We start from the raw sequence: 70914 nt of genomic DNA, 5'->3' as shown, positions 1-70914 counted from the left end.
GTAGGAGAGGGTTTCTCAAGTACCTGACGGGTACTGGAAAAAAGTTGCCAATTTGTGAGTGAATGAGTGAGTGGGTGAATCTGCACAAAGGAGGAAGCCTACCTCCGTCTGGAGGTCCAGTGGAACCTTTTAGAGTCTTTGAAGGAAAGAATAGGCCCAGGAGAACTTTGCAGGGTGATCAGTTCAGGCGGGACAGTAGCAGGTTCAGGAGGACTGGATGACCTTTCAGGAGGACAGGGGGAGGAGCAAATACTCCAGAGTACCACCGAACCCTGTTCCAAATGCCCCATAACTGACAGGACTCCCACAGACACTCCCAGATACTAAGTACAGGGTTGTGAGGCTGAGTTCTACCTTGAAGGCAAGGCAGGTCATCTGAGCATGATGCAAACCAACCACGTGGAACATGTGTGTTCAAGCCAGCGTGACCGCCTACAACCCTCGAGGAACTTTCTCTCTAGAGAAGCTACCTTGTTCCCAAGAGGCAGAGACTTGCACACACCCAAACGGAGGCCATTCCAGGGAGCTGAGGCAGGCATATGGTATGAGGGACAAGGGTGTTGTCAGACACCCCCTCCCCCGCCCCTGGAATAAGTGCCCCTCAGACCTGGAGTAACAGGCCAGCCAGCCAGCCAGCCAGCCTGACAACACAACAAACCCAATGTACTACTCAACTCTGTTAGCAGAGGTGACACTTTAAATATTGCTCCCTTCAAGAGCAACTTTAGGTGGGTGTCACTGTCCTTATGTCACACAAAGAGAAAATAAAGTAAGGCTGAATCCGGTGACAGGAATGCCGTGGCTGAAGCCCGGATCTCTGGCTGTGAACGAGGCTTTCCCATTTCACTTTAAATTTCACATCCTGACTGACTCAGGAGAGAGGCCTTCTGTGGCACCCTTTCAGGTTCCTGTTGGGACAGTTTCTTTGCCATTGCTAATCAAACATCCAGCATTGCCCACTGAGAGAGCTCCACTGCCCCTGGAAGCAGACACTTCACCAGCGAGAACCGTTGCCACCAGTCACTTCCTTCTCTACGTCCTATTGTTCTTGTTTTAAGCTTGAGGGCAATTTTATTAAAGTCTGAGAGGAAAACAGCTCGGCAGGCAAGCTTGTAGGTCTCTGGAGGTGGGAGATGGTGAACGGGAGCAAAGAAGGCCTGGCTTTTTGAATTAGGGTCTAAGAAGTGCAACCGAGCGGGGTAGCATGGCGGAAGGGGCGGGGCGCGGGTAGCATGGTGGAAGGGACCGGGCGGGATGCTGCAGAGAAACCAGAGTGCTAGGGAAATCATGTTTAGCCCAGTGACTGAAAAAAAAAGAAGGAAGAGGACAGGAAAGAGGACAGAGCTGCTGTGAGAACAAAGCAGCTGCACTTCTTGCTAGTAATGGGCCAGGCCAGAGGAAAAACACCTCTCGGTGTTCTCTTATCGGAGTACTGGCGCCGTGGTTGTGATTGATAATATGCTAATATCAAGCCAATAATACATCGGGAAAATCCTGCAGACTGAAGAAACGTTATGCTCCTTGAGGCAAAGGGTTTTGTTTGTGTTTTTAGGGTTTGACCCTAGAACATCTCAGAAGCTAGGTAAGATCCTACTATTGACAGAAAATGTCACTAGTTATTGGAGTTTCTGCAAGAGCTTGATATATAATAAAGATAAAGATCACGTCAGAGATATAGATTTCTAAATAGATTTCCTGGAAGAGATGGCTCAGCAGTTAAGAGCACTGGCTGCTCTTCCAGAGGACCTGGGTTTAATTCTCAGCAACCACATGGTGGCTCATAACCTTCTGTAACTCCATTCCCAGGAAACCCAATGCCTTTGTCTGGCTTCTACATGTCCCAGGCATGTAAATGGTATACAGACATACCTGCAGGCAAAACACTTATGAATATAAAATAAACATAAGAAAACAAGTAAATTATAATTGTCTATAGTTTGTAATAATTAAACTCCTTTGTGCAATTAATATTTGGCAATAAAAATCATTTTAGTAGCATTTCAACATGGATGATTTCTTTTGCAGTGAAATCTCAAGCTCTTAGAAGAATTTCAAATAGCACAAAATAGGTTAAGAGCTCTTGAACAGCCTGGCAGTGGTGGTGTAAGCCTTAAAGCCCAGCACTCAGGAGACAGAGGCAGGTGAATTCCTGACTTTGAGGCTAGCCTAGTCTACAGAGCTAGTTCCAGGACATCCAAGGGCTACACAGAGAAACTGTGTCAGAAAAACAAAAACAAAACAAACAAACAGAAACAATTCCGCATGGTAAACCATAAGCTCCAGGGCCTTGTCGTGTTGTTTTTGTTTTTGTTTTTCTCTTCCTGCACCTTGTGCCAGTGGGAAGGCTTACACTTCCACATCCTAGTTCATCACTGAGGGGAAGTCAGGACAGGAACTCAAGCAGGGCAGGAACCTGGAGCAGGAGCTGATGCAGAAGCCATGGAGGGGTGCTGCTTACTGGATTGCTCTTCATGGCTTGCTCAGCCTGCTTTCTTATAGAACCCAGGACTGTCTGCCTATTGGTGCCAGTCATACTGGGCAGCACCCTCCCCCATCAGTCAATAATTCATAAAATTCGGAGCTGGGGACCGAACCCAGGGCCTTGCGCTTGCTAGGCAAGCGCTCTACCACTGAGCTAAATCCCCAACCCCATCCTTTCACTTTTTAAGAAATCCAATGCTTCTTTCTATTTTCTCTTCTTAGTTACAGCTGACAATGGCGTGAGCCACCATGTACGTGCTGGGACCAAATCTGAGTCCTCTGAAAGAGCACAAGTGCTACACTGAGCCTTCTTCTCTCCAGACCCTGAACCCAAGCGGCTCACACAGGCTAGGTCACGTGCTTTACCGCTAAGCCATACTCCCTGGCCCATTCTAACATTTATCATGAGATGACTCAGGGTGCTGGGCTGGACTCTGGGTCCCCTGAGGTATGCAAACAGCTTAACCCTAACTAAGGAGTCTGGTGTAGTGGATGGGTATAGTACCACTCAAATAAAATAAAATAAAATAAAATAAAATAAAATAAAATAAAACCCTATCCTTAATCTGACAGTACCCGGAGAAGGATCTAAAGGGCTGGGAACGAATATTCTGTGGAGGGGGCTGGGAATGTGGCTTGGGTGGTAGTCCTTTGGCTGGCATGCACACAGCCCTGGTTCAGTCTCCAGCACTGCCTAAAACTGGTCTTAGTGGGGGCTAGAGAGATGGCTCAGTGGTTAAGAGTGTTAACTGCTCTTCCAGAGGTCCTGAGTTCAATTCCCAGCAACCACATGGTGGCTCACAACCATCTGTAAATGGGATCCAATGCCCTCTTCTTGAGTGCATGAAGACAGCTACAGTGTGCTTGTATAAATAAAATAAATTAAAAAAAAAAAGCTGAGAGTTTAAAAAAAAAAAAACAAAACAATACTGGTCTTAGTGGTACACACCTATGGTCCTAGAACTCATGAGGTAGAGGCAGGAGGATCAGAAACTTGAAATCCATCCTTGGCTCCATAATGAGCTTGAGGTCAGTCTGGACTACATGAGATTCTGTCTCAAAAAAAAAAAAAAATGTTGGGGAAAAAGAAAGGTTTTCTAAAAATGTGTTTATCACGTGTTTTGTGTGTGCATGCTTTGTGTGTGTTTAGAAGGCGTTATAATTAGTTGTGAGCCACCTGGCATAGGCGTCTTCCTCTGCAAGAACAGATCCCTCTCTCCAGCCCAAGAAGAAAGTTCTGTAGATACTCACCCTCTGCTGCTGGGGAGGCACAGCGGCACCAGGGCTAACCTCAGCAGATTCGATTCAGTCCTGACAGGACTGCCGAGCCAGCAGGCTTGCTGCCACAGAGCTGTGAACGTGACCGGGACAGAAAGAGCTCCAGGCAGTGCAGCACTTGATAAATATTTTGCTCCAGGGAGCACAGGAAGGCTGGAGCTGAGGTAGCAGCGTGTGGGCTCTGTACAGCCTGCTGGCTGTCTTTGTTTGCTCTCACAGCGAGTGGGAGATCCAACCAATTGTCAGTTTTAAATCAGGCGCTTTCACAACTTCCCTGGAGAACCAGTCCTATCTGGCTGGGCTGGAGCAGGGTTATTCCCCTCGTAGCCTTTTAACTCCTGCGGTTTCACCTACTCCCCCCACTCCTGATGCTCACATTTGTAGTTCTGTAAACATGGGCGTGTTCTTGTGTGCGTGTGTTGTGTGTGTGTGTGTGTGTGTGTGTGCATCAGCAGCATAGTCCCTGCCTCACACAAGTGGAACGAATAGGAAGACCATGAAGAAGAAATGAAAGTAACAGAATTACTCAGCACCTGAGGCAAAAACCCTGGGCTGGTAGAAAGTCAGTAGAGACCCAGGCTGCTCAAGTCAGAAGTTGGGACTGTCCTGGTCCCCCTACCCCCAACACACTCGCAACCACTGATCTGGTTGACTGTGCCTTCCGAAGTCCCCTGGAAAGCCCCCTCCCCCCAACCCCTTGTTGAGGCTCTCACTTTCTCTCTTGGATCAATGTGCCCATTCACCCTTAAGGTCACCTCGGTCCAGGCCCCACTCCTCTCCAGCAGAGCTGTTAATTCAGATTCTCATATGCAAATCAAAGTGAAGTCCCTCCGGGGGCCCCTGGGGCTGAGAGCCCCTGTTCTCCCAGGCTCCAGCAGCCCAGAATCACCCTGGGAGCCTGGCCACTGCTCTCAACACCTGTCCTTCAGCCTTGAGGTTCACAAGGAAGACTTAAGGTTTTTGTCTTGTTCTGTTTTGTTTTTGAGACAGGGTCTCATTTAATCCAGGCTGGTGGCATCAAACTCTGTGTATCTGAGGACTATCTTGACTTCCTGGTCCTCCAGCGGCCCAGCCTCCCAAGTGCTAGGATTGCAAGCTTGACCAAAACAGCCATTGGCCAGAAACACGTTTTGTTTTTCAAGACAGGGTTTCTCTGTGTAGCCCTGGCTGTGCTGGAACTCTGTAGAACCAGCTGACCTCAAACTCACGGAGACCCAACTGCCTCTGCCTCCTGAGTGCTGGGATTAAGATATGCACCACCACCACCCAGTTAGGACTTGTAATTTTTTAAAATATGTGTGTGTTTGGTGTGTGTGTGTGTGTGTGTGTGTGTGTGTGTGTGTGTGTGTGTGTGTGTGTGTGTGTATTCATGCATGTAAAGACCAGGGGTCACTACTGAGTGTCTTCCAATAGCTCTCCACATTATTTCAAGATCAGCTTCCTCCTGAACCTGGAAGAATACTGACTGCTCTTCCAGAAAATGTGCCCCTCCCCCCAAAATAATGAGTGGGCCTGGCTGGGGGGATGGTACCTCCGTGGACATGGACTCAATCCCTAGGACCCACAGAGAGCATCACAAGCATCTTGAATGACAAGGATTTTAGTGTAGATATGAGGGTGGGAACATCCAGGGGCCTCTGAAAGGCTCCAGACTGATCATGGCCAGCAGACTGATCAGGGCCACGAGAGGAGGAGGTGGGAGGAGAGTGAGAGAGGAAGAGAAAATAGGGACCAGAGAGGAGCCCCGGAGAGAGGGAAGAACCAGGAGGAATCATGGGAGTGAGAGAACCAAGAGGCTAAGGGAGCCCATGGCCAAAATGGCTGGGTATAAAAAAAAAAAAAAAAAGCTGGGGGGAAAGAAGCCCAGGAGGTGGAGAGGTTTGGGGTAGGGGGTGGGGCTGAGATGAGCAGAGGAGCAGGGCCTCTGGAAACTGTACTTGCAATGATAGAAGAGCCTGGCAGCCATCATCAGCTTTCACAGGATACTAGGTACCTCTGTTAGCCATTTGTCCTGGGTTTCTTTGGGACCTAACGTGTCTGTAACTCCAGCTCCAGGAGTTGGAGGGCTCAGCTTTGTGTTCCTGCTGTCCCAGGCACAGGGCGGGCACATGGTTCACAGACATACATGTGGGCAAAATACTCCCACATACATTAAAAATATTTCGAAGTTACGTCTACATGTATTTATCTGTGTGCAAGATGCAGGTGTGTACCACACATGCATACGTCGTGCAGAGGTCATGTTGCAGGAGCTGGTTCTGTCTTTCTCCGAGTGAATTCGGGGATCAAACCTGGGCCCTCTGGCTTGTGGGCAAGCACCTTCACCTGCTGTGCCAGTTTGCCAGCTTCATTCCTGCGGCTGTGCATAGGTGCTGAGGATGTGAACTCGGGTCCTCACGGACAGGTACTTTATCAAATGAGCCAGTCCCAAGGCTGTTAATTTTTAAAGCTCCCTAAGTGGTTCAATATACAGACCAGGCAGAAAGCCACTGTGCCCAGGCTATAGTATAAACTTTTGGAGGAATTTTCAGCAACTTCACATTACCCAGTGTTTACTTCAGCAAATACCAAGTCCCTGCTGGGTACCAGATCCTCCCTTGACCTGCCTGAAGCTGCCATGACAAATACTGTTTAGGCTTCTCGTGGGGCCTGCACCCTATCACAGGGTTCTGTGCCAATTTCCATCTTCAGAGAAGACAACAAACACCCCGTCTCAGAGCTAAGCTGTTTAACAACTTAATAGCTTCAGGAAGTCCCTGAAATTGACCACATTCTATAGCACTATTCTTCCCCCAAGCTTTTAGAAGCAAAAAGGATGGTGGGAGATAATCTCAGAAAAGTCTAGCCACCTGGAGAATGCTCTTCCTAACTACCCCAGATGCCTGCAAGTTGTGCAGTGTACCCCAGGTTTCTAGAGCTGTGATTCATGCTATGGTGGGCTTTGGTGAGACAGATGAGTCATTCCCAAATAAAACTCATTAATACCTAGGCACGGTGGCACATGCCTTTAATCCCAGCACTCTGAAGGCAGTTTGAGGCCGGCCTGGTCTGCAGAGGGAGTTCCAGGACAGCGAGGGCTACACAGAGGAAACCATGCCTCAAAACAAACAAACAAACAAACAAAAGAACCAAAAGAACAACAGCAAACACAATCTCATTGGTTCATCTACTTGGACTTGAGAGCTTCCTTATTGCTGTAGTCAGTTCTCTATCTGAGGTAAGCAGACATTCATTCATGTCTCCCACAAACACTGTCAACAGCTATCACCCCCCTGAACCTCCTACTCTGTTCGTCACTATGACAGACTTTATCTCTAAACTTATCCCGCTGTAGCTTCAGGGTCTTTCTGTTAACCCCAGATTCCAGCATCAACCTCATCAGACTCAGCTTGTGCATCCCTGGCTTTGAAAAGCCTCTACTCAACTCTAGCCTCCTGTGGGACCCCTGAGTTCAGGGACCGTGACTAAACCTTCTTGGTAGCCATGGTAGAGGGATTAAACAAGTGTTTGGGGAATCCACAAATGAACATACTTGGATAGGCCCAGGACTGTGTGCAGAGGCAGGGAACTGAGGAGTGTGGTAAAGCCATAGCATCCGAGGGCTTAGGGCTAGCCCCTCGAGAATGGGTTTATTCATGCAGATGAGTGTGAGTGTATTTGTCCCTGGGTTTGATCCCCTGTTCTACAGACACAGCACTTCTCTCCCTAATTAATCAGGTAGCTCTGTAAAAGCCAAGAGGCAGGCAGAGGAAGCAGTAACAGCCTGGTGTCTTCTCCCTGGAAGAGCCTACCTGCCCTGTGAATGCAGTGGAGAGGGCAGATGTGTGTCTGATGCGAACACTCGCGCGAATGTGGCCCTGGGTTAGGTTTGCTCCTAACATTTGCAGGATCAAAAGCTGGAGTACAGATAGAGGGCCACCTGCCGGGTATCCAGATATTTACAGGTTATAAATTAAGCTAAGCTGATAAAAGCAGGGGATGATGGTGCACATATGGAATCCTGGCCCTCCACAGCCTGACACAGGGAGATCAGGAATTTGAGGCCAGCCTGAGCTACATAGCAAGTTCCAGGCCAGCCAGCCCTTGATAGGGAAGCCTCGTCCCCAGAAAGATCCCCCCAGCTCTATTCTTTGTTTGCTTGTTGGTTTTGAGACATGACCTAGACTCGCACTCATGATAATTCTGCTGCCTCAGCCTTTTGAGTGCCGTGAGCAGCCATGTCTGGCTTCCTAGTCTATTTTTTCTCTTTGGTTTTGTATTGTTTTTGTTTTTCAAGACAGGCTTTCTTTTTGTAACAGCCCTGGCTTTCCTGGAACCAGATACCAGACGTGGCTCTACTTTTTGCCCTGTTGTTTGTTTGTTTGTTTGTTGTTTTGTCTTTTAAAAGATTATATTTATATGAGCACACTGTAGCTGTCTTCAGATACACCAGAAGAGGGCATCAGATCTCATTACAGATGGTTGTAGGCCACCATGTGGTTGCTGGGAATTGAACTCAGGACCTCTGGAAGAGCAGTCAGTGCTCTTAACCACTGAGCTGTCTCTCCAACCCAATTTTTTTTTTTAATTTTAAGAAATGCTTCTGTAAGGCAGTGGTGGTGCACACTTTTAATCCCAGCACTTGGGAGGCAGAGGCAGGCAGATCTCTGTACGTCTGAGAATAACAGCCTGGTCTACAAAGTGAGTTCCAGGACAGCCAGGGCTGTTAAGATGCTATTCTGCGTTTCTCCTGACAAAATTGCTTTTGTGATGACCTGGGAACCAGGTAGGAATCACAATTCTCAGACCCTCTTGGAAGTCATGGGAAGGGGTTGTCAGAAGAGCTTGCCCCTAACTTCTCCCTCCTCTTCTGCCTTCAGTGGCAGTGATGGGTCTCCTGAGTCATGGCCTCTGATCCTGGGACCTAGAAATCTGCTACTTTACATGGCAAGGTTGCTAATCACCTGATCTGGGCATGGAGAAATTATCCTGGGTTACAAGGTTAGCACAATGCCACCATCATGGAGATCCTTCCAAGTAAAAGAGGGAGGTGACACTCAACTAAAAGACATTGATACTTCCAGCTAAGCATGGTCGTCCAACACGCCTTTAGTCCCAGTATTGGGAGGCAGAAGCAGATGGCTCTATATGAGTTCTAGCCAAGGCTAAGTGCTGGGTGGCGGGAGCACATGCCTTTAACTCCAGGGAGATCTTTGAGTTTAAGGCCAGTAAGCGTGGTTTATAGAGTGAGTTTCAGGCTAGTTAGGGTTACACGCACAAGAAAATAAAATAAAAAATAAAAATCCTGTGACATAAATTCTGCTGTCGATGTGCCTTGTGGCTACTGACATCAGTTTTGACTACTTGGTTAAGGTGGTTTAAGGTTACTGGGGTTGTTTCTAGAACTTTCCATCAGAAAGAGCCAGGCACCACACATACTTGATAACTTGTGTACACACATACTTTGCCATTCTGATCTGGCCCTCCTGGGTACTCTGTACTCTATGACTGACCGCTGCAATAATGGAGGGATGACCACTATGGCTGACCATGACAGTGTACACGACAACTGACCACATCAGTGACCACCACAGTCAGGAATCACCATCACAACGAACACTCCTTTATTTTTTATTTTTTCTCTTACAACAAACACTCCTACTGACTACTTCAATCACCACCACAGTGTCTCTAGAGGACCAGAACTTACAGAACAGAGTGTGTGCGTATAAAAGGGGATTTGTTAGAATGGCTTACCAGCTGTGGTCCAGTTGGTCCAACAAGGGCTCTCACCAAGGCAAGATCCAAGGATCCAGTAGGTGCTCAGCCCACAGGACCAGATGTTTCAGATGGTCTACGCTGGGACCTCAGAAAAGTAGCTTCCAGCCACAGCAAGGGGACGGACTTGCTAGTGAGACTGAGAGCAAACAGACAAAGAGAGCTTCTCCGCCATGTCCTTTATATAGACTGCCACCAGGAGGTGTGGCCCAGATTAAAGGAGGGTTTTCCTACTTTAAAAGATCTGGATTAAGCTCAGAGGTGGTGACACACGCCTTTAATCCCAGTACTCAGGAGGCAAAGGGAGGAGGGAAACCAGGGCTGCACAGAGAGAAATCTTGTCTCAAAAACAAAAGCAAAATAATCAACCCAAGTCAGAGTATTTATTCCTATTTTTCAAAGATAGGAGATTCAGGGGGGCTGGAGAGATGGCTCAGTGGTTTAAGAGCACTGACCACTCTTCCAGAGGTCCTGAGTTCAAATCCCAGCAACCACATGGTGGCTCACAACCATCTGTAATGAGATTTGATGCCCTCTTCTGGTGTGTCTGAAGACAGCTACAGTGTACTCGTCATATATAAAATGAATAAATAAAATCTTTATAAAAAAATAAATAGGGGTTGGGGATTTGGCTCAGTGGTAGAACGCTTGCCTAGCAAGCACAAGGCCCTGGGTTTGGTCCCCAGCTCCGAAAAAAAGAATAAAATAAATAAATAAAGTTAAATAAAATTAAAAAAAAAAAAACAGAGATTCAGAAAAATTAAAATATTCACCGAGATGCCAAGGTTATTAGGAGCCAGTCCCAGGTCTCTGTCCAGATCTTCCAGGCTGTGTCGCTTGTGCCTTCCCACTTCTGTGGGCCAGCCTTTCAATTCAGCCCTGCTCTCTAGGTGTTTGGTCAAGCATAAAGCCTGTGAATTCAGCCATGAGTTCTGTTACCCGAAGACCATTCTCAATTTCAGACGCATTTTCTTTTCCTTCCTTCCTTCCTTCCTTTCTTCCTTCCTTCCTTCCTTCCTTCCTTCCTTCCTTTTTCCCCTCTGCTGTTTGAGACAGATTCTCTCTTGAACTCTTGCTGTTTTTGCCTCTACTCCTGAGCTCTAGAATTCCAGGCGTGGACCATGAGTGTTTGAGTTGGCGTACGTCCATGTTAGTTACAGGTGCCAGAGGTGTGGGACCCCCCCCTGGAGCTGGACTTAAAGCCAGCGTGAGACACCAGATGTGGGTTTTGGGAAGCAAACTCAGGTGTTCTATAAGAGCTCAATATCACCTAACATGGATTCACAGAGTGAGATTATTCTGGTTGTTATGGTCTGACTCTGAGAAGAGTCCAGAGCCTGAGTCCTAAGCCTGAGTCTCCCCTGGGCTTGCTTCTGCAGATGCGCTCTACAGAGGGTTGTACAAATGGGGCCGGAGTCGTACGTAGTGGAGGCTCAGGAGTGGACCACTAGTGGAGTTCTCTTTATGGCTCCTTTGATGCTTTCATAATTGTACTTGTTTGGTGTGCTAGAGACTGAACTCAGTTCTTGGTTCGGGGAATGCCTCTGTGATTGAAACTCTACCTCATACATGGCAGAGCAGGTTCGAAGAGCAGCACGAATTTAAACATTTATTGGCTCAGAATAACATGGGGAGGGACAACTAACAAAATAGTATCTAGAGCCAAGGTGTTTTCTCGTGAAAGTTTCCAGAGTGCGTGGACACATATGCAGACATAGTTACTGGTGACGACTGTCTTTTGGGGAGGGTTTGCTATGTAGGAGGTCCTGGCTCTAAATCTAGCACTTAAATGCTTCTGAAACAGAAACATACAGGCTGGTGCAAAGGCCCAGCAGGGAAAGTCATGCGCCACGCAAGCCTGGCAATTTGAGTCCGATCCCCAGAACCTACAGAAATAAAAGCAGTGGATCTGTAGATCTTCGGAGTTCCCAGTCAGCCATGGCTAAATAGTAAGACTCTGTCTCAGAAATTGTTTGTGTTGAGGGGGCTGCAGGGCACATGGGTCAGGGCGCATGAAGGGCCAGAGGACAATAGTGTGGAATCAGTTTTCTCCACCTTTACGTGGGTTCTGGAAATGGGGCTTGCATAGCAAGTGCATTTACTGTACGCTGAGCTAACTCACAGGCCCTGAATTAGCTCTTTGGTTTCGTTAATATTAAAACTTTTTTAGGGGTTGGGGATTTAGCTCAGTGGTAGAGCGCTTGCCTAGCAAGCGCAAGGCCCTGGGTTCGGTCCCCAGCTCCGGAAAAAAAAAAAAAAAAAACTTTTTTAAAAAGATTTATTTATTTATTATGTATATAGCTTTTTGCCTGCATGTATGCCACAGACCAGAAGAGGGCATCAGATCTCATTACAGATGGTTGTGAACCACCATGTGGTTGCTGGGAATTGAACTTAGGACCTCTGGAAGAGCAGTCAGGGCTCTTAACCTCCGAGCCATCCCTCCAACCCGTATTAAAACTTTTTTTTTTCTTTTCTTTTTTTCGGAGCTGGGGATCGAACCCAGGGCCTTGCGCTTGCTAGGCAAGTGCTCTACCGCTAAGCTAAATCCCCAACCCCATATTAAAACTTTTTAAAAGTGGGTGGTGGTGGTACACATCTTCCCTGCACTCGGGAAGCAGAGGCAGGTGGCTCTTTGAGTTTGAGGCCAGCTTGCTCTACAGAGCGAGTTCCAGGGCAGTCAGAGCTTTTCAAAGAAACCCTGTGTCAAAAAGAGAAAAACAGGGGTTGGGGATTTAGCTCAGTGGTAAAGCGCTTGCCTAGGAAGCGCAAGGCCCTGAGTTCGGTCCCCAGCTCCAAAAAAAAAGAAAAAAAAAAAAAAAAGAAAAACAATATTAAAATTTTTATGTGTATGGGTGTTTTGCCTGCATGTATGTCTGGGTATCATGCTGTGTGCCTGATGCCTGCAGAGCCAGAAGTGGGTATTGGATCCCTTGGAACTGGAATTACAAATGGTTGAGAGCCACCACGTGGGTGCTGGGAATTGAACTAGGATCCTTTGAAAAGCAGCCAGTGCCCTTAACCACTGAGTCATCTCCAGGCCCATTTTGGTTTTTTTTTTTTTTTTAAAGATTTATTCATTTATTATATATAAGTACGCTGTAGCTGTCTTCAGACACACCAGAAGAGAGCATCGGATCATCGGATCTCTTTACAGATGGTTGTGAGCCACCATGTGGTTGCTGGGAATTGAACTCAGGACCTCTGGAAGAATAGTCGGGTGCTCTTAACCGCTGAGCCATCTCTCCAGCCCCCCATTTTGTTTTTTATTTTGTATGTACATGTGTGTCACATGACAGTGTGGAGGAGGGGACAACAATCAGGAGCTGGTTCTTTCCCTCAACCAGGTGGATTCTGGGATTGAACTCAGGTGGTCACACTTGCTAACCTACTGACATCTCACTAGGCAGATTTAGGGCCTCCTAACTTCACGACGGTGAGAAAATGATCTGGATTTAGTGAGAACCCTTTGAATTTTGACTGTTTTCCAGACTAGCAGTATGCCTTGGGAAGACCCTCCTTCAGTCAGCCTTCCAGATGTGAGAACAAGCAATCAACCCGGTGGGCTCCGTGGATGTGATTTTTGTAGGTACTGAAGAGTGCTTTCGAATTAGGGTATTCCCAACTTCCATTTGTAGGGTGCAAACCTCTGGTAAGCCAAACTCATTTATATTCTAATGTTTGAAAGTGCCCCTGTCAGGAAGGGGTAGAATCTATTTTACCCAGGACTGGGGCTTACAGGGGTTATAGGTGACTGACAGGCCTATTCTGAGCTTAGTCAGATTCAAAGGCAGCACAGGAGGAACAGGCACTCACTGATGTTATCAGTTTGCTTTGTGGAATTTTGTTTTCTACTTTCAAACAGGTCTCACCCTGAGGTTCAAACTCATGATGTCCCTACTAGACACTCTCTCTCTCTCTCTCTCTCTCTCTCTCTCTCTCTCTCTCTCTCTCTCTCCTCCTCCTCTCCTCCTCCTCCTCCTCCTCCTCCTCCTCCTCCTCCTCCTCCTCCTCCTCCTCCTCCTCCTCCTCCTTTCCTTTTTCTAAACAGGGTTTCTCTCGTAGCCCTGGCTATCCTGGAATAGATCAGGCTAGCCTCTAACTCACAGAGATCCACCTCTGTCCCGAATGCTGGGATTAAAGGTATAAGCCACAATGCCTAACTGGACATACTTTAAAATTATGTGTAGAGGAGGGCTCCTTGGGTCAGGGAGTCAGTTCTCTCCTTCCACCACGTGGGATCAAACTTGGGTTCTCAGTCTTGGAAGCCAGAACCCTTAAGCATTGAGTGATATCACCATTTTTTTTTCATTTAAATTTTATTCAAGGGCTGCTTGGGTATTTGTCTCTGTAGGCTTAGTTGTTCACAAGACTGCTTTCATCTCAGTTTTTACCCTGTTTGAACATGTAGAACATAGGCTAAAAGGGTAAATATTAAAACAACAAAAAAAACCCAAAAAACCCCAAACCCCAGGACCAGAGAGGTAACTCAGTGGTTTGCACACAGCATATACTGTCCTTGCTGAGGACCTGGGTTCAGTTCTCCTAGCAGAGGACAACCATTCTATTTCCGATGGGATCCATCACCTTCAAGGGCACTGCCCTCTCATGCACATAACCACCCACACATATTTTCACAATAATTTTTGCTTAAAAAAGGAAGAATCACAACCATGAGTTAAAGTGTGCTCACCCCTGGAGGGACCGACACCATTCTGGGCACTTTAACACACACACACACACACACACACACACACACACACACACACACACACACACACCCGTCACACTGAAGTTTACAATCACCACAGGACTTCCTTTTGGCAGCATTGGAAGGAGAGCAGGGGCAGCTAAGGATCTCACTACAGAAAATAAGTCTGTGATACCTGTCAGGGCCAGGCACTGTATCTCACTTAAACTAAGCATCTCTTCTTGTAGGACAAACTGAGACTCAAAGAAACAAAAGACACCAGTATGGAGAGGTGGCGGCTCATGTCTGTAACCCAAGCCAGCACTCAGGAGGCTGGTGATCCAGGACCACTTTGAGTCCTAGGCCAGCTTGGGCCACAGTGAGACGTCTAAATCAGAAGAGCAGGATTCTTGACGGTGGTCAGTGGGAGGCAGAGGATTAGTTATGCCACCAAAAGCAATATTCAGGAAAACAGGGAGGGCAGTGACTTCCTCCATGGTTAAGCTGTTGACTGCCTTTAGCCTCTTCCAAGCCTCTGCTGCCTTCCAGGGCCATGTTGGGAAGCGGTCCCTGACTGGCACAAACATGTCCTTTCTGTTCACACTGGTCTGCACCTGTAGCTTCAGGAGCCAAGTTCAGTCCTTGTGGTGCCCTGGGGCACCTTGGGCCAGATTCCCCTCTGACAACCACTCTATGGTTTCCATAACAAGTGCTCTCCAAGTAGCTCCGTACCCCCAGGCACTCCCAGGTCTCCAGTGGCTGGCAGCTTAAAACTGTTTGTAGGTAGTTTCTGGGCCCTTAACTCTTTAGGACTCAGGCCCCTCTGGTAGATAACTTTGGATCTTCGCACAGAGGTCGCATGGAGCACCTCAGCACTAGGTTGCCCATGGCTACAGGAAAGAAGCCAAATCCTCTACAGAGGGTCAGGGGCTTGCCTGCAGCCCTGCTAGCAGTGAAGCAGGGTGGGTGAGAGGCTTAATTTCCCTGCTTCGCACCCTCCCCACAGTGTCTAACAGGTCTCCGGAGTTTCTCCAGTGGGGATGGAGGTAGTGTTACAGAGCCACTTCAAGGGGAAAGCTCACTATTCCTCCTTCTCTCAGCTATGTTTAAAAACAAATCCAAGGGGCTGGAGAGATGGCGCAGTGGTTAAGAGCACTGACTGCTCTTCCAGAGGTCCTGAGTTCAAATCCCAACAACCACATGGTGGCTCACAACCATCTGTAATGGGATCTGATGCCCTTTTCTGGTGTGTCTGAGGACAGCGACAGTGTACTTATATAAATAAATAAATAAATAAATAAATAAATAAATAAATAAATAAATAAACCTTTAAAAAAAGGCGGGGACAGGAACCACATGCTCTGCTTCACACAGCAATACTTCGTGTCAGAGAAAGCACACAACACAACTCCCCCACCCAAACCAAAACCAATCCCCCCACCACACACACACACACACACACACACACACACACACACACAACCAAACGAGAAGACACCAGCTTTAGTGTATTAACATTTTCTCTGGGAGGAGACCCTGTCACTTAATACTGAGGTTATATCTACACTATTAATCTAGTACAAGGAATCTTTATAGTTCACCTTTCACATCTTTTTTAAGAGATACCTGGATGGGGCCAGCAATGGCTCAGTGGGTAAAGGTGCTTGCTTCGTAAGGCTGGTTTGAGCTCCACTCCCAGAACCCACTTAACGGTGGGAAGAGAATAGGCTTGAGTTGTGACATATTTGCTGTGACATATCCCTCCCCCATCCCACATGAGAAGATCCCTAGCCAGCTCTTCCTCTTGCCCTTGTCTCCCTTCTGGACATAAACACCAATGGCACATAACAGTGACCTCACTGGTTCCACAGCTTCCCGTCACACCATCTGATCCCTTAACATTGCAGCCGTAGCAGCCATGGGATGGTCCTTGATGGCATCCATGACCTTGGGCATCCAGCAAGTTGCTGATAACAAGCATCCCTAGAGCTGGGGATGCAGCCCAGCTGCAACCATTGGCCTAAGCAAGTGCAGGACCGGAGCTGGAGTCTCGGCTTTGAGGATACCCTCCAGGCCTGTAACCCTCAGCAAGGGAGGAGCCTGGCATTTCTAAGTCTGCTGCTGCGACAGATGCCTTTTCCAAAAGACTGACTGTCCCCAATTGTCAAATTTTCATGACCAAGCTGGAGAAAATCACCACACAACAAAGTCACAAAACTTGGTTTATTAGCCAAGTGAACTTAAGACACCAGCTGTTCCACACTGCTGTGGCATCAGGACATGGGCAGAGCAGAAACATCAGTCTGCAAGTCTGCATGATGGCCTGAGGGGACCTGACAGTCAACTACCAGGAGGTCCTGTCTGTCCAGGCACTGGCTGCTGCACACTGGTTAGGGAAATCTCCAATTGCTCTACTCCCCTGGATAGCCATGAACTCAGTATCACACTGACAGCTGAGAGGCAGGACTGAATCCTAGCTTCTAGTTTCACCTCTTTCAACCCCCAACACTGCTTCCACTAAGCCAGAAGCCCAGTTTTAGTATGTTAATAGCATCAGCATAAATTTGGATGGCTCAGCAGTTAAGAACTTGCTCTGCCAGAGGACTCAGGTTCAATTCCCAGCACTTGTCAGATGGTTGCTAAACATCCATTCTCTGCAGAAGCATAATTAAAAAAAAAAAAATCACAAATGTAAAGCCCTCCGAGTTGCAGACAATACAACGGTACCCATGTAGGAAGGCAGAGGCAGGTGGCCCTGAGTTCAAGGTCAACTTGGTCTACAGAAAAACAAAAACCCCAAAAACTTGGGTCTCTAGTTCAAATGGGGGACTAAGGTATAAAAGTGAGTTTCCAGCCCACCAAGGCTACATTCAGTGGTTGTCAGGCTTCCTAACACTTCAGCCTGCTCATGTGCTGACTCCCAACCTTATTTTCATTGCTAACAAGCTCTGTAACTGCAACTTTCCCAGTTATGAATTGAACCACTGGTAGAGGGAGGGACCTTACACATCCTAGCTTATGGAATACTTTTTTACTGTGTGCCTTCTCTACAAATCAGGCTCCCACATCAGTTAATCACCAAGCTAGCTTAGCTGTTTTGAGCATGTTTACTTGAGTCACAATTACCTAATTCAGAGTAGCTGTGAGGTCGCCCTCCTCTGGCTGACTTGCCTGGCACTGTGTAAACTGGGTGTGGTGGCACAGGATTCCAGCACCCAGCTAGTTCCAAGTCACTCTAGCTGACAGGAGACCCTGGCTTGGGAGACAGGAAAAGTTAACCCTGTCTCAGAAACAAACTTTGCTCTAAAAGACCCTCCCTCTGGGCTTGGTTATTGTTCTGGTGCAGCTCTGAATTAGGACCAACAGCAATGTTGTTTTGCTGGTTTGGGATAGACTTAAGTAATCTTATTTTAAAGGTTAGTCCAGGGTTTTTTCCTTTTATATATAAGCGGAGGCCCCACTCATATCCGTGGCCTTCTCAGTATTGTTCTTTTCCTGCTTTTGTGAATGATATGACCAAGGGATTGCACCAATTATTAATGCAGTTCCGGTTAAGGGGTGTAGGTCCTGAATTAAGTTGTTGTTTTGGGGGGTTTTTCCTTTTAACTGTAATGAAGTCCCAGGAGGAAGAGGGGTTCCAATAGGTGTCTCCAGTAGTTTCACACCCCCAAGAGCTGCAGAAATAATCGACAGCGTGGCCACATTTTGTGGTAAGGGAGCGGTCTCTATGAGACCTGGGCAAACGTATATGGGTGCCATAGTCAAGTAAGTTCTAGCTGCGGCATTATAGCACCCTGGGACAGTGCTATATCTCTGTTGAGTATTAACAGGTTTAGGTTGGGGCAAATAGTGACCGGGGGTGCCCCATGCAGTGTCAGCCCCCAGGGCCAGCCGACAGAGATCTACTTCCAAATTATGCCAAGGTGTTGTAGCAGAAACCGTGGAGGAGGAATTTGCAATGTCTCCCGCTTGGTTAGTAATAATCCAGGTAAAATTAAAGACTTGGTATGGGGAGGCACTTACAGCTGTAAGGCACAAAAACATCCATGGAGAGAGCATCCTTCTTCTTTTCTGAAATCAAGCACAGTTAAAGGCCACAAAAACCTCCCCCCCTTCCTTTTCTTTTATTGAGCACTTCTTGGGTTTGTTGAAGTGTGAGATGTGAGTTGAAGTCTCTGGTCGGGGTCACCCTTACGACACAGAGGATTAACAGTCTTTTTTCTTTTTTTTTCTTTTTTTCCGGAGCTGGGGACCGAACCCAGGGCCTTGCGCTTGCTAGGCAAGCGCTCTACCACTGAGCTAAATCCCCAACCCCCCTATCAGTCTTTTTTTTTTTTTGAGCTGGGGACCGAACCCAGGGCCTTGCGCTTGCTAGGCAAATGCTCTACCACTGAGCTAAATCCCCAACCCCCAGATTTCTTTTCTCACGACCTCAAGCGCCTTTAATTGAGCTAGGAGACGAGAAGGGGGAATATTGGAAGGAGACAAGTTTTACTTTCTATAGTCATATAGATGGGCGGCGGCACCCCAAACATTAGCTCAAAGGGTGTTAAGCCTAAAGTCCTAGGAGTATTTCGAACCCGGAAAAGGGCGTATGGGAGTAAGGCTGTCCAATCGTTCCCACCGGTCTCCAAAGTCAATTTAGTTAAGGTCTCTTTTAGAGCTCTATTCATCCTTTCTACCTGTCCTGAACTCTGGGGTCAATAAGCACAATATAATTTCCAATTTATCCCCAGTTGATGGCCAGTCCCTGACTTACCTGGGCGACGAAGGCAGGTCCGTTGTCTGACCCAATTACCTTTGGTATCCCAAATCGAGGAAAAAATTCAAGTATCTTGTGATATACGGTTGCTGGTCCGGGTGTGATCCCCGTCCTTCTTGAAAAACAATGGCCTTTACGGCCCTAATGGTAGGCAAATCAAAAGTTCCTATGGTCGGCCAACCTACTCCAAAAGTAGGCCATTCGGAAGCACAGAAAGTCTGCCAAGGGGGTTTGGGGATTTAGCTCAGTGGTAAAGCGCTTGCCTAGGGCCCTGGGTTTGTCCCCAGCTCCGGGAGAAAAAAAAAGTCTGCCAAGGACCTTTTTTAACTTCCACTTACAAATTCCGTCCTCTTGCCCTAACGTCTGTCCAATGGTCCACTATCAAAGACAAAGGGGTTGTCACAGTCTGCCCCATGGCAAAGAAAAAGAACACCAAACACAGAAACAGAATACAGACAACAGACACTAACACGTCCAAGCACACTCGTCGGCGCCTAGACTTAAATAGGCAGCTGAACACGACATCTGATGGAGTGGGATTCCTCGTCCACTCCCGCCTAGGTAAAAGGAGCACTCGTCTCCTTTGCTCCGAAAAACCAGTCTGGTCCTCCCGACTGCCCACAGTCGGGTCCTCTCGACTGTTCTCCACCCGTGGAACGTCTTCCAGGGCTGCAGCTTGTGGGCCCCGGGCATCCCCCCTTCCGCGGCCAGAGGGTCCTCACAGACCACCGAGGCGGCTGCACTGAGTGGGATTCCACGTTCACTCCCTTTGTTTCAAACCAAAACCAAAACACACATGCACACTGTGGCGCCGCACACTAACATTCAGGATTCACACCAACGTACCTCCAAGGGTTCTCCGGGTCTCTGGGGGTCGCGCAAAGATCCCAGACGAGCCCCCAAATGAAAGACCCTCCCTGGAGTCTCAGGATAGCATGCCCCAGGAAACATGAGAGACCCGCTTGACGTGAAAGCAAGTGGCAGTTTAATGACGGAGATCCGGGCCAACACCTGTCTCACGCAGGAGACAGGAGTCGACCCCGAAGCTCAGAAATCAGGGGTTTATATAGGAAAAGTTTAGGGAGTTTGGCGCGGCTACACATAATTGGCTGATTCAAGCAGTGGCGGGCTAATTTTGGTGCGGGACTACATCAGCAAGTAGCACGTGTAATTTAACATTTCAGCGACGTGGTAGGGCAGTTTATTTTGGTTAACCTCAGAGGGGTTGGAAGGGGAGAGTGGGCGATTCCAGATGGTCCACGGCCTTGTGGAGATTGTTTATCCTTTATGGTCAGCTATCTTCACTGATGACTTGGCAGCCGTATTTCAGGCTTGTCCGGGCATGTTTAGGCCTACCTCTTTCTGTTTCTTTCCATTTTCTGCTTGACTATAAATTTTGTGCTTTTTAATTACAGGTACTTAAATTTTACTCCTTCAGCTCACTTACTGAGGTCTCAGTAAGCAAACAGAAGGCAGGAGGGGTGGCTCGGTAGTTATGAGCACCAGCTGTTCTTGAAGACAGGTTTGATTCCCAATGTCCATGTAGCAGACATGGCACAACCCCACTTGTGGGTAGGTGTGTCACGTGCCACCTGCATTATTCTAGCCTCCACTGGTAGCCAAATACAGGCCCACATGCAAAACACCCACACACACAAAGTTGAATTAAAAGAAAATTTGGCCCTGTGTGCCTTTAACCCCTGAGCAAAAAAGTCTCAGGAGGCAGAGGGTTAGGATTCTGGGTCCTGGTGACCAAGGAGTTCTAGGACAGCAAGAGACAGAGACTGTGGGGAAAACAGCTGTCTAAGGCACGATTGGAAGGAAATGGGTTAAATGGTTTTGTGAAGGCTCCTTGTCCAACAGAACCTTAAACCAGGACCACCAGGACATTAGGCGGCTGACTAGAGCCCAGCATCTACCTGGCTGGAGTAATGGCTCACACAGCAGGCTTGCCTGTGCCACCTACCCAGTCCACAAAATGACTTTTGATCACTATTTACAGCTATCTTCACACAAAACAAGCCAAGATTCTTTGTACAAAATTTGAGTACTTACACACCTACTAGTAGTCTAATGATGTTTCCGTGAGACAGATTTGCTCCAGGTAACAGCTATCAAGGGAGGACTAATCAGACATTTGCCTTCCTAACCAGGTGGCCCAACCATCTCCTTTTAAATGCAACTCAACTATGAATAGCAACGTCAAAACTTAAGTCTTTAGCACCACACCAGAAGCTGTGATCCCTTTGCCACACACCCACACATCAAGTCACAAACCAGGGACTCCTGGGGACACTGATCCAGCCCTTGATTACAACCAAATCCAACCCCTAACCAACCCTGTGTTGCTCAAAACCCACTTAAGCTGGGCCTCGGCACCACAGCCCATCTGCAGGGCACTTGAACACAATGCTCAGCTCAGCTGCAGTGAAACACGGCGTCCAGGAGGCAGGCTGCAGCTGCCAGTAATTCCCCTTGGGGCTTTAAATGCTTGAGGTCCCAGGATCTGAGTGTGGCCCCACTCCTTCACAAACACACAACTGTAACATGCATTTCTGAGAAAACTTTATTGGCCTTTGGATAAAGTTTATTTGCCAGGAAGGATGATGCCATCATACTGAAAGAGAAGAAATTTTGTTTTCAGAACAAGCGTCCACAGCAAGAACTGCACAAAAACTAGTTTGACAATTCTGACTCCAGACACCTACACTCAAGACCTTTCCACCACCAACCCTGGGTGCCGTTTACGACGTCACCCCAGTATCCCATCTTTGCACAAGCCACCCACCAAATAGCACTGTGTTCAGAGCTCCCACCCCAGCACCGGCCACCGGCACCGGCACCGGCACCACCAGTTCACTGGGGGAAATCAGCTTTACCTTCTGCTGGAACCAGCGCATGGCCTCCTCTTTGCTGATTCTGTGTTTGGCCCCAATGCAGCCTGTTCTGCGCTTCTTGTCTGCGATGCTGAAACCTGGCCTACCCAGCACCTGTGCCAGAATAACCAACAGTCATCCAGCCAGCCCAGGGCCGGGTCAACAGCGGACAGACAGGACTCACACATTAGAGACCGATCTTCAAGTCATCTAGAAACGTAACAGACTCTGAAGCAAGACCAGTACCTCTGTCGGACGGAAGTGTCGTTAGCTACGCTACCCAGACAACACACCAAGCACTGAACACACATGCCCTGCAGGCTCCTTCCCAACTGGTCTCCAGCCCTGTACCGTCAGTCTCCAGAGAGACCTGATTCCCTTGACCTGTTCTGGCCTCTAGGCACCAGACACACATGTAATACTAACATGCAGGGAGCTCAAGGCCAGCCTGGGCTGTAAACCAAAGACCCTGCCTCACAACCAAAACCTTCAACATGTGTAATGTGGAAAAATGTAAAGCACCCAAAGGCACAAAGGCACACTCACCCCTGGTTCAGAAGCCACCCAGAGCTCTGCCGCCCTAACCGACCTCCCCCTCAGGTCTCACTTTTACGCCTGGCTCTTTGCTCTCACAGAAGCACTGTGGTAACAGAGTCATTTCCACATGAAAACCCCACCTTAGCACAGTCTGTTTCCATGTCTTCCCCACAGAACTCACGTGTGCCAGAGACTAGGGACGAGTGGAGACAGGGTAGCCAATGCCAGGGACAAAGGCAGCACAGGTTTCTCCCAGAGAGCTTTGCACAGCAGAGACCTGTCAACCCTGTACACTTGCTAGAACAAGGCCCTTCTCTCAAGGGGGACACACAGGCAGACAAGACACAAGACCTCAACCCAGCACTACATCCCAACAGCAAGACAGCATGTGCGGACAACAGACAGAGGAGCAGCAGGCCCTCCCCCACAGGCAGCTTGGGATCAAGAAGTCCACATTCCACATACCACATAGAAATCCAGGCCATAGATGCCAATGCTTGGGTCATATTTGATGCCCAGGTCAATGTGTTCCTGAATCCCAAAGCCAAAGTTGCCGGTATCTGAGAAGTTATTCTTCCGTAATTCGTACTCTCGCACCTGAGGAGACATAAACGGCAACCAGGTTATTCCTTGTGTTTAAAGAGCACAGTATGAGCTCAGACCAACACCCAGTAGGTCCGGAGCAAAACCAAAACTCTGTGCATCCCAGCCAGGAGAACAGGCTACCCCTTCCCTTAAACCAAATCATCTCTCATCATCCATCAAATGTTCCCCACTTCCAGGCCAGCCCGCCTCACCTTCAGGCCTTTCTCCAGAATCTCCTCTGCCTTGGCTCCACGGACAGTGCAGTGAACAGCGATTTTCTCATTTCTCCGGATGCCAAAGGACCTGACGGTGTATCTAGCTGCAAGAAGGGAACAGAGAGGTAGGTAACATCTTACTCCCACTGCACGGCATCTAACGTGTTAATCAACCTCACCCACCAACACAGAACAGAGCTTTCCATCTCTAATGTCCCCCGCCGCACTTCAGCTAAGAACATTACAATCCCCAGCGTTCATGACATTAGGCAAGTCAGAGACACAGGTTAGCACCGTTAATATTCCTTGAGAATGTCAAATGTAGCCCAGGCTGGCCTTGACCTGGGAGCAATCTTCCTGTTTCAGTCTGGGTACGGGAGTTACAATCATAGGCTACCAGGCCTAGCTTAACATTATGCTCTAACATACAGGAACTTGCATTCAAAATCCAGAATGGGGTGTGGAAGGGACAAACTGGGAGGCTGACATTGGTAAAAGCCAGTATTTTCAAAAGGCCGACTGTCCAGATATCCTGAGGCTAACTAGCCCAGGCTCACCGGTGGTACTAAAAGGTATCCAATCCCAACAACAGACCACCTATAACCACACTCCCAACAGACCCCATGTTTCGAGCACATTAACACCTCCCATGTGGCCACACAAGGGAATCAGAATTCATTTTAAGGAAGCTGAGGTAGAGCCTAAAGTTAAGAAGCACTGATAGGGGGCTGGAGAGGTGGCTCAGTGGTTTAAAGAGGTCCTGAGTTCAAATCCCAGCAGCACCCACATGGTGGTTCACAACCATCTATAACATCTCACGCCCTCTTCTGTCAAGCAAACAGAGTACTCAGATACGAACATGAATATTAAGAATAAGAACGGATATTCTCTCACCCCAGCAGTGTAATGTATTAACCCTGTTCTTACCTGTCAACCAGGCGGAATACTAGACGTCTACTCTAGCTCCCTCTTAAGTCTATTCGCACTCGTGTTCCGGTTAGATGGACTGAGGCCTTCCATCCACGCCTCTCTGGCTAGCCCATCACCACTCACCTTTGGAAAACACAGGGGTCTGGCCTGTGAGCTGCTCCAACACCTTGGCTGCTCGGGTCAGTCTGTCTCCACTCTCCCCCACGCAGATATTGAGGCAGAGCTTGCGGATACGAAGTTCCCGCATGGGGTTCTCCTTTTCACCCTGATCTTGCTGCAGAAAAGAGTAAACGCAGCCGTCAAAGTCGAGAAGCCAATGTCTTCTCCAGTCTGATCTCTACGGTCCCGAATCCTATGGACTAAGGACTAAAAAGGTCTCAGTGTTTGGGGCGGAGGTGCACTGAGTAAGCCTGAATGCTAAGGCGGTCGATGTTTCTGGGTAATAGACACAAGAGCTTATAGAAAGCCAATCAGACAGGAGAGAATACAATGTAACCTTAAAATGACAAACTACAGGAAACACCGGCCTATGCGACCTGCCCTCCTCCTTCCCAAGCTGTCTGCAAGCGAGCACCAGTCCTGAGTAGGGACCCGCAGATGCTCCCCAGCACCAAACAAGCTTCAAGTCCCCTGGGCTGGGACCCGACAGAAAGCTCGGCACGTTCCGCTCGCACTCCCGGAAGCCCCCAGACCCCGCGTCTGGGCCCTCGGGGCCGCTGACCTGAGCCCCATTCCTACGATGGGCGGCGACGTGACGGGCGAGCCCTGCGCCCGCACAGCCCTGCCGGTCTTAATGCCACCAGCATCGCGGGCTCGGTCCTCCTCCAGCCACCGGCGAAACAGCCCTCGTGGGCTCCGCCGGCCGCGGATGGAGATGGATGAAAGAGAGGCAAAGGCAACTCTCGCCCTACTCACCGCCATGGTGGAGAACAGGAAGAGAGAGTGGGACTTCCGGCCCCGTGGCCTTATGGGTCAGGAGGCGGGATTTTTCTCCTAGGCTGACAAACGAGGTGAGAGTGGGAAAGAGAGGCACGGTTGTCTTGGCGCTGCCTCCTCTAGTGGATCGTCCTCGGAACTACAGTCATCTCGGGCAAAAGACCAGGTCTTAGTTTGTCGGATGCTTTTGAAAACCAGGTAGACTGGTATGTTCTTGAGTCCATCACTTCAAGAACAGAGTCATAGCCGTACTTTAAGTGGACCTTGGTTTGCAAAGTTCCCAGCATGTACGCTGTATTTCAAAACTGGCTGGGGTTGGGGATTTAGCTCAGTGGTAGAGCGCTTGCCTAGCAAGCGCAAGGCCCTAGGTTCGGTCCCCAGCTCCAAAGGGGAAAAAAAACCAAAAAAAAAAAAAAAAAAAAAAAAAAAACTGGCTGTAACTCCAGTTCCAGGGAGACAAATCCCTCTTCTGGCATCTACAGGCACCAGGTTATGCAGGCAGGCAAGCAAAACACCCATATAAATAAAAAAAAATAAGCAAAATTTTCAAAATAAGCTGAGGGCATTTATTTTGTAACAATGTTAACATAGAAGTTATACTAATCAGCGTAGTGGCTTAAATCAGCTGTTACAGTCTGATGCCCTTGTCTTCCTCCTGAGGACACCAGACACACACTTGCAAGAACACATGTGCGGGGGGGGGAAAATTTTCATATAGATAAACTAATAAATGCTAAATAAAATTTGAAAATAGAGTCCTGAGCTGTGAATACAGGCAGATGTGGTTTTAATTCAACTTATTAGTTACTAATTTAAATTATTTCGGTCTGTTTTCTTTCCTCTTGTGTAAAATAGGTACTTCAGTGTCATGGGTTACTGTGAAAATTCAGTGAAGTAGTGAAGTATGTAAGTTGTTACTTTTATGATTAATACAAGCCTAAAATACAACATCCAAGCAACGCTCACCTTCCAAAAAAAGTATTAAACAGGTTAGCTAAAAAGAGAGGAGAGCAGAGATGCAGGAGAGAGAGAGAGAGAGAGAGAGAGAGAGAGAGAGAGAGAGAGAGAGAGACAGAAAGAGACAGAGAGAGAGAGACAGAGAAGAAGGAGGAGGAGGAGGAAGAGGAGGAAGGGGAGGGGAGAGGAGAGGAGAAGGGAAGGGAAGGGAAGGGAAGGGAAGGAAAAGGAAAGAAAGAGAAGAGAAGAGAAGAGAGGAGAAGAGAAGAGACGAGATCTTACCATGACTTACAGATGCATCCGAGACAAGAGCATCAGCTCAGACTATAGGACACGCCCCCTTCCAGGGTTACATTGAATCCTTAGTAGCTGAACTCAAGGCTGAGGACCACCACAATCCACATCCCAGGCAGATGCTGGCCTTCCTTGAGTCAGCCAGTTTCTCTAACAGGAATACATGGGCAAAGAAGAACACATATACCTTTGGTAGAAAAATGGCCTATTCTCTCCCTTCTGTTACCCCCAGTACCCCTCTCTAACCTGAGTTCAATCCTCAGAACCCATATACAGGTAGAAGGAGAGAACTGACGTCTCAAAACTGTCCTGTAACTTTCACACTCCTGCCATGGCACGTGAAACCTACACATGCAAGTAATGATTATTTTGGTTTGTTGAAAAGCCCAGTTATGTTATGTGATTATGTTTTTGTTTCGATCCCAGGCAGGGGACATGGGGTTGCTTCGGACTGTCCACAGCCACTATGATTTGTCTCATGCTCTAGAAGGGGTGTGATTTTTGCAAGCTGTAGATAGTTTGTTTGGAATTTTGGGGGCACTTAAGAGAGTATAAATGCAGGCTGGAGAGATGCCTCAGTGGTTAAGAGCACCAACTGCTCTTCCCGAGGTCCTGAGTTCAAATCCCAGCAACCACATGGTGGCTCACAACCATCTGTAATGAGATCTGATGCCCTCTTCTGGTGTGTCTGAAGACAGCTACAGTGTATTCATATATAATAAATAAATCTTAAAAAAAAAAAAAAGAGAGAGAGTATAAATGCAAGAGGACCAAGCGGGCTGATGACAACTGCTACTCCCTCCACTGTTTCTCCCTGCTGCTGCTGGTCCAGGCTGTTGCATTTGAGGCTTTTGCTGGATTGCTGTATTGATGATAGCTGTTTGGAGATATGATGATAGAGAGGGGATTAGGGTGGAGTAGAGGTAGAGAAGGGTGTTAGATAAATGAACCCCCCCCCCAAAAAAAGCCAAAAAGTCCAGTTATAAGTGACACCTAACCTAGAGCTAGGTAAAATGAGACACATGATTTCCAATGCCATAGAAGAAGTGGCAAGGGAAGAAGGAAGGAATAGTCTGCCTCAGGGTACCACCAAAAAGTTTATTGCTGCTGCTGGCTCTGGGTTCTTTCCCACTCTGCTCCCAGAGGGAATTTCTATTTCTTCCTCCTACTCCTCTTCTCCATTCCCCTCTTCTTCCTCCTCCTCTTCTCTACTCTCCTCTTCCTCTTCCTTCTTCTTTTCCTCCTTTTCTTCCTCCTCCTCTCCCTCCTCCTCTTCTTCTCCATTCTCCTCTTCTTCCTCCTCTTCTCTATTCTCCTCCTCTTTCTCTTCCTCTTCCTCCTTTTCCTCCTTTTCTTCTTCCTTCTCTTCCTCCTTTTTTTGTATTTCAAAAAAGATTGAGGGCTGGAGAGATGGCTCAGTGGTTAAGAGCACTGACTGTTCTTCCAGAGGTCCTGAGTTCAATTCCAAGCAACCACATGGTGGCTCATGACCATCTGTAATGAGACCTGATGCCCTCTTCTGGTGTGTCTGAAGACAGCGACACTATACTCACATCCATTAAATAAATGACATTTTTAAAAAAAGATTGAGAGAATGGCTGAGCAATTGGAAAAGTTGTGAGTGGATATGGAGGTGTCTGAGAAACAGAAAGATGAATGAAAAGGGAAAATCAGAAGGGTCTTTGTTCTCTCATTTTTGGAAGGGTTGCACAATTGCCTGTGCAACTGGAAAGGCTACAGGTGGGGATGGAAGCTCTTGAAAAGCAAGTAAAACGGGGACAAAAGGCTCAGACCTGGTGACTGACAGTGGGAGCTTCTCATAGGAAGAAAGAGGGAAGCCAGCTGGGCTAGAAGGCAGATCCTGGCTCCACCCTGTGCCTTTCACTTTTGGTTTAAGGCTCCAAAGACCCGGGGTTGGGCAAGGAGCCAGGAGAAGCAGTAAGCCATGAGAGTGATAGGATTAAAGAAAAACAACCCGTTTCAAGAGAAAGTTAATCTTAAGCAAAATGCACTGCCAAAGGAGGACCTGGAGGACCTGTTAAAATCACCACTGGTTTTCTGATGTTATTGTAATTGTGCAGTGCATGCCTGCTAATGATGCTGATCATGATTATGAGATAATGTGGTGTCCTATAGAAATGATAGATCCGAGGCATTAGAAAGATGCTATTATTTCATATAGAATGCATTCCCCTCATGTTAAAGTTATTCCCCAAGACTGGAAAGGTTCAGTAACAGTTGCACTAGAAGCCAGTCAGCAGTTACATGGCAGAGGGAGAACACCTTGAATATTGAACAACATAATAGAGCAAAGGGAATGAATATTGTTAAAGATGAATTGTTTGGTTAAAGGCAGTATCCTGCCCTCCAAGAATAGATTCAATTTGATGATGCTGTGGCAGAACAGTGTTGCTTGGTGGCTTTAAGAGTTTGGGATAGGGGTTGGGGATTTAGCTCAGTGGTAGAGCGCTTGCCTAGCAAGCGCAAGGCCCTGGGTTCGGTCCCCAGCTCTGGAAAAAAAAAAAAAGTAAGAAAGAAAAAGAGTTTGGGATAAGGTTTAGGAGCCTCATTCCCTAAGATTGTACAAGGCTCTGAGGAAGCCTTCTCGGATTTCTTGTAAAGCTTGGTTTCAGCTGTAAAAAAAGAGCTATATCGGGCTGGAGAGATGGCTCAGCGGTTAAGAGCACCGACTGCTCTTCCAGAGGTCCTGAATTCAATTCCCAGCAACCACATGGTGGCTCACAACCATCTGTAAAGAGATCCAATGCCCTCTTCTGGTGCGTCTGAAGACAGCTACAGTGTACTTATATATAATAAATAAAAAAGCTATATCAAACTCTGATGCCAGACAGATGCTGATAGAGACTCTAATGTTTAAGACTGTGAATCCTAAATGTAAGAGTTATTAGACCTATTAGTCTGTTAAAGGAATAACCAGCACCAATGGATAAGTGAATAAGGGGGACATGATATTGGCTCTCACAAGCGTCATGCCAATATCATAGGACAAGCTGTAGCTAGAGGTCTCAGGTATCAAAATGCTTGCTTCTTTAACCGCAGGGTATTAGGCCATTCATAAAGATGCTGTGACCAAGTCAGATCTCTAAATGTCTGATGATTTTACTGTGAGAGATATGGTTCTTTCCGCCAGAGAAGGGGAACAAGCCATTTCTGACAGCAATGAGTTCTCTTCAGAAAGAAAGCCAAGTCTTCCGGGTCTTTGCAGAGGTAAAGGGTACCATTGGACTGATGAATGCAGGTCCAAGAGAGACATACAAGGTAATCTCTTGGTGTTGGGAAACAAAATGAAGGGCCTGCCAGCTTGAGGCCCATAGCAGTAAATATGAACCTTTCCCCCCTGGTCAGCCAGGAGATAAGAATCAGGCAGAAAAACCACGAACAAAGCATTGGTAACAAAATAGCCACTGGCATTTATGATCCTTTGCCTTCAAGAGCAGTAGAGATATATAAGGGAAAAAAGGGTAATTATTATATCTCCCTAAGAAAGAAAAAAGAAAGGTGGCTTATGATATCTTCTTTTATTTATTTACTTACTTATTTTTATTTTGTATAAGTACACTGTCGCTGTCCTCAGACACACCAGAAGAGGGCATCAGATCCCTTTACAGATGATTGTGAGCCACCATGTGGTTGCTGGGAATTGAACTCAGGACCTCTGGAAGAGCAGTCAGTGCTCTTAACCACTGAGCTATCTCTCCAGGCCCCATTGTATCTTTAAACTAAGCAAGTAATAACAAGTCTCAAATATTTCACATTGGCTTAGATTAATGTATATTGATAGAAATTTAGGGTTATATTTGTGACAATATAATGAATATATTTCTTAGATATTCTGGGCCTGTCAGCTGAACACTGGATGCCCCACTGAAAGAGAGGAACCTTGGGCAGCCAACAGTCTCTCTCATTCTACAATTTTGGAAGCTGCTTGCTCTACACTTCCTACATACTCAGGTAATATTTACCCTTCTTAGGTCTCTGATGGGGGAGAAGACTACATAGTTGATAATCTTACACTTTTCCTTATTAAAGATTAAAGACGTAAAAACTTAAGTTGTTTAGGACTTAAGAAAATGTGTAGGGTCTAAAAAGATGTTTTTAAGTTGATAAATGTAAGTTATGATAAAGTGATTTAGGTACAGAACTTCGGACTAAGATAGGATAGATAGTGAGGTATTTTCTCCAAGGTTGCCAAATACAGATAAATTTAATTCTTCCCTGCTAGTTCTCATAATTGTTCTTATTGTATATAGTTTATTGATTATAGAGAAAAAGTCATTTTTGAACTAAAAGGGAGAAATGTAGAAGAATTTTGGTTTCTTTAAAAACCCAGTTATGTTATGTGCCATGATATGTTGGAAGTATGTGGTCTGCTTTTTTATTTTGATTTTATAGAGGATTACAGTTAACTGATTGCATGAAGATCTCAGAAGAGACTCTGAATGTTGGACTTTTTAAAAGATTTATTTACTTTATGTATATGAGTACACTGTCGCTGTCTTCAGACACACCAGAAGAGGGGATCAGATCCCATTGCAGATGGTTGTGAGCCACCATGTGGTTGCTGGGAATTGAGCTCAGAACCTCTGGAAGGGCAGCCAGTACTTTTAACCTCTGAGCCATCTCTCCAGCCCAAACTTTGGATTTTTAACTATTGTCGAGACTATGATAGGCTGTGGGGCCTTTTGAAGTTGGACTAAATACATTGTGGATTATGTTATGGCTATAAGTCTATGGGGACTATGGAGTGGAATGTGATGGTTTGAATAGGTTTGGTCCCCATAAAATCATGTATTTGAATGCTTGGCCCTTGGGCAATGGCACTATTAAGAGGCATGGCCTTGTTGGAGGATGTATGTTACTGTCAGGGGTAGACTTTGATGTCTCTTAGTGCCTACGCTCTGTCCAGTGTGGAATCAGATCCTCCTCCTGGCTACCTTCCAAGGACAGTTCCCTTCCACTGCCTGAGAATCAAGATGTAGAACTCTCAGCTCTTCCAGCACCATGACTGCCTGCCACCATGATAATGGACTGAACTTCTTAAACATAAGCCAGCTCCGATTGAATGTTTGCCTGTATAAGAGTTGCCTTGGTCCTGCTTTCCCTTCAAGGCCATGAAACCCAAACTAAGACACAAGCTCTTGTATCTACATATATCACATAAAATAAATTAATCAAAATCAATAAAAAATTCAAACTTAAAAGAATAGTTGGGGGGGTTGGGGATTTAGCGAGTGGTAGAGCACTTGCCTAGGAAGCGCAAGGCCCTGGGTTCGGTCCCCAGCTCCGAAAAAAAAGAACCAAAAAAAAAAAAAAAAAAAAAAAAAAAGCTAGCTGGGGAGGAAAGGATGTATTTCATGTAATAGATTACAGAACATCCTCATGGGAAACTAAGGCAGGACCTCTATGAATGCTGTGTGCTGCTTCTGTGGATCATGCTTAGCTAGCTTTATTATGTAGTTCAGGACCGCATGCCTAGGGAATGAAACTGCCCACAGTGGACTGGACCATCCCACATCAGTTAACAATGGCGACATCCCTCCCACACATGCCCATAGGCCAATTGGATCTAGGCAGTTTCCTCAATTGTGGTTTCTCCCCTAAGGTGACTTGTAGGCTGTCTCACATGGACAATTAAGACAAACCCAGGCACATCCCCAGAATTACATATGATGACCCAAGTCTGCAGTCCCCAGTGCTTGGGAAGTAGAGGGAGGAGGCACAGAAATTCAAGGCCATTCTCAACGCTATACCATGAGACATTTCCAATAAGTAAATAAGAATGACTCAGACTTGTAATAAAAAGATTATCACTTTCCGTTCCCTGAAGAGAACAGTTGAGGATCAAAAAGGGATTGCTTACCACCCAGTGACTGGCTAAGTACCAAGTCAGAAGATGATAATGAAATGAACTCCTCTGAGCCAAACCCCAGGCTGCCCACTCCATGTCGGTGGAATTGAGAAGGAACCCTTCAATGGGACAATGAACTTGACAACTTACTTGTTTTTCTGCGACTTTACAGATCCACACCAGTCTGGGAGGTCAGCATCATTTCCATCTTTGAGATGGGTAAATGAGGTCTCCGATGTCACAGGAACTTCTCTGGAGTTGGGCTTAAACCCTGACATCTAGCACAGTGGCCAAAAGCTACCACGCTGTGCTCTTTTAGCCTCTAGAACAGTGTTTCTCAACCTGTAGGTCTCAACCCTTTGGGTTTGAACAACTGTTTCACAGAGATGCCTTAGGCAATTGGAAAACACAGATATTTACCTTATGATTCGTAACAGTAGCAAAATTACAGTTACGAAGTAGCAGTGAAAATGAATATTTGGTTGTGGGTCACCACAGCAGGGGAAGTGTATTAGAGGGTGTAACATTAGGAAGGTTAGAACCACTGTTCTAGGACTTAGCAGATACCTAATAACTAACTGTTCAAGACACAAGAACAGGCCTCCCCCCTTTATAAAAAGATTTATTTATTTATTTATTTATTTATTTATTTATTTTATGTATGTAAGTACAATGTTGCTCTCTTCAGACACACCAGAAGAAGGCACCTGATTCCATAACAGATGGTTGTGAACCACCATGTGGTTGCTGGGATTTGAACTCAGGACCTCTGGAAAATCAGTCAATGCTCTTAACCACTGACCCATCTCTCCAGTTCTTGGGATGTGCTGTTGTTGTTGATGCTGTTGTTGCGGTTGTTGTTGTTGTTGTCATTGTTTTGAGAGAGAGAGGGAGAGTGTTTCATGTATCTCAGGCTGGCTTTGGAATCCTTAGTACCCAAGGATGGCCTTGAACTTCTGACCCTTCAGCCTCTACTTGGGTACTGGGATCACAGGCTTGCTCTACCACACGTGGTTTGTTAGTGTGATAGATCAACCCAAGGGCCTTGCACATCTCAGGTGAGCACTCCACCAACTGAGATGCATTCCCTTTTCAAAAATCCACTTAATACCTGGGAGCAGTGTTGGACACCTTTCTTTCTTTTTTTTTTTTTTTTTTTTTTTTTTTTTTTTTTTGGGTCTGGGGGTCGAACCCAGGGCCTTGCGCTTGCTGGGCAAGAGCTCTACCACTGAGCTAAATCCCCAACCCTTTTTTGAGCTAAATCCCCAACCCTGGACACCTTTCATCCCAGCATTCAGGAAGCAGAAATAGAGGATCTGTGTTCAAGGCCAGCCTCTTGTGGGTGGGAAGGGGGTCTCTGGGATTGAGCAGTGGTAAGACTGAAACTTGGTTCAGTTCGACTTGGCATCCATCACTGGTTCAAACTGCGAGGGTTTGACACCAGTTCAGTGATTTTAGCCAAGCTGAGGCACAGCACAATCCAGAGGAAAAAAGTTCTGATAACAATTAACTCACTCCCAACTAAATGATGAATTTAAGATAGGTTTTTATTAAAACCCCCTTCAAAGCACATCTGGCTTCTTTCACAAAGATGGGTATTGCCCAAGATTTAGGGTCCAGAGATCACGACCGAGGTAAGCATAATCCCCGTGGGTGTCAGGAGTGGCCGGGCCCTGAGACAACACAGAAGTCACTTATGCTGTTGGAAAGCACAAATGATGTCACTCAGAAGGCTGGGTTTTATGGCACTGCTCAAAATTTAGGAGGAAAGGGTCTGGGATAGGTAAAGCATAAATTCTAAGAGATACAAGCACAGCCTGGCTCAACAGATAGCAAAGGATCACTAGGTTGTAAACTGTATTCGTTACCAGGGAAGACTGTGTAATGGCTATTCCACCCAGTGACTGGCTAAGTACCAAGTCAGAAGATGGTAATGAAATGAACTCTCTGATCCAAGCCCCAGGCTGCCCACTCCAGGTCGGTGTTGTCAACCTGACTACATCTGGAATGAACTAGAATTGGAGGGCTCACCGGTGATCCAGATCTTGAAGCTGGAAGACACAAGTTTCTGACCTGGATCTTGGCATGGAGTCCTTGAGGCACATTGGCCATGAAAAGCCTAGGCTCAGGCAAGGTAGTGCACAGCTTTAATCCTAGGAGACTGAGGCAAGGAGCTCTCGGAGTTCAAGGTCAGCCTGGGAAAAAGCAAGCTCCAGATCCAGTCATGGTGGTCCGCACCTTTACTCTGGGCCACACCTTCTGCTGGAGACCAATATACAGAGATTGGAAGAAGAAAGAATCTTCCCTGCTTGCACTTCCTTGCCAGCACATCCGTTGGAACCCACTTCTTCAGAAGACCAGCTCAAACAGCCAGCCTTGTGGGACAGAGAAACTACTAGACTCTTGGACTTCCCGTCCACAGCTGCCCCTTGTTGGGTTAGTTGGGCTACAGACTGTAAGTCATCAAAATAAACTCCCTAAATATAGAGAGACATTCCATAAATTCTGTGACTCTAGAGAACCCTGACTAATCCAACAGGTAAATCTCCTTCCCTTTTTTTTTTTTTTTTTTTTTGCGCTGAGAACTGAACCCAGGGCCTTGCACTTGCTAGGCAAGCGCTCTACCACTGAGCTAAATCCCCAACCCCTATCTCAGATAGAAGATTGTGTGTTTACCTTTCCTGGCTTGTCTGGCGCTTATCTATGTACATGAGGACCTCTGCCCTCTACAAGCCTCGTCTAAGCTCCAGGATGGACAGACAGCTATATAGACTCTATCTCAAAAATTAACAACAACAACAACAACAGCAACAACAACAAAAATAGATTGTGAACTGGGTTACGTTTGTAATTCCTACTTCCTAGAAGGATAAATTCCTACTTCCTGGAAGTCGGGGCATTGTGCACTCAAGGCCAGCCTGGTCAGCATAGCAAGACTGTTTCAAAGTATAAGAAGGGAGGGCTGGAGAGCTGGCTCAGTGGTTAAGAATGATTAAGAACATGGGTTCAATTTCCAGCACTCATATGGTAGCCCACAACTGTTTCTGGGGGATCTAATGTTGTGGGCCTGTAAGTAGTACACAGACAACATGCAGAGGCAAAATACTCAAGCACATAAAATAAAAGAGAAAAAACTAACACACACACACACACACACACACACACACACACGCATATTATATATTTAGAAGTTGAGGACAGCTCAGCAGTCAAGAGCTTGCCTAGCATGTACAAGGTCTTAGGTTGAATCACCAAGACACACAAAACCAAACACTAGGTTATTTTTTTTTAGATTTATTTATTTATTATATATAAGTACACTGTAGCTGTCTTCAGATACACCAGAAGAGGGCATCAGATCTCTTTACAGATGGTTGTGAGCCACCATGTGGTTGCTGGGAATTGAACTCAGGACCTCTGGGAGAGCAGTCGGGTGCTCTTAACTGCTGAGCCATCTCTCCAGCCCTAGGTTATTCCTTTTTAACTTTGTTTGACACTGTAGCTCAAGCTGGTCTTGAGCTTTAAGCCTCTGGAGTCAGACCTGAGCCACCAGGTCCACCTTATAAAATTAAGACAGAACTGACTTCTCCATCATGGCACATAATCTTTTTTTTTTCCTTTTTTTCTTTTTTCTTTTTTTCAGAGCTGGGGACCGAACCCAGGGTCTTGCGCTTGCTAGGCAAGCGCTCTACCACTGAGCTAAATCCCCAACCCCATGGCACATAATCTAAGCCAGTAGTTTTTGTTTTTTTTTAAAGATTTATTTATTATATGTAAGTACACTGTAGCTGTCTTCAGACACAACAGAAGAGGGCATCAGGTCTCATTACAGATGGTTGTGAGCCACCATGTGGTTGCTGGGAATTGAACTCAGGACCTCTGGAAGAGCAGTCAGTGCTCTTAATCACTGAGCCATCTCTCCAGCCCAAGCCAGTAGTTTTTAACCTTCCTAATATTGTGAGCCTTCAATACAGTTCCTCATGTCGTGGTGACCCCCACCATAAAATTATTTTGTTGTTACTCATGTGATGGTATGTATATGCTCAACCCAGGGAGCAGCACTATTAGAATATGTGGCCCTGTTGGAGGGGATGTGGCCCTGTTGGGATAGGTGTGTCACTGTGGGTGTGGGCTTTTAAGACCCTCATCCTAGCTGCCTAACAGTATTCTGCTAGCAGCCTTCAGAGGAAGATGTAGAACTCTCAGCTCCTCTTGCACCATGCCTGTCTGGATGCTGCCATGCTCCCACCTTGATAATAATGGACTGAACCTCTGAACCTGTGAGCCAGCCCCAATGAAATGTTGTCCTTTTTAGAGTTGCATTGGTTATGATGTCTGTTCACAGCAATAACACCCAAACTAAGACATTTTATTTTTTTTAAAGATTTATTTATTTTATTTATATGACTACACTGTAGCTGTCTTCAGACACACCAGAAGAGGTCATCAGATCCCATTACAGATGGCTGTGAGCCACCATGTGGTTGCTGGGATTTGAACTCAGGACCTCTAGAAGAGTGGGCACTGTTCTTAACCGCTGAGCCATCTCTCCAGCCCACTAAGACCTTTTATAACTGCAGTTTTGTTACTAATGAATAATAATCCAAATATCTGATATGAGACCCCTGCTTGACCCTCGAGGGTCGCTACCCACAGGTTGAGAAGCACTGATCTAAGCTGATTTGGAATTTATTTCCATTCTCTCTATCTCTATCTCCTTTTCATCCTTCCCTCCCTTCCTCTATCACTCCCCTCCCCCTTTCCTGATTTCTTCAAAAGCTGGACAGAGAAAAAAAAAAAAAAAACCAAAAAACACAAAACACTCCGAATGACTCACCTGCCTTCCCTGTTTCCAAGTCCTATTCTACTGCAGAGTTCTCTGTGTCTCTCCACACAACTCTCGTGTCCTGGTTGACAAGTAAGGTGTTCGCTTCATTCTGACATTGCCAGTAAGAACCGGTTAAGATCGCTGAGCAACGCTTGCGGTTCTGTTTACTGACACTTCTTTGAGATCAGTTTAGCATCAGCTCTCTTTCTCTCAGTGATACCAGGGGCACCACCCACACCTCAGCACCAAGGACAGTGCTCAGCACCGCGGTCAGAGTTGCAGGCGGAAACCTAACAAATTCATCATTGGCTGCTGTGCAAATCTTCCCCAGGGCCACTGGACAGCATGCATCAGAAAACTCAAAAATAATTGTTTCATTAGGAATTGTTTCTAGTTAAGTGATCTAGAATACACGTGACGATTTCTCAACCAAGAATCTTAGAACAGTTTTTTAAAAAGATTTATTTATTTATTTGTTTACTTATTTACTTATTATTTTTGTTTTTTTTTTGTTTTTTCGGAGCTGGGGACCGAACTCAGGGCCTTGCGCATGCTAGCATTCTTTTTTTTTTTTTTTTGTTTGTTTGTTTTTTTGTTTCTTTTTTTTTTTTTTGGGGCTGGGGACCGAACCCCGGGCCTTCCGCTTCCTTGGCAAGCGCCCTACCCCCGAGCTAAATCCCAACCCCTCTGAGCTAAATCCCCAACCCCTTACTTATTATATTTAAGTACACTGAAGCTGTCTTCAGACACACCAGAAGAGGGCATCAGATCTCATTACAGATGGTTATGAGCCACTATGTGGTTGCTGGGATTTGAACTCAGGACCTTTGGTAGAGCAGTCAGTGCTCTTAACCACTGAGCCATCTCTCCAGCCCTTAGAACAGTTTTTAATAAAATTAAAAATGAGTCAGAGCTGGGCACATGCCTTTAATCCCACCACTTGCCTTTAATCCCAGCACTCAGGGTGCAGAGGCAGGTGGATCTCTGGATTCAAGACCAACTGTTTCAGAACAGCTAGGGGAACACAGAGAAACCTTGTCTCAAAAACAACAACAATAACAACACCAAAAAAACAAAAACAAAAACAAAAAACAAAAAAACAAACCAATAACCACACCCGCAGAACCAAGGTTGGAATTCAAGTCGACTCTACAATTCTTGTCCAGCTCCATCTCCCAGTAAATTCCTAGCTGAAGAAATGAAGGAGGGGTGGGAGGCCTGAAGCCCCCACCGTCATCTCTGTGGTCCCAGCAGCCAGTGCTGGGTCGTACAAGCAGCAGGACATGGGGGAGGAGTAGGCGGAAGATGAGCTAGAGTGGTCTGTCTGTCTAGAAAGGAGGGTTGCTGCAGGACTCAGGTCACAGCCCCCGCCTTGAGTCTATGGGTGTTTTCTCTGGAAGTTCTGGAATAATCCACACAATCAGTTCCTAGGAACCGGGCTGTGTACTTGGAAACAAACCTTGGCCACTGGGAGAAGCCGGCCTGATTAGAGTTCTGGGTTTGTCCCGTCCTTCAGCAGGTCCCTTCGTCTACGGAACCTTGTCGTAGTTGGAGTACCTATTACTGCAACATAACACCATGACCAAAAGCAACTTGGGGACAAAAGGATTTATTTCAACTTACAAACCCTGGGTCACACCCCATCACTGAGGGCAGCTAGGGCAGGAATTTAAGGCAGGAACTGAAGAAGAAGCCGTGCCATGGCTTGCTCAGTCTGCTTTCTTTTTCTAAATCCAGGACCAACTGCCTGGGGATGGCCCCTCCCACACCAATCAAGAAAATGTTCACAAGGCTGGCCCACCCACCGGACTGGTGGGGGAATTTTCTCAACTGAGGTTTCCTTTTCTAAAGATGATTCTACATTGTGTCAAGTTGACATAAAACTAGCCAACAAAACCCTATTCCTACTTATCTGTCAGTACTGCTGTGATCCAGGGAGGTCTAGGGAACTCCCTAATCACCCTTTCTAAAATCCTAAGGATGCTGCTAATGGGTCCTTTAAATTTTCCATGAAAAGGTAGAAATACTTGGGGGTTGGGCTGGAGAGATGGCTCAGCGGTTAAGAGCACCCAACTGCTCTTCCAGAGGTCCTGAGTTCAATTCCCAGCAACCACATGGTGGCTCACAACCATCTGTAAAGAGATCTGATGCCCTCTTCTGGTGTATCTGAAGACAGCTACAGTGTACTTGTATATAATAAATAAATAAATCTTAAAAAAAAAAAAAGAAAAAGAAACACTTGGGGGCGCTCTCATTACAAAAAAAAATTGCTCTTTGGGCTGGAGAGATGGCTCAGAGATTAAGAGCACTGTCTGCTCTTCCAGAGGTCCTGAGTTCAATTCCCAGCAACCACATGGTGGCTCACAACCATCTGTAATGGGATCTGGTGCCCTCTTCTGGCCTGCAGGTGTACATGCAGGTGGAATGCTGTATACAAAATAAATAAATCTTTAAAAAAAATTGTTCTTACAACCATGGAAATTAATAAGAAGGGACGTTTTGAGAGTGGACTGTTATGACAATATTTTCTCTGTGGTTGTTGTTGTGGTGGTGGTGGTTGTTGAACAAGGTACCGTGTGGCCCAGACTAGCTTACTTACTATGTAGCCCAGGATGCCCTTGAACCCCTAAGCACTGAGATCACAGCCACCATGGCACACATCTAGCATATGTGGCACTAGAAATTGAACCCAGGACCTTCTTCATCCTAGGCAAGCACTCTCCTGACTGAACCCTACACTCAGCCTCTCCTTCATAAGTCCTCTTGGCCTCTGCTCTGCCGCTCCGGTTCCACTCTCAGCCCTAACAGCAAACCTCCCGGAGAAGCCAGCTCCCCGCCCCCTGGGTCCCGTTTGGAGATGCTTCAGCAGCCTGCTAGGTGCAATCCTGAGGCTCCCCACGTCTGTTTGTCCCTCAGAAGCACTGTCCTGCAAGCTGAGGTCTGCCGCCAGCAGGCTGTCACGTCTCCCCAGCCTCGTCAGCTACTTCCGTCAGGAGAGCACACCTGGCTCCATCTTGAGCTGGAATCAGAAGCAGAAAGGTCATACATACATTTCTCTCTTTCCCTCTTTCCTCCGTGTTCTTTCTCGTGTGTGTGTGTGTGTGTGTGTGTGTGTGTGTGTGTGTGTGTGAGCTGCATGTGTGGACAGATGTTCACGGAGGCCAGAAACAGTGTCGGGTGTCTTCCTCAGTTGTTCCACCTTACTCTCTGAGACAGAGGCTCACTGGCTCCAGGGATCCCTGTCTCTCTCTATGCGGCGCCTGAATCAATCACAGCCACATGCCCAGCTTTCTGAATGGGCGCTGGGGTTCTGAAGTCAGACGGTCACACCTGCCTGATAAGCAGCACTTCGCTGCCAATTGAGCCATCACCTGAGTCCCCGTAACAGTTCTTTTTAAAATCTGAGCACATCTGTTCGTTTGTTTTGTTTGCATGTGTGCATGAAGGAGTCGGAGGACAACTTGCAAAAGTTGGTTCTCTGTCTCCACTGTGCAGGTCCTGAGAATCGAACCGAGGTCCTCAGGCTTGGTAGCAAACTGCCTTTACCTGATGAGCTATCACCAGCCCCTTCTGTAACGGTTCTGTTTCCAAAGATTTACTTATGTTTATTTTGTGTGTACGGGTATTTCACCTGCATGAATATCTGTGCATTATGTTCCTGCCGTGCTGGAGGAAGCCAGAAGAGGGCAGTAGAGCTCCTGGACTTTCAGATGTTTGTGAGCCGCCATGCTGGGAATTGAACCCTGGTCCTGTAGAAGAACAGCCAGTGTTCTCAACCACAGAGCCATCTCTCCAGCCCCACTTTAACTTTTTAAGACAGGGTTTCTCTGTGCAGTCCTGGCTGTCCTGGGACTTGCTCTATAGACCAGGCTGGCCTTGAATTCTGCCTTGGCTCTGTCTCCTGAGTGCTGGAATAAAAGGCATTGTGCTACCACCAACTAGCTCTCTTCAGTAATTCTTTTCTCTTTTTAAATTGTATTTTTATTTACATTTTAAATGTTATCCCATTTCCCTTCCAGAAATCTGCTATCCCACCCCCAACCCCTTTAGTAATTCTTAATTGACTGTTTAAAGCCTGGCTTTGTTTTGTTTTGGTTTTTTTTGTTTTTTGTTTTTTGTTTTTGAACTGTCAGAGTACATTTGAACTTCTATTACAAAATCCCATAAACGGGGGGCTATGACTAATAGAAGCTTAACCTTTATCTATTCTAGAGCATGAGAAACTGAAGATCAAGGTGCTGGTAGATCGGGTGACTGGTGTGCACAGGGTGGAAGGGACAAAGGGGCTCCTCTCCCTGGGGTCTCCTTCACAAGCACTAAGTCCAGGGCTCTCCTGACTTTGTCAGTTTTCAAAGGTTTCATCTCAGTTGGGCATGGTCCCGCTTTCCTTAATCCCTGCATTTAGGAAGCAAAGGCAGGAGGATTGCCATAAAAAACATTTTTTTAAGGATTTATTTATTTTATGTATATAAGTACACTGTAGCTGTCTTCAGACACACCAGAAGAGGGCATCAGATCCCATTACAGATGGTTGCGAGCCACCGTGGGGGTACTAGGATTTGAATTCAGGACCTCTGGAAGAGCAGTCAGTGCTCTTAACCACTCCCTGGATTGCCACAGATTTAAGGCCAGCTTGGGCTATGTAAAAGTTTTAGACTACAGTGTGAGACTTGTTCCAATAATAAAAATGGTATAATCCAGAGAAAAATCTCAGATTCGAGCATAATTTCATGAATGGAGGGGACGTGTTTTTTTTTTTTTTTTTTTTAAGATTTATTTATTTTATGTTTGTGAGTACACTTAGCTGTCTTCAGACACACCAGAAGAGGGCATCCGATCCCATTACAGATGGTTGTGAGCCACCATGTGGTTGCTGGGATTTGAACTCAGGACCTTTGGAAGAGCAGTCAGTGCTCTTAACCACTGAGCCATCTCTCCAGCCCTTTTTTTTTTTTTTTTAACATTTTTTTTTTTTTTTTTTTTTTTTCGGGGCTGGGGACCGAACCCAGGACCTTGCGCTTCCTAGGCAAGCGCTCTACCACTGAGCCAAATCCCCAACCCCTGAGGGGACGTGTTTTGTATCAGGAGTCAGGGACTCACTCTTGGATGGTTAAGTTGGCACTGAATGTGGTTATTTTGGGAACTGCAAGCTGTCATTGACTGTCACCTGTGGCGCATCTGCCTATAGCCAGTTTACATTTGCTCTGACTTGATGCCATGCCCTTACCTCAGGTTTCTCCCGAGTCTCCAGCTTAACAACCATGTGAAGCTAGGCTTAGTGGTGCTCACCTCACGACCTAACACTGAGGGGAGAGAGGCAGGAGGACCAGGAAGTCCAGGTCATCCTTGGCTACATGGTGAGTTGGAGGCCAGCCTGGGCTATGTGAAACTGTCTTTTTTTTTTTAAAGATGTATTTATTTTATGTATGTGAGTACACTGTAGCTGTCTTCAGACACACCAGAAGAGGGCATCGGATCCCACTATAGATGGTTGTGAGCCACCATGTGGTTGCTGGGATTTGAACTCAGGACCTCTGGAAGAGCAGTCAGTGCTCTTAACCTTTGAGCCATCTCTCCAGCCCTTTCCACTTCTTTTTATGTGGCATACGTGTGTTTCTAGATACGTGCATGATGTGCATGTGTGCAGAGGTCAGAGGACAGGCTTTGGAAGTGGGTTTTCCCTTCCCACCATGGAGGTCCCGAGAACGGATCTCAGTACAGGCTGGTGGAAAGGAAGCCCTGCCGGGCGGAGCTGTGTGTCCAGACCGCAGTGGTTTTCCGGTTAACTATTTACTTTTTCTAGTGAGCTCCGGGTCAGTCCCTGCTTTCCACCATGGCTCTTGACTTGTACGCTTACTCATTATTTTATCTCATTGTGTTTTATTTTCTGTTGCCAGAGACAGAATCCAGGGCCTTGCACATGACGAGCAATTGAGTTACCATCCAGTCACATCCCAAACTATTGAAGCCAACTGTTTGCCTCTTGCCTCCCGTTTCATTTTCAGTTGGGAAAAAGGGGAGAGCTAAGCAAAGACACACACATACACACAGGCACACACATGCGAACACACACATATACCACACACGCACACACACATACACACACAATGCACACGTAGACACAGCAGACACAGGCACAAACAGACATATACACCACATACATGCATGCACAAACATGTGCACATACATATATACCATACACATGCGCACACATGGGTATACACAGATGCACACACACAATGCACACACATCCACACGCATACGTGTGCACACACACACACACACCAGATACTAAGGTGTTCTAGTGTCAGGCCTTGTACCTAGAGTCCTACCTATCACCTGTCTAACCTGCACACACCCAGACTTGGGAAGTAGGGATGCTTATTCCTCTTCAGAGATGGCAGGGTGGAGGCACAGAGAGGTTGACACACTTAGGCAAGGACACACAGCTCCGGAGTAGCCAGAGAAGCAATGTGGAAAGATGAGATAAGGCTAGGTTTGTTGCATCAGTTTAGACAAAGGGGGAGTTTTGGGTCATGAAGCTGTGATTTGACTACTCTGCCCATGAGAGAACTGTATGAAGCCGGAAAGGGTAGACTGAAGAGAAATTCCCGACAATAAAGAGAACTTGGTGGCAGAATGTTTGCCTTGCATGCACAAAGCCTGCATTTGATCTGTGGAACTGAAAACACATCAGATCGTTTACAACCTTCAGTAATTTCTTTCAGTTCCAAAGGATCCAATCCACCCATCTGTCTATCTACACGTGTATTTTCATGCATATACACATATACATACACGCACACACACGCACACGCACACGCACAAGCACAAGCACGCACACGGTTTGAGAAGGATCACCAGTCTGGGCACCATAACAAGCCCCAAGCCAGCAAACAAACTCCCTGGGATGTGATCCAGCCAAAGAGGGGTTGACTGGCGTTCCCAGGAAACCTGGGTCTTTCTCTACTTTGCTGGGCTATCTTTGCGAAGTCTCTCTCGGTCTCCGCGTTGGGAAGATGACAACTAGACAGCTGGTCCTGACTACCCACCTCTGGATGCTGCTGGAAGGGAGGAGAGTGACGGGCGGACTAGAAGCCAGCGCTTCCCTCCTCCTGCGAAGCCAGCGCTTCCCTCCTCCTGCCAACTCCACGTTTCCGTCAGCAGGTGGCGCCAGCGAAGCGCCAGCGCATGGGTCGCATGAAGGACTTGGGACGTTGGCTGTAGAAAAGAAGCCAGAGAGCCCAAGGTCTGGAGCAGACAGCTGTGGACTGTATCTCATCCTCGCCCTCTATCCCTTAATGCTCATGAGTCTGGGTAGCCTGCTTGACCCCGCGGAGTCTCAGTTTCCCCGTGTGGGAAGTGAGGCCAGCTCTGAGAGGGATATTTGCCCCAGAATGCAGAGGCTGATTCAGACAGCTTCCTCTGTCAACTCAGCTCAAACTCACCACAGCCTAACAGTGAAGCCAGTCCCCTCCAGCCAGGTGCCTGGTTTCTCCCTCACCCTCCATCTGGAATATTCTCCCTTCCTGGATTCATAGCGTCTAAAACATGGAGGCTCTATGTCTCTTTATCCCCCGTTGCATTTTTTAAAAAAGATGTATTAAACTGTGGGGGGGGGGGCAGAGCACATGCGTGTATGTTCACATGAGTGTGAGCCTCCTCAAGCCGGAGGGTGTGGGGTCCCCTTGAGCTGGGGTTCAGGTGGCTGTGAGACATTGAATATGAGTGCTGGGAGCCATACTGAGGTCCTCTCCATGAGGAGTAAACACTCTTACCTCTGAGCCTCCCCAGTGGTATTTTTAAAACCATAACAAGGTAGAATTTATAGAACACACTTGTTTATTCTAAACAGGCAATTACATGATTTTCAGTAAAGTTTACCAAGCTGGGCCCAAGATTTGGTTGACAGAAATCCTTTTATTTCAGGCTGGGTGTGGTGGCACACAGCAGTAATCACAGCACTGGGAAGGTGGAGGTAGAGGAGCATGTCAAGGTTCAAGGTGTCAGCCTGGGCTACACAGACAGTCTAAGGCTAGCCACAGACATTTACTCCGCTGCTCCTGGAGCTCAGTGCTTGTCCACCCTCATGGGCTTGCCACATCCATCACCAACCAGAATCTCCGGCCTCTCCAGCCTCTCCCCAGCGTGGTCCCATCTTTTCCTCCGTGCGTTTTTTCAGGATCTGACTAAAATTTTGCTGAGTGAATCTAGCTGGGGACCACCTAGAGCCATGCTGCCCGGCCTCATCCTCCTGCTGTGTTGTCCCGCCAAATACACACACACACCATGGTCTCCTCCCCAACACCCCACCCCGTCTGGTTTTTCTCTTCCCCTTGGTCTTCTCTCAAAATAACACCTGTGACCTCACGCCCCTCCTCCCAAGAATGTGCTCCTCGCTTTGCTGCAGTGAAATCCAGGTCCTCCCCACAGCTGAGACCAGTGGCTCTTAGGATTCAGACCCAGCCCATCCCCTTCTTAACTTGGCCAGCTTCTTGAATGCAAGCGAGAGAGGGGCGTGACACTATGGGTGATTGGCTGGTAAGGGGTCACCCTGACTGGGACCCATAGCCCAACAGTCGCTACTCCCCCACTCCCACCCCCTTGCCTCAGTTTTTCCTGGCCTGTAAAGTGACCGTGACAACAGCTCGGAGCGCAGGGCGAAAGGTCTTGAGCAATAAATGTGAAGATGAAGACACAAGCTTGAGGCAACGCGCGGCTCAAGTAGTAGCGTCCAGCGTTTTGCCCACCTGGTGGGCAGACTGTAGTTCCATTTCTGTCCACCAGGGGAGCTCTGACCCACTTCACAACATCCAGGGAAGCGGCCCCACAAAGACTGATAGCTAAAAGGCTTTCATCTGATCTTCCTAGCAGTATTGAATATGTGATGTGTGTCACCACACTCTGCCTTCTCTTCTCAACCCTTTGCCTGCTTCCCAGTCAAATGGCGCTCGGTGGCGGGGGACTGATGGGTTTCAGCCTCCTGCCTGGTTCAAATGCTGCTTGAAAGCAGAGGCTGCCAGTGTCCTGTTCTTGTGTGCCCTGTGCCCCCATACGACACATGCTAGTGGCCCAATGGAGCGAAGCATGGCTATTTCCTTATGTGTCCCTCATCCTTCTCTCTCTTGCTAGGTCCCCAAGTTCAAGGCCAAGATCCAATTCTGTGTTTGAAGACTGACGACCTCTGCCCCACTTTAGCCTGGAGCTTCATAGGGGGCAGGAATCTGCATAGATGAATACTTACATCGTTTTTTCCTCATCCTCTCAAGATTCCTCTTTCATACCTTCCTGTGGACATGCCGATGTGTTGTGACAAAATACTAACATATGCTACCACCAGTGTGTGATCTATCTTACGGTCCCAGCATGCAGGAGTTGGAGAGAGAAGGATCAAGAGTTCAGGATCGGGGCTGGGGAGATGGCTCAGTGTTAAGAGCACTGACTGCTCTTCCCGAAGCCCTGAGTTCAATTCCCAGCAACCACATGGTGGCTCACAACCATCTGTAATGGGATTTGATGCCCTCTTCTGGTGTGTCTGAAGATAACTACAGTCACATATCTAAAATAAATAAATCTAAAAAAAAAAAAAAAAAAGAGTTCAGGATCATTCATGACTACTTAGAGTTCGATATCAGCTTGGGCTGCTCGAGCATAACCTTAATAGAGGCTGAAGAGATGGCTTGGTGCTTAAGAGCACTGGAGAGCACTGCTACACTTCCAGTGGGTCTGGACTGCATTCCCAGCACCCACATAGCAGCTCAGAACTGTCCCAGGGGGGTTGGGGATTTAGCTCAGTGGTAAGGCGCTTGCCTAGGAAGCGCAAGGCCCTGGGTTCGGTCCCCAGCTCCGGAAAAAAAAAAAAAAAAGAACCAGAACTGTTCCAGGAACTCAGGTGCACTCTTCTGACCTCCTGACCTCCACAGGCACCAGGCATATGTGACGCACAGACATACATGCAGGCAAAACATGCCTACAAACACATAAAAAAATTAAACAGATCTTAAATTAAAAAGCAGGGCAGTGATGGTGCAGGCCTTTAATCCCAGCACTCAGGAGGCAGAAGCAGGTGGATCTCTGAGTTTGAAGCCAGCCTGGGCTACAGAGCAAGTTCCAGGACAGCCAGGACTACACAGAGACACCCTCTCTAAGAAAACCAAACTAAACAAAATCCTTTTCAAGGACAACCTAGAGAGTGCCAGCAAGTAGCTTCTTGGTTGTTCATTCATCCAGCACTTGGTCTGACCAAGAAGTATTCTGCTATGCCCAGGAAGTGCTCGGGATAAGAGAAAACACAATTTTAAAAAAGCTCTGTCCTTACGAAGCTGACATTCCACTGAGGTCTCCAGTTGAATGGGGGTTGGATAAACAAATGGGTGAGAAAAAGCACAAGATGTTACTCAGTGGCGATGGGAATGTGAGGACCACACAGCAGGGGAGGGGCCAGAGGGGCAGAGGTGAAGGGTGAAAGGTTATTTCATATCCTGTGGCCAGGGAAACATTGCTAACAATAAGCAGGAGGGAGTCCTGGAGGCCTGAGAATATAGCTTGGATGTAGTGTACATGTGAGACCTTGGGTTCAAATCCCAGCACTGGAAAGAGAAAGAGGGAGGGGGAAGAAGAGAGGAAAAGAGAGAAAGAGAGAGCGGAGAAGGAAGGTCAGGTAGGAGAGAGAGGGAAGGAGGGAGGAAGGGAGGAAGAAGGGGAGAGAGAGAGAGAGAGAGAGAGAGAGAGAGAGAGAGAGAGAGAGAGAGAGAGGATTCCATGTGTGGGTGGGTTAATGGGCAAGAGTGGTTTAGGGCTGCTCAAACACCGAGGCCGTGAGCTTCAGCTGCACTTGGGAGTTCACAGAACCAGAGTGAGGTGGGTGAGCCTGAGGCAGGGAAGGCGAAGCATCGGGAGGTTAAGATGCTCAGGCTCACAGCTCACCCAGGACCTCATAGACCATGGAAAGAGGCGAGAGATTTGTTTCCATGGAGAATGAAGTGTTTGAACAGAGGAACAAAGTGATTCAGCTGGTGTTTTTTTTTAATGTGTTTTTTATATTTGTATTTAATGTATGTGAGTGCACTGTCGCTGTCCTCAGCGACACCAGAAGAGGGCATCAGATCTCATTACAGATGGTTGTGAGCCATCATGTGGTTGCTGGGAATTGAACTCAGGACCTCTGGAAGAGCAGTCGGTGCTCTTAACCACTGAGCCATCTCCAGCCCTTGGCTCGTGGTTTTGTTTTGTTTTGTTGTTTTTTATTTTTTTTTCACACTGGTTGCTACATGGAGAAGAAATATGAAGAGGGAGTGGTCAAAATGGCAGACCACAGAGGTACCTCTGCTTGGCCAGTGGATAAGACGGTTGTTAGGTGGGAAGCAGAGCTTGCGATACCCGGGATGGATCAGATGGGAAGTTTGGGGGAGGAGTCCTGGACACCTGAGATGTACCTTTATTTTCCCTGCTACTTCGGGGAAAAATATCCCAGCTCACATTTCAAGGGCACAGCCCTTCATGGCAGGGAGTCACCAGGAGCTTGAAGCAGCTGATTACCTCCAATCCACCAGAAGCAGAAGGATGAAGGATTATCCTCAGCTCATTGTCTCCTTTGCATCCACAGCGCAAGGGTTGGTGCTGCCCACAGTGGGTAGGTCTTTCTACCTGTTGTGTAACCCAAGCTCTTTAAACTGGAAGATAACCCAAAATAGCTTCAGGAAGTTCCTGAAATTGACCAGATGCACTAGGCCCTTCTCTGCCAGAGAAAGCTGTAAAAGTTGACAGTGCTGATCCCATGGAAGGAAGCTGAGCTGCAAAACCTCTCACCTTGGGTTTGTGTTGAATGCTACATTTTGCACTGCAGAGGATGTCACCGCCATCTCTTGACTCCAGGTCAGGGATGAATGAATGAATGAATGAATGAATTGATTAATTTTCTGTACCTGGATGCTGTGCCTCTCATCACGTGGCAGCAAGAGGACTGGGAGAGAGTAGAGTAATCCAGGCCCAGAGAAGGAAAACCTAGAGAATTCTTGAATCAGACTGGGCCGACTCTCAAGGCACCAATCATTTCAAGGCCTAAAAGGTGTCGGTTGGGGTCTCCTCCAGTGAGCCTGCACCACCATCAGCATCATCTTTAGCACCTCGTTCTGTGCCTGGCGACCTGCCTGGATCAGTCATTCCCACATGCCAAGCTGTGCCCTGCTGTATCCTCTCGACAGCTCTAAGGCACTTTCCTTTTTTGTGCTTATTTAGTTTGGTGTTTTGAGACAGGGTCTCTAGGCTGACCTTGAACTCATAGCAATCCTCCTGCCTCAGCCTTTGAAGTGCCAGGATTACGGTCAAGAGTCACCAAGCTCTTGTTTTTGTTTTTGTTAAGATGTCCTTGTTGGAGAGATGTAGCTCAATCTGGCCTCAAACTTGTGATCCCCCTGCCTCAGCCTTCAGAAGGACAGGTGTATACCACCACAGCTTCCGTTACTTCCGGCTTTCAGGTAGGAAGACATCGCCGGAGCAGGTGAGAAGGAACTGGGGACCCGCTTCTTCCTCCCCTCCTTTCTCCTCCGCTGTTACCCTCTTGACTGGAAGGCTCTCATTGCCTCGATAACCCCTCGGCTACAAAGCAGAAGGGGGCTCCCCTTACAACCCAAAAGCAGTAAACTTAATACCAATAAAGGGAAGTTTGGCTTTGCAGAGAGTGGGCACTGGCTAAAAATACTGGTGGCTTCTCGAAGCACTGAGACGAATTCGTAGATAGTTGACCTTCACACACAGCTGGACAGAAATAAGATCATGACACCCTGGTGCCTCAAATCACCCACTGCACCCCGAGTAGCATCCACACCTTCACCCTGACTCCTTCCAGGTCTCCCCCATCGCCCAATGGCCCTGGCCATGCTGATCTCTGACATTCCTTGGAATGCCAAGCCATTCCTGCCTCAGGGCTTTTGCACAGGGCTTCCTCGCTCACACCCTCCGTGGTCCCTCAGCTGAAATGTTCCACCACCCGGGAGCCTTTCCCAGTGTGACTCACTGCCTGGCCTTCTTCTCATGGCCTCATCACAAGCCACAGGCTTTTATCTATCTGTTTTGGGTTTGTGTCCTTCTGTGGGACAGAAGGCTCTGAACCCAGGGGCCTGTCTGCCCTCTGCTGCCAGCATAATTACTTATCCAGCACCCGCTGTGTGGGGATGAATCCTGGGAAGTCTCCTTACGTCACTCCCTCAGTCCTCAGACAGCAGGCTGTGAGGGGTTTCTGCCACGCTGGCTCTATAGATAAGGAAGGCTTAGATGAGATAGGATTGACGCACGGACACAGCCAGTGAGGTTGTGGAAGAGACCAAGATCTAGGGACAAGGGCTGTGTCTCCTTTCCTGGTAGTAACTCTGTAAGATAGACTGAGAAGGTGTTCGCCAGACAGAGGGGTGGATGACTTCATGACACAGGCAGGCCGGATTTGGAGCTAGCTGCTTCACGAGGGCCTCAGAACCTAACTCCAACAAACCCAAAACGCCCGAGTGTTGGGCACACCTGAAATCCCAACACTCAGGAGGGGAGGCAGGAAGATTAGGCCTTCCATTCCAACCTGGGCTACATGGTGAAACCTGTCTCAAAAAGCAAAGGCCAGAGGCTCAGTGGCTAAAACCGTGTGCTGCACTTGCAGAGGACCTAAGTTAGGGTACCATGGGTGCATGCGGGGTAACTCACAACTGTCTGGATCTGACACCTTCTTCTGGCCCTAGGCACCTGTGCACGCATGCGCCTACCCACTCCCACAGGCAAGCATACATAGCTAAAAATAAAACAAATCTTCTTGTAAAACAAAAGTGAAACAAAGTAACAACAAAACTCAAGATGAAACAAAACAACAAAAAAGTCTTGAATCCAAAAGATTCCAAATATTCTCTCTCTCTCTCTCTCTCTCTCTCTCTCTCTCTCTGAAAAGTAAGCAGAAAATGCCAACTGGAGAGGGTGAGGACCGGGAAGATGTGTTGAATGTGGTAGTTTATGGCTGTGTGCCCAGCACTGGAGAAGTTAGGAGGGGGTTACTGTGAATCAGAGGATAGCTTGGGCTACAGAGGGGGACCCTGCCTTAAAAGACAGATAGGAGGGGTTGGGGATTTAGCTCAGTGGTAGAGCGCTTGCCTAGCAAGCTCAAGGCCCTGGGTTCGGTCCCCAGCTCCGAGGAAAAAAAAGACAGATAGGAGGAAAGACAGACCAGTCGGCTGGCCTGGCCAGGTATGGCAGGTCCTGCCTGTAATCTGGGCCCAAGACATAAATTCAAGGCCATGAGAGAGAGAGAGAGAGAGAGAGATAGTGAGGTCAGGGCTAACCTGGGAACAACTAGTAAGCCCATGTGTACACACACACACACACATACACACACACACACACACACACACACACACACACACACACACACACACAAAATGGTCCACATCTGCCACATCTGCAGGTTTGCTTCTTTTCTTTTTTATTCTGTTTTGTTTTCAAGGCAGGGTGTCTCTGTGAAGGCCTGGTTATCCCGGAACTCACTCTGTAGACCAGGCTGGCATCAAACTCAAGGATCTACCTGTCTCTGCCTCCTGAGTGCTGGGATTGAAGATGTGCATCACATCCACCGGCTGCGGATTAACTGGGGGTCCAGACAGAAATGCCCGTCCATTCATTTACTTATGAAACGTCTACCACAAGCCAAGCATCCTCTCAAACACCAGAGAAGATACCAACCAAAGGAGACCCTGACCCAGGTGGAAGCAGACCCAACAGCAGCCCAGCCCGAGAGCACCAGAAAGACTTGGGTTCAAGTCCCATGTCTGCTACTTACCAGCTATGTGACTTTGGGCTATTCATCCTAACCCCATTTCCGCTGTCTCTTTTGTATCCCATGTTACGGGGATGCTCTGAGGTAGCTGGCTCCATGTCACTCAGCTTGGCCGTGAGGTGGATTGAAGGGAACTGCCATGGCAGCATTGAATAGCAGAGTTTAGATGCCATGCTGATAGCCCTGAGGTTTGCACCCAGTCAAGGGAAAAAACCAATCTCAGAAAGATCCTGGGACAAGAGTGAGGGGTGACAGGAGCCACCGGGCCACCTGAGAAGTCTGTTAGGGTAACCGGGGTGAGGGACTGGAGATTTGGGTTTAAGAGTTAAAGGTCGGGCTGGAGTGGTTAAGAGCACTGACTGCTCTTCCAGAGGTCCTGAGTTCAACTCCCAGCAACCACATGGTGGCTCACAACCATCTGTAATGAGATCCGATGCCCTCTTCTGGTGTGTCTGAAGATAGCTACAGTGTACTTATATATAATAACTAAATAAATCTTAAAAAAAAAAAAAGAGTTAAAGGTCATCCTTATCTACATATGAGGGCAGCCTGGGCTACATGAGCCAAAACTCAACTAAATTAATAATGACCCAAGGGGACGTCTACATATCAAGTTCTAGGCCAGCAAGGACTACATAGCAAGACCCTATCTCAAAGAAAACAAACAAATGGAATTCTGGGATTAATAATTAATCCAATCAAGAGATTAAGCCCTCTGCCTGGTGGCAACAGGTGGGGAAGAAAGAAGCAGACAGACTGGAGAGCTACTCTGAAGAAAACAATGGAGGAGCTGGGAGACCTTCCTGGCAGCTCAGGGACAGCACTCTCTGGCATAGCCACCAGATGACCTTGTCATGTGTCCATGACCTGTCAATTGAACCAGGACCCAGGGGTACCCTGTTCTGAATGAGCTCAGGGCAGAACTCAGCTTGGGAAGAGCCTCATCTAAGAGCGTTGTGACCATGTACAGTAGGCCAAGGTGCCCCGGACCCCAGTGAGTGAGAGAAGCTGGATCGTCATTGGGGACCAGCCAAGGAGGATGCTGGGATCGGAGCTGCTCTTGAGCTGTGGAGGCTGAGAGTTTGGAGAAAGGTGTGGCCTGTCCCACCTGTCATAGGTAGAAGAGGCTCCTGGATGGGCCACTAGTGCCCAGGCAGGACCATTTTCCCGATGTAGTGGGGAGTGAAGGGCCTTTCTCAAACATGCACCGAGTGGTCCCTGCATCCCTCCCCATAGTGGTATACTCTCAGTGCCCGGTCCCAGCTCATCTCTGTGTAAACTACATTTCTCATTGCTGTAAAAACTTCCCTGACAAAAGTAACTCTAGGGAGCGTTTATGCCAACATTGGAGGGTATTGTCCATCAGGATGACGAAGTCCCGACAGCAGGTGTGTAAGGTGGCTGGTCACATCGCCTGTGCAGTCAGGAAGCAGAAAGATGAGCCCTGCTCACTCAGCTCGACGATTTTTTATTTATTTATTTATTTATTTTTTAATTCAGACTAGAACCGCAGCTCCTGGAATGGCACTGCCTACATCCAGGGCAGATCTCCCACCTCCTTTAACCGCAGCACAGACAAGCCCGCAGGCTTGTTCCCTAGGTGATCCTAGATGCTGCAAACCTGGCAATCGGTGTAAAACCACCACAGCTCCTCCGAAGTGACCACTACCAAGCCTTCTGGGTGCTGGGTGGTTTGCTCTGGGAGTCAAGAACTTGCCCAAGACTGGAAATGGGGGTCCGTTCCACCCCTAACTTCTAGGTAGCAGCCAGGAGGAACACACCCATAACACCTGAGCTTGGTAGCTCTCTAACGTCTCTCATAAAAGTCAACCCCGTTTCATTGGGGTTTAGACTCTGGGGGCCTAAACTGCCGGAATTCCTAACCCAGCAGGTGTAGACCGCGCCTGAGGATGTGTATTGTTAACCCGCATCCAGGTGAGGACCAAGCAGGTGAGCAATGCCACCCTCGGAGCCTACCCTAATCCCACCCTGTGCTGGGCAAGCAGTGGGGTCAGGCTTCAAGGGGCATGGACCCTGGGGCTACCGGTTTTGGGCGATCAGTTAGAGCCGAGCCAGGGCTGCAGCTGGGAGCGGACCGGGCTGGGGGAGGCACGGGGCGGTAATAAGAAACAACAGGATGTTCTGCTTTTATTAGCCCTGGGGCTGCGCAGCTGCAGGTGAGTAATCAGATTTCTGCGGCGTCCTGTTTTCTCCGCTGCCTGGCGGTTCCTCGACACCCACTCACCTGCCACCAGCCACTGGAGGGAGGGCAGGCAGAAGGGAGGATGGGCGTGGGGACCGCCTGGGTCCTTCGCCCACGCCCACGCCAGCACACCCGCGGAGAACGGTGCACCTGCTGAGCTCGCTGCGGGACGCTCCGCTTTCACTGCGGCTGTAGGGAGGGGCCGCCCACTCGCCGGCAGCTCCCCCCCTGGTCCCGAGCCGGAGCTGAGGATCGCAAGGTACCACCCTCAACCTGGGCTCTTGGCTTCTGAGCCGCAACTGCATCCTCTAGAACAGGACGTCTCCTTCCCGTGTCAGGTTAAGGATGATGCTTCAGTAGCCCAAGCGTCAAGAGGAAGAGGCAAGATAGAAACTCTCCCGCGCCTCAGTTTCTCCAAATGAGATTAAGGAACCCTTCTTCAGAACAGACGGCCCACTGGGCTTGCCGCTGCACAATCGTAATCCCATAATCAGTTAGGTTGCTGAAGCAGTAGAGGAAGATGGTGATTTTGAGGCTAGCCTGGGCTACATATTGAAACCACCCTCCCACCTGCAACCCCCAACACACACACTTTTATTTGCTTTTTCGGGACAGGGCTCTCTCTGTGTTGCCCTGGCTTTCAGGAAACTTTCTCTGTAGATCAGGCTGCCCTTTAACTACAGAGATCTGCAGGCCTCCACCTCCTGAGTGCTGGGGGTTAGAAACCTTATTTCGGTAACAAACAGGAACTAAACAGAACCTAGGGTCTGTGGATGTCTCTCAGGTGATAGAGGAATGCAGAGGGTCCTGGGTTCACCCCAAATAGTCCATCAGCCAGGCGTGGTGGTGCACACCTATACTTTGAGAGACAGAACCAGGAAGATCTGTGCACCTTCGAGGCCAACTAGAGGTCTACAGGGTGAACTTGTCTTTAAAGGGGGAGGGATGTGGGAGAGGGAGGAGGGCTGCAGAGATGGTTCTGCTGCCAAACGCTTGCTGCTGCTGCTGCTGCTGCTGCAGAGGGCCTGGTTTTGATTCCCAGCACCCACATGGGGGCTCAGAACCATCTGTAACTCCAGTTCCAAGGGATTTGATGCTGCCCTTTTTGGGCACCACGCCCATATGTGGTACACAAAGTTCTGTGTAGGGACATCCATGCGGGCAAAACATTCGACATTCACACACACGAAATAAGAAAACCTTAGAAAAAGAGGAAGCTGACAATGAGTCGGGTGTGGTGGCCCACACCTGTAACCACGGTACTGAGGAGGTGGGCAGGACGCTAGGTTCAAGGTCATTCTGGTACACAGTCAGTTCAGGCCAGTCTAGACTAGTGAGATAACCTAGGCGGGAAACCGGAATACCAAGAACCATGCAGCAGTTGTCTCTTTTATGGCTGTTGTGCCTTCATCCCTAGTCTTTGCCCTGGCTGGCGTCCTCTGTTACTCAAGGACCCTGGATTTCTTTTGTCTTCATCTCATCTGGAAAATGGGGCACTTAGGTCAGAACCAAGTTTTGAGACAAGATTTTTATCTGTAAAGTTGGTTACTGACTCTGTCTCCCCACTGGGCAAAGAGATCTAAAGACCAACAAGAAAACACACCTCACACTTTGTCTACACTGTACAGAACTGTAATTATTCCTTCTAGGTGGATCCAGAGGCCTACCGGTTACGAGCCAAGCTGGGAGGCCGAGGATGTGGCTCAGAATGCTTGCTGAGCGTGCACACAAAATTCCAGGCTGTAGGGCTCCTGCAGCAATAAACAAACAAACAAACAAACAAAACAAAACAAATAAAACCGTTAAGAGAAGGCTGGCAGAACTCATGTGGGACCCAAGGCGATCTGAACCAAGGAGGTATTACAGAGGAGTGAGGAAAGACAAATGCACCAGCACAAGAACTTTCTGGAACAGAGCAGTGAACAGGAGAATCCTGGGAGCAACACCAGGTCAAAGTATAGGAGAGGGGCGGGCACAGTGGGAGAGGGGGCGGGGACAACACTGACTGGTTTGTTGAACCTGGAACTGAACAAGGAGAGATGGCGTTTGAAACCTCCATTACTGCCACTAAAGTAACTGCCGGTGTCAGACAGCAGAGCTGCACAGAGGAGAGCGAGTAACTGTATTAATCAATCATCTTGGTTTTGCCAGAAACTTGCTTCAAACTAGTTTAGAAAAAATAAAAGGAAGTTAAAAGTTAAGTGACTCCTTTTTCTTAAGAGTTTCAAGTGTGAGTCAAAAGTCAGGCATGGCTGGATCCAGAGTTTCTAACGGTGTCGTTAGTTCATCTCCTTCTGTGGAACTCCGTTCTTCCAGCAAAGTCATCACTGACATTTCCTCCTTCTCTCCTTACTGCCTTTTGAAACAGTCTTACTATGTAGCCCTGGCTAGCCCCAAAACTCTATGTAGACCAGGCTGGCCTTAAACTCAGGTTATCAGCCTGCCTCTGCCTCCACAATGCTGGTGTTAGTCATTATGTCCGGACAGTCATTAATCAGAGCAGCTGTGATTATATGACTCAATGTGACCCCACTGGGCCTGTTGGTCATTAGAGCCTCCCTCTCTACCCACCTTCCAGCTGCAGTGCGAAACCAAGCTGTGCATGGTCTCTGGAGGGGCTACAGTACAAAGATGATAAACAGTTAACCCAAGGGGACAGGGAACTCCATCTGTGCAGCTAGGAGAGGTTGCCTCCCTGGGCTTGAGTGGGAGTTCTAGTGGCGTGGCTGTTTGGGGCTCACCCACACTCCTATAGGGAACTCCTCCCTCAAGTTCCTGTAAGTGAGCCCAACAGCTACATTGTACACGCTATGGCGGATGTGAGACCAGAGCGTAATTTGCAGGAGTGGTTCGTTTCTCTCCTTCAACCAAGTAATTCTGGGGTTTGAGCTCACTGAGCAGGTTTGGCGACAAGTGCCTTAACTCACCAACCCATCTCCCTGACCCTGGCTTTTCCACCAGACCTCTTCCTCTCTAATCCCAGGAAGGGACAACTAATCAACAGTCGATTCGCTCACATTTCGGGAGACTCAACCTTCCACACTTGCTCCAGTCAAAAATCCCAGGGCAGGCGATTCTGATTGGCCTAACTTGTATCACATGCCCAGACCCACGCGAAGGAAATGGGGTTTTGTGATTGGCCTGTCTGTTCCTATCAGAGGGTGGGGCTTTGGAGTGGATGCCAACCAAGCCCGCCCCAAAGAGAAGAACCGGGAGAGAACTGGGATCCACTGTCAGGAAGAAGGACTAAATCCTTGCTAAAACAAACAGACAAACAAAAAACCTTTGCTCCAAATATGGTGGCTTGTAACCTTAGAGATAGCACACGTGTGAGACCAACCTGGGGCCGCACAGCAGGACCCTGTCTCAAAACAAAACAAAGGAAAAAAGATAGACACAGGCTGGAAAACAGGGTCAGTCAGGTGTCATAATCGGGGTCACCAAGGCTGGCTCAGGGGGTCAGCCTCCCAGGGTGAGCTGTCACCCAGTGAGAAGCAGCAGACAGTATGCCGGGCCTGGGGAGGGACCAGCCAGGATTCCCATGCTGAGGCAGAGAGAGCAGGTCAGGAGAGGAACGCCATTAAGTCCCAGGCCTCGTGGAAACTCAGTCTTCTCATCTGGAGAGTGGGAATGAGGAGATATTTTATCTTCAGACCCATTTTACAGGCAAAGACGCAGGTTAGGTCAAGGCCTGGACTAGAGCTTCGAGGAACAGCTGAGGTCTGAGCACTGCTTGAAGCCCTCTGGTCCATCCCAGGAGCTGGATCTCTGCCCATCACCTCAGAGAAAGGGGAGGGGTGATCTGGGCATGCATTTAAAAGCCCTTCTGGGTCTCCTGGGCTTCTGTCTTCTAGACTTCTATTCAGTCTCTAATCCCCCCCCCCCCAAAAAAAAACAAAAACAAAAAAAACCACGCAATTTCACTTATGAGCATGCTGTTGGATCCGATTTGTAATGGGGAAACTGAGTCCAGAAAGGGGCAAGTGACTGGGTCGCAAATGAGCTGGGGTGGACACCATTTAGAATACGAGACGGGTTGGGGATTTAGCTCAGTGGTAGAGCGCTTGCCTAGTAAGCACAAGGCCCCTGGGTTCGGTCCCCAGCTCCAAAAAAAAAAAAAAAAAAAAAAAATAGAATACGAGACATTGAACACCCAACTCGATCCTTTTCTCCATTCTAAATAACCACTCCGCACAAAAGTCCTGTCCCGGTGCCCAGTGTCTGTGGGTCCTGAGAAATCCTTATAGCACCTCCCCCTCCCCTCTCTCTCTCTCTCTCTCTCTCTCTCTCTCTCTCTCTCTCTCTCTCTCTGACATTCGTTCTAGGGCACCTTATGGTGTGTAATTAAGGGCAGCCAAAAGGTCTGGAAACAGACATATGGAGTAATTGGGGCCAGCAGTGGGTAAAGGCTTGCCTCCAAGCACGAGGACCCGAGTTCAATCCCCGGATCCCGTCCGATGAAAGAAGAGAACTGGACCCCCCACACACACACACACACACACACACACACACACACACACACACACACACACACACACACACACACACACACACACACACACACACACACACACACAGACACACACACACAGACACACACGCACACAAATGTTTCTCTGACCTTGAAAAGAAACATAAAGAATACTTAAGGTGCAGACTTTATCCTACTCATATTTTATACCCTTTACCCACTGGAGAAACAGGCACAGAGGTAAGGAAAGACTGACAGAAAGTATCAGTGAGCCCCAACAGGGGTGTTGTACCCACCACCAGCTCAGCCAGAAAGGGGTCCAAGGATCTTCATATGGAGGTGAGGGGGGCCCAGAGGATGTGCTAAGTCCCAGTCACAAGGGAGAGATAGTTATGGTAGTGACTAAACCCATGGTTCCTGTGGTCTGGGTGCCAGGGTCCCAGTTCTGATCTGCTGTTTCTTAACTCTGTACCCTCAGGTGAATGACTTCCTACTCCTCTCTATACCTCAACTTCCTCATCTGTAAAATGGGGATAATATGTCTCTAGGTACCTCCCTGGGTGGTGGAGATGGTTAAGGGAAAGTGAAGGGAATAGAACAGTTAGTAAATGTGAAAGACCTGAGGTCAATCCCCTTAACCCCAGTGTGTGTGAGTATGAGTGTGTTTGTGTGTATGTGTGAGTGTGAATGTTTGTGTGTGTGTTTGTGTGTTTGTGTGTGTGAGTGAGTGTGTGTGTGAGTGTTTGTGTGTATGTGTGAGTGTGAATGTGTGTGTGAGTGTGTGTGTGTGTGTGTGAGTGAGTGTGTGTGTGAGTGTTTGTGTGTATGTGTCTGTGTGTCTGTGTGAGTGTGTGTGTGTGTGTGTGTGTGTGTGTGTGTGTGTGTTCTTTCTTTGTGTTTTGAGACAGGGTCTGTGTAGCCTGGAAGTCACTAATGTAGACCAGGTTGACCTCAAACTCACAGAGATTTGCCTGCTTCTGCCTCTCCAGAATTGGATTAAAGGCAATGTGCACCACTGTGCCCACCTTTTTTACAGCCAAGCATGGGAGCACAAACTTGAGAGAGAGATGGCTGTCACTCTCTGACCAGCCAGTCTAGTCTCCTTGGTGAGTTCCAGATTAGTGAGAGACTTTCCAAAACCAAGAGGGGGTCACTGGGAGGGCCCAGGTCAAAAGCACTTGCCACTCAAGCCTGATGACCAGAGTTCAACCCCTGGAGCTCTCTGAGGGAAGGAGAGAACTGACGTCTGCAAGTTGCCCTCTAATCTTCACACAAATTTGGTGACATGCACCTAGACACCCATGCGTTCTCTCTGTCTCAAACACACAACAACAACAACAACAACAACAACAACAACAACAAAACAATAAAACGAAAGCCAGGGTAGATAGCACCTGAGGAATGACAGCCAAGGTTGTTGTTGGGGCTCCTCCACATGCACACCCACACACAGGCATGTACACGTGTCCTTGCATGTACGGAACATGTAAATGTGTACACGCATAGGAAAAAGTATGGCACATGATACAGAAGATAACTTGTAAATTCAGCACTATGGAGGCCTCCATCTATCTACCCATTCCTTCCTTCTCCCGTTCCTTCATCCACCCATCCACCCACCCATCCATCATCCATCCACCCATCCATCCATCTACCCATCCATCCATCCACCCATCCACCCACCCATCCATCATCCATCCACCCATCCATCCATCCCATCCATCCATCCACCCATCCACCCATCCACCCATTCACCCACCCATCCATCATCCATCCACCCATCCATCCATCCATCCCATCCATCCATCCATACATCCACCCCCATCCATCCATCCACCTATCCATCCATCCATTCATCCATCCATTCACCCATCCATCCATCCACCCATCCATCCACCCATCCACCCACCCATCCATCCATCCATCCATCCACCCACCCATCCATCCACCCATCCACCCATCCATCCATCCCATCCATCCATTCATCCATCATCCATCCATCCACCCATCCATCCACCCATCCATCATCCATCCACTCATCCATCCACCCATCCACCCATCCATCATCCATCCACTCCTCCATCCACCCATCCATCCATCTACCCATCCATCCATCCACCCATCCATCCATCTACCCATCCATCCATCCATCCACTCATCCATCCATGCGTCCAGTATGTCAGTACACCAGCCTCTTTTTTGTGTGGCACTTTTTGCTAACTTCCTTCTGTTCCCCAATCAGCAGCAACCCTATGAATACTTCCAGGTCCCAGAGCTGGCTCCAGGCTGCTGCCCCTGGCTAGTAGGTAGAGCCTAGAGGGACACAGTTGGGCGACGTTTGTAAAGTTGAGGCCTTGAACCTCCCACAGGACTGTCCAGGCCCCTCACCCTGTCTTCAATGATGAACTCTTCCTGCCCTGCAGAACCCGGGCCGGGTGGCTGTGGAAACTTCCTGTTGAGCTTCCCAGCTGCTTCTCTTCTCTCATCTACCTAATCCTGTGAGTGCGGGTTCAATGAGATACTTTGTCAAATGCCCAAGGGCTGGTGGCTTCTTAAATAATCCCAGCTAATGGCAATGCTTAGTCCAGAGGCATTTCATTACCTTCCATTTTCTCAGGCCTTCCATTTGCATGGTTGAGAAAGTAAAGGTCGGGCTGGGGATTTAGCTCAGCGGTAGAGCGCTTACCTAGGAAGCGCAAGGCCCTGGGTTCGGTCCCCAGCTCCGGAAAAAAAAAAAAAAAAAGAGAAAGTAAAGGTCAGAGAGGTGGCAAGATTTGCCAGGGTGACAGACCTCAGGAGCCATACCCCTAACCGCTACTGACTTCCTCCTGTCTGTGGAGTCCCTTGGCCCACTCCCTGGCAGTTGAAGCTGAAGGACTCGGTTCATGCCGACTCAGGCAGGTACATCCAAGGGACCCTTGTCACTTGGAGGTGGCCTACGAAGTCCTTGTCAAGGATGAAGCCTCATATCCACCCCGAGCTGAGGCCCTGTCCCCTTGAGCTTCCTCTTAAGCCCTTGTCACAGGAGGCCTTGGCCCAGGTGGGGTGGGGGCCAACGGGTGACAATGACCGATTTAGAAAGTAAAGTGGCTTTTCAAACAAATAAGAAAGAAGAGGAAAGAAAGCATGGGCTGCCCGCTTCCTGCCTCACTCTCTCTCCTGCACCTGGGCCCCAGCTGCGGGTCCTCTAGGCTTGTTTGCTCGCATCCTGCCTGGGAGCCTCTTCTTCTACCCCAGGCCCCTCCCGTGGGGTGGGATGATTGTGGAGCCCGTGGAAATAAACCCCTCTGTGATTGTTGTATTGTCATGGTCGTTAGCATTGTGTAGGACAATGCCAGTAATCACTACACTGAGGCAGGGGATGTCTTCCTGTGTTGTCAAGGACCTGAGAGTGCTACCAGCTCAGCCCTCCACTGGGGAGCAGCCCTGCCAGGCTTTGCAGGGCCTTTGGAGGCCTGAGCGGCTTGTTTCCTCATCTGCCAAGTAAGGTGGGACCCGAAAAGTTCGGGGTCCTTGGTGGTGGCCATTTAGATGCTTTGGGACACAGTTTTCAGGCCTCCTAGGATATGGCTGGGACGTGAACACTAAACCCACACCCTTGATTCTATCTGCTGGTTGGTTTTTTTCACTCAAAGTCTCATGTAGCCCAGGCTAGCCCTGAACTCCCTATGTAGTCAAGGATGACCTTAAACTTCCGATCCTAGTGTCTGCCTCCCTAAGTGCAGGGATCACAGGACAGTGCCCCACCATGGCCATTTCTGCAGTGCCAGGGGTTGAACTCAGGGCTTTGTGCCAGACAAGCCCTGTGCCAGCCGAGCTGTGGCCCCCGGCAGTGCTCTCTGCTGTATGAAGTGCACATTTTATCTGAACTGGGACAAGATGAAGTGGATGCTGTCATCCCTATGTTCTAGAAATCGCACTAAGACACAGGAAGTGACCTGCCTGACCCAGTTCAGCCGGCGGGCATGCTCACTTGGGTGTTCAGAGCCGCTTGGGTCAGGGCCTAGCACTGAGGGTCTGAGTTGTTCTGTGTCCACAGGCAAGTGAAAGCCAACATCCCATAATACCCACCTGCAGATACTATTGAGTGCTAGGGGACCATGACAGAGCAGTGACTGTGTGAAGAGGGGGACTTGGCCGTCAGCACCAAGCTGCTCTATCATTCTGATTAGCTTGAAGTCACAGTCAGAGAGGCAGGAAGGATACTGAGGGCCGTGCCCAGTTCTCGAGATCTAAACCCCGAGGTTGAGGCTGGCCAGCTATTCCAGGAGGCACCTGGGGAGAGGGGTGGCTCCACCCACTGGGGCGTTAAAAAAAGAAATCCCTGAGGCTGCAACCAGACAGGCTGCCTGTCACCTGCTCCAGTTAATAGCAAACTGCTTCCTGTCCCTCCCGCCCCAGCAGCTGTGCAGCCTTTGACCTTCGGAGACGGAACCAGAACATGTTCGCTTTGCAGAGGATTCGGGGCTGGAGAGGATGTTGCAGAAAGGCCGTGAGACCCGGGGGGCCTGGCTCGATCCTGCTGTGCAACGGTGGACAAGTCCTTCGAGCGGTCTGAGCTCCAGTTGCCACCACTGGAGAATGGGATGGCACCGCCTCCAAGACAGTAGGGACCCAGGGGTGATGGTTATGGTTGTTAGAAGGGCACTCAGGGGGTTGGGGGATTTGGCTCAGTGGTAGAGTGCTTGGCGAGCAAGCGCACGGCCCGGGGTTGGGTCCCCAGCTAAAAAAAAAAAAAAAAAAAAAAAAAAAGAAGGGCACTCAGTGGTGGTCATGGGGACATAATCTGGTTCCGCGGGCGGAAGTGCTTGGGACAGCTTTGATACCCAGAGTTTATATGATGAAAGGAAAAACCCAGATCCTGTAAATTACCCTCTGACCTTCAAACAGGCATCATGATGCATGTGCTGTCTGCACATAGACAAAATAATGTTAAAAAAAAAAAAAAGTCGGGTGGGGGTGGCACACACCTTTCATCCCAGCACTCAGGAGGCAGAGGCAGGCGGGTCTCTGTGAGTTCAAGGCCAGCCTGGTCTACAGAGTGAGTCTCAGGACAGCCAGGGCTACACAGACAAAACTTGTTCCAAAAATAAAATAAAATAAATTCAACCTAAAACCAAACAAACAAACAAACAAAAAAACCAAACATACTCCACCCCACCAAAAAACAAAACAAAGGGGTTGGGGATTTAGCTCAGCGGTAGAGCACTTGCCTAGCGAGCGCAAGGCCCTGGGTTCGGTCCCCAGCTCCGGAAAAAAAAACAAAACAAAAAACAAAAAAAACCAAAAAACAAAAAACAAAACAAAACAAAACAAAACAAAAAAAACCCCAAGGTCCTGGGATCCTGTGTTCTCTTTTGTGCTAGATTTCTTCGTTTGCCTGGTCACTAAAAGCTGTACTTCATAACCTAGTCTGTGCCCTGGTAAGTGGCCTCTGTGGGAGACATCAATGCCCTTAATGCTTTGGCTCCTGGTGAGGGGGAGAGCAGCTGGTACCCAGCCCTCACCTCCTTCTGCGGGGTTGCCACCGGTTGGCTATGTCCAGCTGTAGCTGCCTCAGGGTGGCCCTGAGCATGTCTCGAGCCTGGGTCCCACCCTCCAGGCCTTAAACCATGGCTTCCAGGAGGCCAGCCTCCATTAATCGCCCATTGTACAAACTAAAAAATGTGTCAGCTGTCTTCTGCTTGTATTCATCCTGGGCTTTGGGGACGGGAGAAAATCCTCCCACATTCATCTGCTTTTCTCGTAATTAATTTATTTATTTTTGCGTGCCACCACAGTGTACTACCTCGTATAGCCATAAATACCCTTTATTTTCGTTTGTTTAGTTAGTTTTACATTTATTCATATTATTTTACCTATATAGGTGTTTTGCCCGCATGTATGTTCATGGTACACATACATGAATGCAGTACCCATAGAGACCAGAAGAGGGCGATAGATTCCCCCAGAACTGGAATTAACAGATGGTTGTGATCCACCAGGTGGGTGTTGGAAATTGGACCTGGGTCCTCTGAAAAAAACAAAACAAAACAGAAAGTATTCTAATCCCCAGAGCCATCTCTTCAATGTATTTGACTTTTCTGAGATAGGGACTCACTCTGTAGCCCTGACTGGCCTATGTGGACCAGGCTAGCCTTGAGCTCATGCCTCCTCCAGTGCTGGGATTCAAATTCCTACTCTTTTTTTTTTTTTTTTTTTTTTTTTTCCGAGCTGGGGATCGAACCCAGGGCCTTGCGCCCTAGGCAAGCGCCTACCACTGAGCTAAATCCCCCAGTGCTGGGATTCAAAACATCTACCAGGTCCAGTCAACTTTTTATGTTCATTACTTTTTTTGGGGGGGGGGCGCCTGGGGACTGAACCCAGGACCTTGCGCCTCCTAGGCAAGCGCTTTACCACTGAGCCAAATCCCCAACCCCATGTTCATTACTTTTTTATTTTTATTTATTTGAAGACACTGCAGCTGTCTTCAGATATACCAGAAGAGGGCATCGGAGCTACCATGTGGTTGCTGGAATTTGATCTTAGGGCCTCTGGAAGAGCAGTCAGTGCTCTTAACCACTGAGCCCTCTCTCCAGCCCTACTTTTTAAATATTTATTTTTATCATTTTTGTTTCTGTTGTGTGTGTATGAATATGCCGTGTGTGTGTGTGTGTGTGTGTGTGTGTGTGTGTGTGTGTGCAGTACCTGCGGAGGCCAGAAGAGGGCATCAGATCTCCTGGGAACTTGAGTTACAGGTGACTGTGAGCTGTCTCACTTAGGTGCTGGGAACAGCTTAATCACCAAGCCATCTCTCCAGCCCTTACTTATTAATTTTATTGTTGTAGTGTGTGGAGAGTAGAGAACAACCTTAAGGATTGATCATCTTGTTTTTAGAAGTGTTTTGTTTATTTTTATTTTATATTTACCACTGTTGGCGTGCATGTCTGTGAAAGGGAGTTACTGGTGTGTTGGGAATCAAACTCGGCTCTTCTGGAAGAGCATCCAGTGCTCTTAGCCACTAAGCCACCTCTCCTGCCCCAGCATTGATTGTTTCTCTCACTGTCCTTTATTTTCTAGGCTAGCTGCCCAACCAGCTCCCAGGTGACTCTGTCTGCGCTCCCGTCCCCAAGTCTTGGGTTCCATGTACACGCAATATCTGCCTTCGGCTTTTTTATGTGCGTTCTGGGTCTCTACTTGGGGTCTTTGTGCTCGCTTTTACGAGTCAGGGTCTCACCAAGTTACCAGGCTCTCGTGTGTACACTTTACAGCCCAAGCGAGTCTTGATTTTGTGATCCTCCTGTCTCAGCTTCGCAAGTAGCTGGGATAACAGCCCTGTGCCTAGCTCTTACGCATGTCTTTATTCACCGAGTTGACTTCTGCCGTGTGACTCCATGGGGTAGGTGACCAAGGGACAGTGCCTTCCCCAAGGAGCCCCTTGGTTTAGATAACCAAACAGCATCTCCTTCCCACTCTGTTCCCTCCCCTTCCCTCTCCTCTTTTCTCCCTCACTTCCGTCCTTTCTTCCTTATATATTGCTAAGGGCGGTTTCAAAGTAGATATTCTCCTGCCTCAGCCTCCCCAGTGCTGGGATTACTTTACTGGCGTGTACTTCATGCAGCTTTTTTTTTTTTTTCCCTTTTCTTTTCCTATTTAAAAAGCATGCCTGGGCTGGAGAGATGGCTCAGTGGTTAAGAGCTCTGACTGCTCTTCCAGAGGTCCTGAGTTCAATTCCCAGCAACCACATGGTGGCTCACAACCATCTGTAATGGGATTTGATGCCCTCTTCTGGTGTGTCTGAAGACAGCTACAGTGTACTCATATATAATAAATAAATAAATCTGTAAAAGGCATGCCTGGAGCTGGAAATGTGGCTTAATTGGTACAATGCTTGCCCTTCACAGAGTCCTGAGTTTTGTCCCTAGCTCTTACGCAATACAGGCTATGGTGGTATGGCCTAGATTCCCAGCACTTGGGAGGCAGAAACAAAAGGATCAGAAGTTCAAGGTTACCCTTACCTACACACCAAGTTCAAGGCCAACTTGGGATACAAGAGACTCTGTTTCAGAAACAGGCACACCTTGTGCCTCTTGTGTGGCACAAGAGGTGGTGGCCCACGCCTTTGGCCCCAGCACTCAGGAGGCAGAAGCGCACAGATCTGTGAGTTCAAGGTCAGCTGGTCTACATAAAGAGACTCTGTGTCAAAACAAAACCAAAACCAAACAACCAAACAGCTTTGTATTTACCTACTATGTACATTTGACTCAGGGTTTTAATTATCAATATTGTCTGGGAGGGCGGCTAGGGGGCAGGGCACACTGGCTCCTGGTGGGGAAGCAATGGGTGAGCCTGGGCTATGAGGGTAGCTGACATTTTGGCTCCTGTTGCCACCAGCAATTCCTCCGAAGCCCAAACACCCAGAGACTCCTGCCCCCGGAGCCAGATGGGGTATGAAGAGGGACCACATGTGAGCCTGGAAACTGTCCAGTGGAACACCGGGGTAGGATTCTCTGGTGGGCAGTTTACCCTGGGGCCTCATGGGTAGAATCAGGGAGGGCACCTCAGCCCCACAGCCATGCTCAGGAGCTGGGGAATGGAATGATGGGGGTGGGGGTGCTTCTGTGGCAACCCCAGTGGGTGTGGGACTTCAGGGAAGCTGTAGTGTGTTAAAAGTAATGAGCAGCTGCTGATTTTACTCCAGCTTCTTCTTCATCCATCCGTAAGCCATTTGTCCCATGGCTTACCCACCATCCCTCCCCGTCCATGCCTGTTTGTCTCCAGGTCTTCATTCTCCTATCCATCTTACCCGTCCACCCACTCATTTATCCACCTACTGAGTTACTTCTCCAGAAAGAGAAGGGGGGAGGCGGGGGAGGAGAGTAAGAGGGGGGAGAGGAGGAAGGAGACTCCGGGCTGGTGAGATGGGCAGTGAATTGGACTGACACAGCATCAAAGGGCCTGGAATAGAAGCCACTGGGAGGAAATCAAAGGGGGTTGGCATTGGCCTTGGCCTAGACGCAAGATTCCATCCTTGGCTTCAGGATTGACTTAGAAACGGACTCCACTTGGAAATCTGCCCCCAGCCTTGCTCTCTTTCAGCAAAGCAGTCAGGGATTCCAGGCCTGAGGAGCATCAGGAGTGGGACCCCTTCTTGTAGACCGGAGGCAGAGAGACCTCGGGAGAAAGAACGTGCTTATGTCACGCAGAGAGAGGCAGCCAAACCCAGATGTCTAATTCCCAGACTGGTGCTTTCCCCACCAGAGAGCCTCTCAGTCCCTACCCTGCCAGTACCACAGTCAGTACTGGATGATGACCCTTTAGCACCTGGCACAGCATTGGGCCCAGAGAAGGGAACCTTCCCCGCTTCTATAAGCTACTGGGCTGTCCCCAGATGGGAAGATCAGAACAAGAGCCTGCTGACCTCAGACAGAGCACTTGGCTGCAGGACTCCTTCCTGCTCCAAGTGTCCCACCATCCTGTCCTCCCTCCCCAGTCCAGGACAGCCCTAGGGACTGTTCGCTGATGGAAAAGGGAGGCAGGAGCTTACCCACAGTCCCACAGTCCAGAGGGGACACGTCCCTGCCTCTACTGTCCTGCACTGATTAGAGACATTAGATAGCAAGGGTACCTCTGAGGTTCTGGCCTCCAGGTGGCCTCGAGCCTTTGAAGTTGGGGACAGTGGATAGATACAGGCTGCAGAGACCAGAGGCCTGGAGGGTTACTGAGAGCAGGGCAGGAAAAGACACCTTGAGGACAGTTTTTCACCTGCCACCTGCTCAGCCCCACCTAGCCATGGAAAATGTGACTCAAAGGAAGCTGATGTCTGGGGACCTGGGGGTGGGGATGTGGGGGGGTTGTGCATGGGTGACAGCATGTGGGGGCAAGATGGGAGGGTGGAAGCTGGATCTGGGGTGAGGTTGGGGTACTGGTTCCAAATTCTGCTCAGCCCCTGCCTCTGTCTCTCGGGGAACTTTCACTTCTCGAAGGATGGGCAAGCCAGCCTGTAAAAGCTGTCCCCAAGCCTCCGTGACTATAGCCAGTTGCTCTCTACAGCAAGGGAGCATTCTTTGTAGTCTGCTGGGTGCAGGGACACAGCTGCAGAATAATTAACCCCTTTTCCTCCTATGAGATGCCCAAGTACAGACAGGTACCATACCCATGGTATCCAACAGGAAGCTCAAATTCTGTCTACAATAAGGAAACAGGATCCTCTTTCTAGGGCTTGCCACTAGTGGGGTTCTGCCCTTAATGAAATGTTTGTGTCTTCCCAACCTCCAGCGACCCAGTTAGGGAGGAACCACTACTGAGACGAGGTGACACACCTGTCCATTTTCCATCCGCCAGGTTCTAGGGAAGCCATCGGGACTGGGGGCATAGTTCAATGGTAAAATGGTTGCCTAGAAGGCAGGGATGCTAGGTTCAGTCCCCAGTGGAGCAAAGACAGATAAATGCATGCACACAAAGGAAACTGGGCTTAGCTGCTCTCACCTGCTCCGGTGGTGAGGGAGGAAGAGGAAGGGAACAGGTGCGGGGCAGGAAGGGATTGGAGAGAGCATCAGGCTGGGAGGACGATGGGGGAGGGGGGAGTGGAGTTGAAACCGAGAGGGGGCAGGGAAAAGGCCGAGACCGAGCGGCCTGACAGGTGGAGTCCCCTGGCCTGGGAACTCTGTGGAACTTCTGTGCATTTGTTCTGGGAGACGCTTGGGAGCCAGGTGGGACCCGAGTGACAAGTGATTTTATGTTGATGCCATGTTTGCTTCTGGGACTGTTGTGACTACAGACAGGTGTCCAAAAGCTGAAGTGAGTTTCTAAAAAACAAGTAACACGGGGGTGGGGGTGGGAGGGGTCGAGTTATCGTCGGAGGCAACTGCAGCTGATGGGTGTGCCTTTAATCCCCGCACTCTGGAGGCAGAGGCCAGCCTTGTCTGATTACTGAGTTCTCAGCAAGCTAAGGCCCCACAGAGACCCTGTCTCAAAACAACAACAACGACAACCCCAAATTACAATTATTTACTCTTTTTTTTTAATTGTGGGAAGGGTGCACACAGGCAAAGGTGCATTGTAAAGGTCAGAGGACAACTTACAGGAATCCATTTTTTGGAACCTGAGGGCTGAACTCAGGTATTCAGACTCACCAACAGGTGCCTTTACCTGAGGAGTTTATCTGGCTGACTCAAAGCTGAACTTTCTTCCCTCCCAGCTCCGAGGACTCGGCCATTACATTGAAGATGTCTTCAGTGTTCTCTGATGGATCATTCTTGGATGCTTCCTGCCGGGCAGCCGGGGCATCCCTCAGTCTTCAGCTCCTTCTATCCACTGTTTTCCTCTGACAAGGCAAATCCTTCACCCTGTGTCCCTTTCCCCTTTACAGGATGAGGACAGCCATATTGGTTAAGGCCTCACCCTACCCCATAATAATTATCTTTTTTTTTTTTTTGCTTGAGACAGGGTCGTATGTAGTCAACGCTCTCGAATATACTGTATAACCAAGGATTACCTTGATCTTCTCACCTCTCACGAACTGGGATTAGAGGCATGTTCTACCATGCATTTTTTTTTTAAAGATATTTATTTATTTCATGTATGTGAGTACACTGTCGCTGTCCTCAGACACACCGGAAGAGGGCATTGGATTCCCATTACAGATGGTTGTGAGCCACCATGTGGTTGCTGGGAATTGAACTCAGGACCTCTGGAAGAGCGGTCAGTGCTCTTAACCGCTGAGCCATCTCTCCAGCCCCCCCCCTTTTTTTTAATGCAGTGCTGGGGATTGAACCCAGGCACACGTGAATCAAGTACCCTACCAGTGAGCCACATCCCAGCCTGACCTCACCTTAACAGCTGTATCTACATCAACCTTTCTTTCAATTAAGGCCAGGGTCTGAGGTGCTGGGAGGTAAGCAGGACCTCAGCGGATCTTCTGGAGGACACAACTCAACCTGGAACACGGGTCGTTAAAGGACTCTTCTAGAAATAAAACTGAGGCTGAGAAAGTCTATGTGAGCCATGCGTCCCAGTTTGAGAGTCAGAAACTATGGCCTTGGAGCGTTCGTGCAGCGTTCGTGCCACCCAAACTCACCCCCCCCCCCAGAACCAAAAGAAGACGCAGCCTTGGAGTGCGTTTCCCCTGCACTGCACGAGCACTTTGCCCTACTGGGTACTAAATAAATGTTTGAGAAATCCTTGTCTTGTGGTTCCCTAAGGCCCTTGGATCTTTCTTTAACAAATCAAAAGACCAGATTAAAGGGCCCTGGAGGACTAGGTCCAGCGGCCTCTGCCCCGGATTCCAGGCTGGCTGCTCTGATGACCTTAGCATTCCCTTCTGTTTGGGCACCAGCCTGGGGACAGAGGGCCAGCCTTGGTTCTGTCCCCACTGGATGAAGGAGACCCCATGGTGCATCCAGTTCACCCACCTTAGTCATGGGACTCTTGGCCCCATTGCCCAGTGGAGTCCCCTGAT

General features: G+C 48.3%; 1 protein-coding gene across 1 annotated transcript; it reads right to left on the bottom strand.

The window, feature by feature from the left end:
• Window positions 1-21516: 21516 nt before the first annotated feature.
• On the bottom strand, window positions 21517-25109 carry Rpl11 (ribosomal protein L11). The gene is made up of 6 exons (XM_032896150.1): window positions 25027-25109; window positions 24235-24385; window positions 23179-23285; window positions 22847-22978; window positions 21848-21958; window positions 21517-21585 (listed from the first exon to the last, which is right to left on the bottom strand). Exons 1-6 carry the CDS (start codon window positions 25030-25032, stop codon window positions 21556-21558), a joined length of 537 nt encoding a protein of 178 aa, XP_032752041.1. The 5' UTR covers window positions 25033-25109; the 3' UTR covers window positions 21517-21555.
• Window positions 25110-70914: the final 45805 nt, after the last annotated feature.

The sequence above is a fragment of the Rattus rattus genome, chromosome 1 (genome assembly GCF_011064425.1).
Source record: "Rattus rattus isolate New Zealand chromosome 1, Rrattus_CSIRO_v1, whole genome shotgun sequence".
NCBI lineage: Eukaryota > Metazoa > Chordata > Mammalia > Rodentia > Muridae > Rattus > Rattus rattus.
Note: the sequence above shows the minus strand (reverse complement) of the source record. Positions and strands in the feature narration are given on the sequence as shown.

Excerpts from the sequence above, each read along its gene's own strand:
- Rpl11 (XM_032896150.1), bottom strand. Across the intron at positions 21,959-22,846 it reads ATGGCCTGGATTTCTATGTG|GTGCTGGGTAGGCCAGGTTT; the intron begins GTATGTGGAATG and ends ATTCTGGCACAG. Across the intron at positions 21,586-21,847 it reads TGCGCTGGTTCCAGCAGAAG|TATGATGGCATCATCCTTCC; the intron begins GTAAAGCTGATT and ends CTTCTCTTTCAG.